The 72,089-nt window shown below is 38.4% G+C and overlaps 1 protein-coding gene across 3 annotated transcripts; it reads right to left on the bottom strand.

Annotated features, from left to right (window-relative positions):
* Positions 1 to 17,506: 17,506 nt before the first annotated feature.
* Positions 17,507 to 70,111, bottom strand: Ctsc (cathepsin C). 3 transcript variants are annotated; one of them, XM_042687848.1, is made up of 7 exons: positions 69,870 to 70,107; positions 67,620 to 67,765; positions 41,778 to 41,944; positions 38,969 to 39,112; positions 33,421 to 33,536; positions 29,208 to 29,339; positions 17,507 to 18,513 (listed from the first exon to the last, which is right to left on the bottom strand). In XM_042687848.1, the coding sequence occupies exons 1-7, from the start codon at positions 70,036 to 70,038 to the stop codon at positions 18,011 to 18,013; spliced, it is 1,377 nt and encodes a 458-aa protein (XP_042543782.1). In that variant the 5' UTR covers positions 70,039 to 70,107; the 3' UTR covers positions 17,507 to 18,010. The 3 variants fall into 3 exon arrangements, with proteins under 3 accessions (XP_042543782.1, XP_042543777.1, XP_042543792.1); XM_042687843.1 differs by having other exon boundaries at positions 38,969 to 39,124; positions 69,870 to 70,106; XM_042687858.1 differs by lacking the exons at positions 17,507 to 18,513; positions 29,208 to 29,339; positions 33,421 to 33,536; positions 38,969 to 39,112; positions 41,778 to 41,944 and adding exons at positions 57,511 to 58,425; positions 60,297 to 60,381 and having other exon boundaries at positions 69,870 to 70,111.
* Positions 70,112 to 72,089: the final 1,978 nt, after the last annotated feature.

The following is a 72,089-nucleotide window of genomic DNA, read 5'->3' as shown; positions in this document are numbered from 1 at the left end:
TATTCTTAACAACAAGATGAGGTAGGTGATTTCCTTATCTTCATTTTCCAGGTGAATAAACTAAGATACAGATGCAAGGTCTTCTTCTTTTGTAATTTTATTTTCTATTTCTCAGTACAACAGAACAATTCTCTTTCATTTTCATCCATAGATCCAAGTACATGACGTGACAGAATGACTTTGTAAGAATATATGTTATTTGCTTCTCTATGAGGTAATATCTGAACTTAAACATAAATGAATTTTAACAATATTTATACAAACAAAATTATATATCATGTTATTTTTCCTCATAACACATATTTGTGAGTACTGAATCATTTGCCGACAATTATGTGAAAGTATGTTAACTGAGATCATCTTTATTTCTGGGCATTGAAAGTCAGAAGAGAAGTTGCTTCCTCACAAACAATGAGAAGTTGGATAATATACTGTCATACATTTGAGCTCACAGCTCCAGTTTTTTAGGCAAATAAGCAACCAGTTGATACATTTCCCTGGCCATTTTTGCTTTAGTTTATTTTTTGCCTAGGGCTAGGACTGGACTGTTGCTCTTCAAGCTCTACTTCCCAGCATAGCTGAAATCTCTATGAATGTAGCATATAGATTTTCTGTAACGTGTTAAAGGACTGAGGGCCAAAGATAACCAAAGGAAGGGGTGACACTATCCCAAAGAAATGCACTCATTATCTGACTGATGAAATGGTCATCCCTCTGTACATCCCCTTCATAATAATAACTTTTTAAAAAGAAAAATGAAGAAAAACGGTAAGTAAATAAATAAGATAACCAAAGAAACTAAAACTCACAGGGTGCCAAGCCTCTCTGGTGAGAGGAAGGATTCACAATTAGCAGAGCACAGAAGCGGGAAGAAGCTGCTATTGGTATGTCTAATTTTATATTTATTTATTTTATTTTTATTTTTATTTTTGGATCGGTCATGGGGCCTGAACTCTGGGCCTGGGCACTGTTCCTCAGCTCTTCAGCTCAAGGCTAGTGCTCTACCACTTGAGCCACAGTGCCACTTCTGGTTTTTTCTTTTTTGCTTATGTGGAGCTGAGGAATCAAACCCAAGGCCTCATGCATGCAAGACAAGCGCTCTACCACTGAGCCACCTTCCCAGCCCATGGTATGTCTAATTTTATATGGAGATACAAAGATCCCACATTTACTCACTAGCTCTTCTCTGGGGATTTATTGCATATTCGTAAGCAAGACTGGGGACAGAGAAGAATAAATGAAAGAAATATTGTTGGTCAACTACCCGAGTTTGATGGTGACGGAAGATAGCTAAGGGTCTCTGCCCCCTAGGTACGGCCTTCTGGAAGATATTCCATCTCTGGAGAAAGCGCAAGCTTCTTCCATTCAAGTCACAGGTGCAGTGCTTCCCTCTCAAAGTCCACAGTACTCAAGAAACCTTACAACACTGAAGGCATCAATTCAGAAACTTCCAGGCTAGACTTAAAAATTACCTAAGTGAAGCTGAGGATGAGATGTTTGGGGTAAAGTGTTTGCCTGACATGCATGAGGATTGAGGTTCAATCCCCAAACACAAATGCACAAATACACACCCACACATCTGCCCTGCAAGCAGAAAAGCCAATGTGACATGTGATTCAATAAGTTGCTCACTTGATCACACTGTGCTTGCTGTGGAAATTCATGGGACTTCATACCTTGACATGTCTAAACTACCAACAGTAGCATTTTCTATCTTTCTCTCTGTGTATTCATTCTGTGCTTTCTTCACCTCCATTTTTCAGTTCTCACTGAGAAGAATTCAATATTTTCTGACTGCTATGAGTGTAATCCTATAAAACTAACATTTTGGAGTTCACCCAATTCATCAAGGTTCGCCATCTCATTAGATAATAAGCATTATAGAGAAACAGATAATAGGTATTAAATGATTAGAAATTTTGAACACGAAGTGTAACGAGTATGAAAGTCAGATTTATACAGAAATTTGAAGATCCATCAGCCTCCTAACTAATCTTTTCCAGGTTTCCTTTTCTGCTTCAGCTTTCTTTAACAACAGAAATTACCATGTTGTTTACCTGAACAAAATCCCCCTCTACCCTAATTCCATCCTTACTAGCAGGCAAATCCATTTATTAAAATCCATAGTATGTAGAAAGAAATGAAACCACAAATCTAGAACCACTATCTTTTTTCTCCACAACCTAAGATATGTTTTTGTTTGTATTCCAGTCCCTAAACTCTGTGCCCCATTTTCCTAGTTTCAGCTACCATACATATCTGTTATCCTGTTGGGTCTGTGAGAAAAGCTGTCCTTTTTAACAAAGGGGATTCCTTAAAACTTCTTGCTTTGACAATGTGGCTTGTCTCTTGATTACTCTGTTAATATGAAGAAAGTACAATATTAGCAAGTACAGATAAAAGAGGAACTATTTTGGGATAAAGAAGGATTTTTGAAATGCAAGCTTTTCTATTTTTTTTCCAAAATGGAAAAGACATACATCAAATTGTTCAACCAATAACAGAGAGTGTGGGTTTTGAGATTACTTGTATACTTGTATACTTTTAATGGTCACCTTATGTAAATACATCTTATCCCATTCAAACTAACCAACCATGAGCAGATTGTAAACCTGAGCTCAACCAATCTGGGCAGAAGGGAAAGGGCCTGCTGATTTAATAATAAATTGGGAAGAAGCCTACCTGCTTTGTATGCTTGCTTGCCAGATTTCGGGCTGAAGTTGCACTTTTCTACAGAAGTAAATTTTGCCTTCCTTTATTTTACTTTATTTATTTAAAGAATATTTCCTATTTTTATTTTCATGTCTATCATTGTCACTCCAGTGTTTATTTGAGAGCATTTTTTTAACAGATCCTACATACATGTATGTAGGTGATGTATGTACCTACATACATCACCTAGGCATTAACTGAGAATCTTTTCCCAATATTTAAAACATTTGTTCAGGGAGCTCCAGGAGTCCTAGTCCATCCACTGTTGAAAATGTCTCCCTGAAATATCCATGCTTCCGGGTTGCATTGTCATGTTTTACTGGACTTTGTATATTGGATTGCTGCTTTCTTTTTTTTCCACACCAACTCATTCACACTCCTAGACTGCTTCCTGGGCTGAGGACCATAACACTGATTTCCATGTGATTTTTTTTCTTACCAACTTCTAATCACCCTTCTCCAATAATGAGAGATGATAGAAAATATCATGCATGAAATTAAATTGAGCCAGAATTCTTATCAAAACCAAAGATAATGTGTTAATATTTTTGGCTTTTACCCCAGGGAAGACACTATACTGCCTTTTTGTCTAACAATAAAAAGATATTTGGAAGTCCAGAGCACTTAAGGTTAATTGGCAGGGACTGAGGATCTTAGTTAATGTAAATTTTTTAAAAAGGACATAAATATTTCTAATTTATGGAAGCAGGAAACGTTTAATTATGGGACTATTTGTAGATAAGCATGACCACATGTGTTTTTCTGGTTTGTTTGTTGTTGTTGTTGATGATTACTTTATGTTGTGCCTTTACAAAGCATGAACACAGGACCCCACATTTGCTCAGCTTTCTTACTCATGGCTATCATTATGCTCCTTGAGCCAGACACCTAGTTAGGGATTTTGTTAATTAACTGGAGATGGAGTTTTGTGGATTTTTCTGTCTAAGCTGGCTTCAAACTGTAATTCCTCAGGTTTCAGTCTTTTAAGTCATGAGGATTACAGGTGTTATCCAGGGTTCCCAGCTCATACGTGTTTGATAAAAATAGACCAGTTATAGGTGATATAGTTATTTTCAAGAAGTCTTTTAACACTTAACTTGAAAAAGAACTAAGTAATTCTCCAGAGTTATAATTAGCTACAAATTGTGTTATGTGCTATCAGGTTCTATAAAAGGAAAGAGTTACTGACGTAAAGCAGCTAAAAATTATATAAATTAAACCCAGGTTCTGGTGACTCAAGCCTATAAACCTAAGTACACAGGACACTGAGATATGAGGATTGATATTTTAAGTTTACCCTGATAGAAAAGTCTGACAGACTCTATCTCCACTTAACTAGCAAAGGAGCTAGTCTGGAGATGTGGTCCAAGTGGTAGAGAGCCAGCCATGAGCATAAAAGCCAAACAAGAGTGCAGACCCTGAGTTCAGCTGAACTCTTGGTCTCAGGGAAACTCAGTTTTTGTATCTGTAACATGAGATTTTAAAACTTAACTACCTCAAAAGTTTTCTTGAAGAACAATGTGAATATAACACTACCATTTCAAAGGTAATTATTTTAACTAAATATAATTATGGTCACTTGGGCAGGCAAAAATGTTATGCTATTAAAATCCATTTCAAATTAATATGTCATATTTTAGATACATAAATGCTTATTAAGTGCTTTCAATTCTTCTTTAATTAAATGGAAGTTTTGAAGATCAGATTTGAGGCGATTTTGGGCACAGGCCAAGATAACTCAGCCAAGTACCACAGCCAAGTGCCAGAAACACTCCTCAATCTGAATGAGAGATTATCTCTGCCAAACCAAGTCTTAGGGGTTTTTATAGTTTTTTTCCCATATGTCCCTATGAAAAGGTTATTTTTCATATCTCATTTTTAATGGGGCTGCCAGAATAACAAGTATCCACTGTTGTCCAGCCTTGGAAAATGATCCAGTTAGAATAAATTTGATGATAGAAAGTATTGTCAGGGAATCCAGAGAATTATGACTTGAAATCCCGGGAAGCCAGACTTGAAAAATGAAAACAGGTCATTGACCTTCAGTTTATAGTTGGCCCATATATAGATAGCACCAAGACAAATAGCTAAAACTGGCAAGGCCAGTTGAGCAATGATTGAAATATTTGATAATCAGTTCCTGTCCTGATTAAGGAATGCCATTTTCACTCCTAGTCATCCTCTACCCATGACCAGATCAGAAAAAGGAAGGGGAGTTTTGTTAACAGCAGACTACAATGTCTCTGAATTCCAACAGTCTCATAGGATCTAGATAGGAATTAGAGCTTTGAACTGGGGTGTGTAAATTTCTGCTGCTACCGGGAGGAAGGAACATTATTCTTCTGCTTCCATTGCCCCTCTGTGAGCTGGAGAGATTGAAATAACACAGCAAATAAGTCTGAGGTTCTCAGAGCTGGCAGGAAATATTTAATAAATGAAAGTGCCTAGAAAGTTATGTAATACGACAGAAAAACCTTCAAATAATTCAGCTCTTTTTCTAAAAAAGATATTTTTAAAAATGATGTTACCACAAACAAACACAACTCTATCAAGTTTTATATTTTCCACATTTTCACTTGCACACTGAAAAGCTTTCTATTACATCTTATGAAGGAATTTGGAAATTGCTTAAATAGAAACTGTACCCATCATATTATTTGTCATTCAGCACCATGCATTGCTACCAGTCAGTATTTTGCTAAGTTAAATTTATGTGCTAACAAGAGCTAGTGGTTCACACCGGCAATCCTATTCAGGAGGCTGAGATCTAGAGGATTATGTTTCCAGGCTAACACATGCAGAAAAGTCCATCAGACTCCATCTCCAAAATGACTGGCAAAAAATAAGACTGAAAGAGTTGGTAGTCAAATGAATATCAGGCCCAGAGTTTAAACTCCAGTACCTCTAAAAGAATAATAATAACAACAACAATAATAATAATTTGATAGAATATAAGAGGTGGTGGAAACCTAAAAGATGGAAATTAATTGAAAAGAGTAGGTTTGTGAGTAGGGGGGGCCTTTAAAAATTATAATTTAATCCTCAGCCTTTTCCTCTCTCTCTGCTTCCTGTCCAGATAAGGTGAACAGCTTTTCTCACCACAAGCTCCCAAACCACAAACAACAAATCCATGTTCACCATGTTCACCATGGCTCAGAAACAACTAAGCCACGTTGCTTGACTGAAACTAGGAGCCCAAATAAATTTTTGCCCCTTCTTAGAAAAAGAAAATGTGCCAAGACTAGGGATTGCACTCAGTGCTTTTTAGCTTAAGGCTAGTGCTCTATCATTTGTTCCACAGCTCCACTTCCTTTTCTTTGCTATTTAATTAGAGATAAAATCTATGATGCCAAGTGCCAGTGGCTCACTCCTGTAATCCTAGCTACTCAGGAGGCTGAGATCTGAGGATCGCAGTTCAAAGCCAGCCCAGGCAGGCAAGTCTGTGAGACTCTTATCTCCAATAAACCACTAGAAAACCGGAAGTGGTGCTGTGCCTCAAGTGGTGGAGTGCTCACCTTGAGCTGAAGAGCTGAGGACGTGCCCAAGCCCAGAGTTCAAGCCCTATGACCAATCAAAAAAAAAAAGCTATGTACATATGGCCATATAAGATGATGCCAAGCAAAGCAAAATGAACCCCAAGACAGGGACACAACTGGTTTTTAATGTATTGTAAATTATAAATTATAATTATACATTATAAATTAATGTACTGTATGGTTTTTCTGTTTCTTTTGTATGTTCTTCCTCCATGGTATAACTGTATTTGATTCCGGTACCCTGCATCTTGTATACACATTTTTCTAATGTGGGGAGGAGAAGGGAAATAACAAAATCCTGTAATAAGGATACAGGATGACCCATTTTAACAATGTGATGTACAAGACACTATGTTGAAAATGAACTTTACAACTTGGGGAGGGGAGGAGTCTGGGAGGTGGGGAGGGAAGGGACGGTAGGGGAAAAACAAAGGAAGAGGTAACAATGCTTGAGAGGCAATGTACTCATTACCTTATTTATGCAACTGTAACCCCTCCATACAGTATCTTTACAATAAAAAATATATACCAAAAAAAAAAAAAAGAGTCTTACAGACTTTCTTGACTGGTCTGGCTTTGAACCTCAATCCTTAAATCCCAGCCTCCTGGGTAGCTAGAATTCTAAGTGTGAGCCACCAGTGTATGGATCTTTCCTCCTTTAAGATAATGTTCTCATGCACATTGTCACAGTGTAGAAACCTACTGACACAGCCAGCAAGGAATCTGTGTATCCACAGCCTAGCCAGCAGGACCTGAACTACATGTACCACCTCTGAGCGAGCCCTTCTGACTTGGGTTTTCAGGTGACTGTAGGTTCACACCTTAATCAAAGTGTTATAAGTTATACAGTCAATCAATCCAGGAAAAGCTGTACTGCAATTCGTGACTGGCCTAACTTGTAAGAGAATATATATGTTGATTTAAGCACTAAGTTTTTAGAAAATTTGTTATGCCACAATAGATAATAAGTGTTTAGAGTTAGAGACCATATTGGGAGCTGAGCAGGACACAGATTGCATAGACCAAGTCTGAATAAGCTCCTCGAGAGATACAGTGTGGAGATGGAGAAGAGGAAATTGGTATAGAAGCTAGAGGAAAAGTAGAAGTGAACAGCTGGATGAAGGATCAAACATCTGCAAAGAAATAGAGATCTGAAAGCCAGGAAATGCAGTCAAAAAAGGTGTATACTAAATTTTTTTTAAAGTGTAAACTAATATCAACTAAGGACTGAAAATAGTCTGGGCCAGGCATCTGTGGTTCTTGCCTGTAATCCTAGCTATATAGGGAGCTGAGGTCTGGAGGATTGAGGTTTGAAGCCAGGTAAGGTTAAAAAAAAAGTCTGAGAGAGTTTATTTGCAAATAACCAGCAAAATGTCAGGCTGGAGATGTGGCTCACATGGTAGAACACCAATTATGAGCAAGCAAGCCCAGCAAGAGCATGAGGCTTTGAATTTAAGCCCTAGTATGGACATAAGAGGAAAAAAACCTGAGAAGTTTTGGCAATAAGGAGGAAATCATTTAATTTAATGTGAACAATTTCAAAGAAATGACTCGGAGGAAGGCAGATTTTAATGAAGAGAAGATAGAAATAAAAAAATACATGTCTTTGAAAATGCTTAGATTTTGAAGGAAGGAAAGAATGTGATCCTAGCTAGGTGCTGGTGGCATTTCCATGTCCATTTGCATCTTACATAACAAAACACCTGCATCGTTTTTTCCACATATTCCAACATAAATATTTCTTACGTTGTTATGCCCAGTGAGGTAGTTACTTTTAATATTATATAATAATTGTCCAACTTCTATACTAGAAATGATGTATTTACTATTTGTTTCTAGGTTGTTTCCTATTTTTTATATCTGTATATAATATTATGATGAGTTGTACAATGTTTCTCCAGTGAAAACAAAAATTTTCCCCTAAGAGATGTTTTCTGGATGCTCTCTGAAGTCAAAACTCTTTATGGCAAAGGCCTCTGGGCTGAATGTAACAAAAATTCACACCAAAACTTCTGGGGCTTCTTATTTTTGTTCTTACATTATCTCAAATGTCAAAATCCTAGAAGATAGGTAGTGTAAACAAATAGAAAGCAATCAGGAGGTATTGAGTTGACATTAAGTTTTCTGCAAACTCCACTGTGCTTTGTCAACTCATTCTAGTTTGATATACTGGAGGGACATAAAGTGCAGAAAAGAGGGCTCAATCACCTTTCTTCCTTATCTATTTGTTTATTTGATCGGAAGAAATGTTGCTGTCTTTAACACCTCCTTTTCTATTACACTCCAAATAAAATAATCCCCTTGTAGGGCTGAACATCCTTCTAGAAAATACCTTCCATTTGCATTTCTGGCAGTGATTGCCAATCTGCTAAACATGTTTGCCAGATCCTTCCTAGGAAGTGCGATAATATTCTGGTAAGCCTAGGTGACTTTTGCAACAGTCAGCTAAAAGCCAACACGCTTAAAAACACTTGCCACTACGAAATGGAAACCAAGTTTTCAGACCCCAAGCACAAAGTCTTTGTGTATGGTTTGAATAGTCTGTCTCCATTAAGATGTGTTTTGGCTTGGTTCTTTGTGCAGCAGGATCAGTGATAAAGCCTGGTCTAATCCTTTTGCAGTGGTAGTAGAGTGCTTGTAAATTGATTAATGCCTTCCTTACATGAGTGAGTTCTTGCTCCCATAGGACTAAGCTAGTTAATGCAGGACTAAGTAGTACAAAGTTAAGTCCACTCTTCTTTTATCTTTTTCATAGGCACCTGCTTCCTTTCCAGTTTCTGCCATGAGATGAAGCAGGGAAACATCCTCCTTAGGAGCTGGTAGTACCATGAGTTTGGAATTCTCACGCACAAAAACAGTGAACCAAAATAATCATGTTTCTTTACAAACTAACCAGTGTCTAGTATCCTGTTAACTGAAACAGAAACAGACCAAGATATCATTCTATTGTTAACTATACTGGCCTGCCATTGTGTAAGTCTTTGAAACTGGTTTAATATACATAAGGTATCTTCAGGTCTCTTAGGGCTTGTGCAAATATAATAGTTGCCTACAAAAAGACAAAGTAGAACACACATACCCAGGAAGGCACTTGGAAGGATACCTTGAGGAAAGCAGACAGAGTAGTTCAGAGCAATTGTTATATGGGAATTCAATCGGGAGATACAGAGAAGCCACATTTTGAGAGGTCAAATCAGGAGGCTTTATTAGAAAACCAGAGACTGAAGGTGGACACAAGTCCCCAAAGAACTTGCGGCCTCAAATACATTTAACATTGTTAGAAAACTGAGCTATGAGGGTAGTAAAGAAAAAGCAGAGGGCTGGGAAGGTGGCTCAGTGGTAGAGCGCTTGCCTTGCATGCATGAGGCCCTGGGTTCAATTCCTCAGCACCACATAAGCAAAACAGAAGAAAACCAGAAGTGGCCCTGTGGCTCAAGTGGTAGAGCGCTAGCCTTGAGCTGAAGAGCTGAAGGACAGTGTCCAGGCCCAGAGTTCAGGCCCCATGACTGGACCAAAACAAAAACAAAAACAAAAAAAGAAAAAGCAGAGCGGGCTGGGAAGGTGGCTCAGTGGTAGAGTGCTTGCCTTGCATGCATGAGGCCCTTGGTTTGATTCCTCAGCACCACATCAGCAGAAAAACCCAGAAGTGGCACTGTGGCTCAAGTGGTAGAGTGCTAGCCTTGAACTGAAGACCTCAGGGACAGCACCCTGGCTCAGAGTTCAGGCTTCACAACTAGCAAAAATAAATAAATAAATAAATAAAAGAAAAAGCAGAAAACCAATCTCCACAAACCAGATCTACTCCAATGGAGAGCAAAAGAGGGGTGCTATGGTGACCTGAGTAGAGTCAGGGGACACAAGAAATTCACACATGGTGGCTGAGCTAGTTGGGGGTCTAAATGGGTCAGGGGACAAGGTCACAGCAAACTCCAGACTCTCAAGAGTTCATGGCACAGGACTGGCAGGCCCAGTAACATATTGTCAAAGTCCCATCCTTGCCTCTAGGAAGTAAGGCATGCCCATCACCTGGGGGTGGGACTTACCCTTCATCCACCAAGAAGACAAGATGGTGCCAATTAAACCCAATTTCCTATCATCCACCACATTGCCAGACCTGTATCTTTATTTCACTGTGACTAATTTTTTTAAAAGCTAGTTTTAAATGCCAAGAAAACATGTGAGCTCTGTGCTGATTTAAGATAAGTTAGCTATCTGGTCTTATTACCTGTAAAATAGCATCTTTGCAAGGAACTAAATAAGACATCGTATGCATAGGGCTTCCCTGATCACCAAGTACAAAGCAAGTCCTTTAGGGCAGCTATCACTATTACCTATGGACAGAAGTTGCTGAGCAGCATGCAGAGTTAACTGCATATGTCTTCAGTGGTCCCTCTTGTTAGAAATGATTCACATACTTTTAGCTTATTTTATAGTCCATCTTTATTTTGGTAATGCATGTTAACCTTAAAAAAATATGTTATGTTGCTGGGCATTGGTGCTTCTCACCTATAATTCTAGCTAATCAGGAGACTAATATTTAGAAGATTGCAACTTGAGGCCACACCAAGCAGAGAAATTTGTGAGACTCTCTTTCCAAAATACCTAGCAAAAAGCAAGGGTGAAGACATGGCTCAGGTGGTAAAGTGCCAGTTGAGCAAATACAACCCCTGAATTCAAGCTTTAGTACCAGCAAAAAGAAAAAAAAGTTAAATATAACAAGTAGGGAGATCAGGTCTTGCCTGATTGGCCACATGGTGAATGATAGGGTCTGGTATGCTGTCTTCAAGCTGTGGGAAGGGAAGTTCCACCCCAGGTGATGGGTGTGACTGAATTCCTTGAAGAAGAGAAGTCAGCCCCCCAAGTGATAGGCATGAATCCCTAGCGACTGGGGTGGGCACTTGTCCTGTAGATTACTGAAACTGTCAGTCCAGTGCCTGGGACTGGGAGCTTCCTGTGACCCTACTCCCTGACTCTATAAAGGCCTGGACAAGCTCAAGTGCCATTGTCTTGCCATGTGTCTCTCTGTGTTCATGTCCTATCTCCTATATCCTGTCTCCTGGCTGTTCTCTTGTCACCATGGTATCCCAATTCAGCTCTCTATTGGAGCTGAATTGGTTTGTTGGTATTATTTTTGTTCTTTCTTTCCTCTCTGGTCTTCATGGTCCTGTTTCCTTACTGTTAAGTGTGTCTGCCACCTGCAGAACGCTAGCACTCCAATAAAAACTCCAAATTTTGACCTCTCAAAGTGAGGTTTCTCCATTTTCTCATGACTGGATTTATATAACTGATTTAGGGTATAACACAAGCACATATGCTTTTAGATTTTGGAACAACTCTTGAGAACAGATGTGCAAAGACACTGATAACTAGACTCTCTTAATTAACTGATATCAGAGGAGCAAACACTGAAACTCAGGGTCTTTTCTCAGCATCATATTGTATTGCTCACTTCTATGGATTCTTCCCCTGACTCAACTGAATGTTAGCTGCCAAACCAAATATGTGGGGCTCTCTTCTGGGAGCAGAGTGAATTTCTTATGATGGCAAAGAAATAGTCTAAAGGAAACATGAGCTTTTTACTTTAGCTCTCTAGAAGGTAGGGATTTATAAAATCTGATACTAAAAGCATTCATACTCTGTCATTTGCCTCAAAATACCTTGAAACTATTCAATACTTTTGAAAGTTCAGAAAATACATTACCGAAAAAAATAATAAATCATTTCAATGATTACTTTAATGTACAACTCCAGTCTGCGGCATTTCCTCCGGGGAAAGCTATTGCTCCTACTTATTTCTTTTCAATTGATTGCTGGGATTTTAGTCTCTTCAGACCTTTTGCATTAGAAGAAGAAACGAGTCTGCTATTTTGTCTCAATTTGGGGACAAAATTGGGAGTTTGAAGTTTATCACACTTTTTTCCCCCATTTAACTTGTCTTTCAGGATATGAAGTTCAAAGTTAAAGTACTACATCAGCATCACCATAGACTCCAACTTGTAAAAAAAAAAGTTAAACTTATTACTTCCACTTAACTATTTGTGTGCGTGAATGAACATGCACTCATACACTAAAGTTTGAACAGCCTTGTACTTGCTGTGGGCTTTCTTGCTCATGGCTGGTCCTCTAACATTTGAACCATGCCTCCAGCCTGGCTGTTTTGTAGTTTAATTGGAAATTGTGTCTCACAGACTTTTCTTCCTGGATGACTCTGAACACCTTGAGATCTCAGCCTCCTGATTAGCTAGGATGACAGGTCTATACCCCAGCTACTTCTACTTTTAAACAGCTCTGGAGGCCTGGGAAGGTGGCTCAGTGGTAGAGTGCTTACCTTGCATGCATGAGGTCCTGGGTTCGATTCCTCAGCACCACATAAGCAGAAAAAGCTGGAAGTGGCACTGTGGCTCCAGTGGTAGAGTGTTAGCCTTGAGGTGAAGAGCTGAGGGACAGCACCCAGGCCCAGAGTTGGCCTGGATTAAAAAAAAAAAAAAAAAACCAGCTCTGGAGAAAATAGATCTTGATGAATAAACTTCTGCAAGGTTTTTTTTTTAAGAGCACTCCAAAGAAGGCCCACATTACATTCTCTGCCCAAGGACTTGATCTTTCATGACTTTTGTTTTCTGTCAGCATGGGGACCCAGTGTGTTGAGACCAAAAGGTCTTCTGAGGTTTCAATTATTTTACAGCTCAGGAAATTTGAGGCAAATGTGCACTTTCCATCAGAAGCGCAGTTCAAGGAGGTCAATATTTATATTGCAACCAATACTTACTGCTTCTAGTGGCTATGTGATCCACAATGCCAACACACAATTTCAAGTATTTCCCATCAGAAAAGATTTTGACTTAAAAGTTTGCGATTTTGTTCAGGAAATTTCTACTTTAGAACAAAAATGTACCTTTATTAGTGTTCAGCTATAAATGCTAACATCACTATTGGGTAAAAATTAAAGTTTCCAAACTGCTACACAAGGGTTGAAGGAGCACAGAACATATTCGACCTCTACACCTTCCCCCCTAATAATAGGATTTCTGAAGTCAGAAAGCATCTTGGAAATGATTTGACAGAATAAGAAGTTATTTCTTTTCCAACATTTAGATTTAGACTTCTTTCTCTCTTTCCTTCTTTTTTTTTTTCTTCGTGTGTGTGTGTGTGTGTGTGTGTGTGTGTGTGTGTGTGTGTGTGTGTGTGGTGTGTGTGTGTGGTGTGTGTGTGTTGTTAGGAAAATGCAGTGGAAAGAACTGGCCGGACTCAATCTCAACAGGTGAGGACTCTTTATGACAGCAGCGAGAGGCAGCAACTTTCCCACAGGAATGGAGGTTATGCAAGGAGGTGGGGTTGAGGTTAGGCTTTTATGGGGTTTGGGTCAGGGAAATGAAGGTTTTGAAATAGAAAGAACTTGGGGTCTGGTGAGGCAATGGAATGTTCCACAGGAGGTGGTAGGAACTTATGGTTAGGCCTTAGTCAGAATGTGTGCTCACACCTGAGCCTTTATGTGCCTGGTGGAAAAGTCGGGGGAGGGGATTAATCCTTCAATTGTTCCTCTTCTCTTCTTTCCTCTTTTTTTTTCTCATTTTTTCTTTCCTCTTTTCCTACCCTTCCTTCCTTTTTTTTTGGCAGTCCTGGGGTTTGAACTCAGGGCCTGGTGCTGTCCCTGAGCCTCTCTATGCTCAAGGCTAGCACTCAACTACTTGAGCTACAGCACCACTTCCAGCTTTTTCTGAGTAGTTTATTGGAGATAAGAGTCTCATGGACTTTCCTGCCTGTACTGGCTTTGAACTGTCATCCTCAGATCTCAGCCTCCTGAGTAGCTAGGATTACAGGTGTGAGCTACCAGTGCCCAGATTGTCTTTCTCTTTCTTTCATTACTACCAGGGTTTGAATTAAGATTCCCACATCTCTCTGCTTGCTTGATTAATTGATGCTTTATTATTTGAGTCATGCCTTCATTCCAGATTTTTGGTGGTTATTTTGGAGATGAAAATATCTAGCAGTTTAGATTCCTCTCCCCATAGTTAGCAATACAACAAATTAACCAAACTGTATAAAAACAAAATAGGAGCAATAAAAACATGTCAAACACCCATCTCCTTATTTCAAAATTTTGAAGGCTTATTTCTGAGGCCTTTACACACATACACTCTTCCTTTCTTTTTCTCTCTCTCTCCCCTTCTCCTTCTCTCCCTCTTGTTCCCTCTGTTCCTTCTTTCTGTCCTTCCTTTGCTGTAACAGAGCTTGAACATAAAAGCTTCAAGCTTGCTTGGATTGCTTACTTAAGCATGGGACTCTGCTATACCACCACTACCCTCAGTCCAGATTTCTCTTTGAACCACGATTCTGTTTCATATCTTTTTTTTATTGTGAAAATACTGTACAGAGGGGTTACAATTACGTGGGCAAGATAATGAGTACATTTCTTCTCAAGCATTGTAGCCTCCTCCTTTGTTAAATAGCTAGGATTACAGGCAGGAGCTACTGGTTCGTAGCAGGTCCTTTATTTATAAAACACTTCATAAGTCCTCTTCTGCTGGATTTTGTTTATTTTACTTTTATACTATATCTCAGTTGCTTCCTCATAGCAAAAGGTCACATTAGAATTTGAATTCAGAAAAGGATAAGTTGAATAGCCACTAGTATTTATATATATACTCCCTGTTAGATACCAATCACTGCTCTACCTTCTTTTTATTGGAAGAGTGTTCTTGTATCCCTTACTATTTCACTTGTTCAGTCCCTGTATTTGGTCAAACTCTGATTTTATTTTAGTGGGTACTAACTAAGGCTTGAACTCAGGGCATTGAATTCTCAGTTGGCTTTTTCTCTCAAGGATGATGATTTACTATGTGACCAGAGCCTATTTCTGGCTTTTTGGTGGTTAATTGGAAATATGAGTATCATGCACTTTCCTACCTAGGTGATTTTGGATGGTGATCCTTAGATCTCAACCTCCTGAGTAGCTAGGATTATAGGCATAAATCACTGGTACCCAAGTGATTGTATATTTAATGAGAATACAAATAAATTTTAGCTAATGAAACTTGCTCCATGAATGACTTCCTGGTCTAATCACATTGTTTATGGAATTATGCTACTCCATGAACAAACTCCATCTACCACAGTAGTAGGAAATAAGCAGTTAGCTTATAGAAAAGCTGCAGCCCACAACACACTAAGCCACATTGAAGTGCAATACAACTTGAGTTCTAGTCCTGGAAATTTCTCTTGCAACCTCTTCATGTCTTTTCAAATCACTATTGTGGAAGTACCAAGCATGTAAAAATGGGTACTCAAAACTGGGAGTGAGGGAAGGGGTGATATTATCCAAAAAGAAATGTACCCTTTACCTAACTTAGGTAATTGTAAGCCCTGTGTATCATTCTATAATAACAAAAGATTTTTTTAGAAAAAGAACTGGTGCTCAGACTATTAGGTTCATACCTATATTTAGCTTTCCAATAGTATCTAAAGTGTTGAATTCATGCCAATGATGAGCCATCATACAACCATGCAACCTTCCTGAGCTGTTGTAATACTTGTCAGCTGATTGCTGCCTATTAAGCTGACATAGTATACTTGTACATTTTAGTGAAAAGTGAATTCATGATTGATTTAATCTGTTTACACATTCCCAGACCAGTCAGAGTAGGTATAATCTAGGACAGAAATTACATCCTGTTGGTAACAGGAACATAAACCTTTTATTAGAGACCCACAAGATGATAAGGGTCCTGGTTATTTGCCAAAGACCCTACTTCCTTGATACCACATAGTAGGTCAAAAGTACACAGAAGATGGATGTCAGGAGATACAAGAAACCACACTTTAAATATAGTGTCTCTGGGTATGGGAGTACATACCTATAATCCCACATTCAGGAGGCTGAGACAAGATGTAATGTTCAAGGTCACACTGGCTTACATAGTGAGATTCTGTCTCAAAAACACACAAAAAAAAAACCAAGGTGCCAGGTGACTGGCTTTTGCCTTTAATCCTAGCTACTCAGGAGGCTGGATCTAAAAAATGTGGTTTGAAGCTGGCCTAGGCAGGCGTCTGTGAGACTCTTATCTCAAATAAGCCACCAAAAAGCCAGAGGTAGATCTGTTACTATAGTGCAAGAAAGCCATCCATAAGTGAAGAAGGGACAGCAACCAAGCCCTGAGTTCAAGCTCTAGTATCAGCACACATGTGCCCCTCCCTCCCTCCAAACACAGTAACAATAATAAACACAAATGTTCCACCAAACAAAAACTACACCATGTGCATACTTGTGGAGTATCTTCTATTCAAAAGTACTAATTTGTTTTGTTGAGTGGTAATGCAAAAACTATGTGAGGCTTAAGACATTCAAACAATGTCAAGCTGAAATTTCCAAGCGCTCATATCCCTGGTAAATAGATCTTGTTGTGACAGTGATTGGAGGGGCTCCAGCAGAACTGGATTTGGAGATCAAGTCTGTATCAATACTCGATCACTGGCTGGTTATATGCTATACAATGCTATTTGCACTTTCTCTAAACTGAGTATTTGTGCAAAGAGGTCATATTGTGTAAACTCCAGGGCCCCTTGAGCTCCAAGAGGCTTCTGGGTCTTCATCATGTTTTAGAGCACTCCTTGCCTAAAATTTCAGTAACCTTACTTGTGACAGATGCCAACTGTTTACTGAGCTGAGGTCATCTACCACTGTGAAATACCCTTGAGAGATCCCAAGACCCACTCAAACCTGTATTGTTACTATTTCTCTCATTGTTACTACTCATCAGCAAAGGTCAAAAGGGTCAACCAATATTCTCAAATGCAGGGTTCACACCATAAGAAATAATTTACTAAGATTAAGATTTTTTCTTTTCTTTTTGCTGGGTGCTTTTGGCTCATGCCTATAATCCTAGAAGACTGAGATATGAGGAACAAAATTTGAATCTAGCCTGAACAGGAAAGTCCCAGAGACTCTTACTGACCATCCAAAAGTCAGAAGGGAAGAGTGCCAGCCTTAGGACTATGTCCATGTCCTAACTCAATAAAAAGAATTCTATAGCCTTTGGCTTATTGAGTATCTACTTATGACTATGGGGTTCATTAAGCATTATCTGAGTGTATACATTGCCATAAAGGTTAATACATTTCTGTTTACTAATTGAAATGTTCTCAAATGTTTTCTACCTTAAAGAAGCACACCTATAGTGCAAGACAGTGAATCAAAGTGCGAGACCCACTGGTAGAAATAATATTAAGCACAGGCAGAAATTTTATCAATATATCACGTGAACTTTCATGAACATCTCTAAAAAAGTTTAATAACAATTGATGCATTTTTGTAATTTACATGATTTTAAAATGAGTTTTGTGCTTTGATATAGGTTTTACAAAAGCATAACATCAGTTTGAATTACAAACGATCAGTAAAATCCACCACTTAGCAGCTTACCCATCACTCATAAAAATGTTGTTTGAGTCAGTATGTGGAGAAACAAAGGCCAGTGGCTGATGGGAAAGACCACAAAAATCAGAGAAGTTTTAATATCAAAGACACAGATCTTCACAATGGTCAATTAGCCAACTTCTGAAGTTGCTGTCACAGAAGTCTCGACCATGTGAAGTCCCCTCAGTGTTGTCTGGGTATCTGGGAGCTGTCCATGTTTCTGGGAGCTGTCTGGATATCTGGGAGCTGTCTGGGTGTCTGGGAGCTGTTTGGGTGTCTGGGAGGTGCCTGGATGTCTGGAAGCTGTCTAGGTGGCTGGGGCATGACTGGAGCTGAGCACTAGGCTGCAGTGCTACAGCTTGGGGATGGGCGTGGCGGCCACAGCGATGCTCTCGATGGCACACTCGTCCCTTCCTCGGAGGATCCGGAAGTAGCCGTCCTCCCCCCAGGCCGAGCCCCAGCTGTTCTTTATGGTCCAGTATTCTAGCCCTGTTTCTGGCTCAGTGCCATAGCCCACCAGCAGCACAGCATGATTGGTGAGCTCGAAGGGGTTGAAGGGGTCGCGGAGGCCGGTGTGCTGGTAGATGCCGTGGTGGTAATGCAAGAAGTCATCGTAGACTTCGAAGGCTACTGCCACGGGCCCATGGTGGACCAGCTCCAGCTTCATCAGGGCCTCGTTGCATCCCCCGTAGAAGCCTCCCACATAGTGGTACTCAGAGGAGAAGTAGCGGAAGCAGTCCTTCTTCAGCTTGCAAGGTGAGTCTGTGCCTGTGTAGGGAAAGCAGGCCTCTTCCACCACTCCCAAATCCTGGGCGTACTTCCCTGCAATGAGGTAGGGGAACCCTCCTTCACAGCCTGAGGAGGAACAGCATGCAAGGTTACTTACTGCCCAGGTATCAGATAAAGGCACAGCAGAAACTGTGCTATGCCTTACTTTTGCCTCTCTATTCCATCATTCATTCGTTCGCTTATTTTTACTGACATCAGATATCACTTATCATAGCAATTACTAATAGAAATTTGCATTTCCATAATGAAATTTCACTATGTTCAATTTTTTAAAATTATCAACCCTCATGTTAATGTCGCTTATTAACATAAAGTAGAGCACAAGGCTTCTCAATATATATTTTACTACATACATAGAAGATGGTGACATTAGTAATCAGGTCCCTTCTGGGAACCCTGAGGGTTGAGAAAATCAATCTTGGCACACCTTCACATGGTCAGATTGGCAAGAATTGCCTGTTCTATAGTTTACCTACAAGTCACCAATTCACATCAAGCAGAGTGAGTGCAAAATATTTATAATTCAGGTAAAATTCCATTATAAAAATTACTTTTGTGTCTTCAAGTGAATTATAATGGATTATATAGAATTAATAGTTTGTGGCCTTGTCAAGTTCTCCTTATTTATGACACAAGACTGCCAGCTGTTTGTTATGTTAGAAAACACAGAGATAGCCCTGGCAGAGAATGTGCAGAACCGTAGTGTCAAACCTGTCGGCTGCTTAGACTACTGCAAAATGAACAGCTTTTTAAAAAATCTTAAATGTAATAGCTCTTCCTACAGTGGCTTAAAAAAATGACAGCAAAAGCGAGTCTGGAGGAAGACAGAAGAGAAGAAGCTGGGGCTAAATAAGCTCTCAAGTAGAAACCAGTTTTAGTGTTCCAGTGAAAAATCCAAGGCTAGAGAGTCACACCCAGTGTGCCATCATAGTACAGAGTTTGGTCAGAGAGGAAAAATTCAGGCAGCTTGGTTAAGGAGACAGATTCAAGCACTCTCTGGTGCTGCCAGACAGAACCTAGGACAAAGGTTCCAGGGGCAGTGTGCAAGAGGATTCTACTTACCACTAGCAAGAACTGACACGGAGTGGAAATCTTCATTCTGATGACCACAGACAGTAGTAGACCATGAATGGCCCAGAAACCAAGAGAAAGGCATGAGTTCCACACAGATATCCTCACTCCTTTTCACAGAGCAGTGGTGGGAAGGTAGCCCCTCCTCCACCACTGGAGAAGAACAACTTTGATACTGACAAAGACTAGGCCAGAGCAGCTAGCCCATAATTCAGGCCTTGGAAGAAGACAATAGGAGCCATTCAACACGTCAAAGGAAGCTGATTTGCAGGGCTCAGCTCCACCCCAGGGGAAAGTTGCCCTTCCCAGGCAGAGGCTGTACCACCAGTGGAGAAGTGACTTTCTTCACTGAGTAAACAGAGCCAGAAGCTGTCCCACCCCCCTGTAGCACAGGCAGCAGACCCAGCTGAAGGAGGGTAAAAGAAAAACAATTGGAAACTCAGTAAACTTAATCCTGAGAATGCTCCCAGCTGGGCTGTGTGAGTGTCTCAGGAACTAGCCACTCAGGGAAAAGCTACTGATTGCTGACAGGCCTCAACCCCACCCACAACCTAGCCCCATCATAGCAACTCCAAGATAGAGGAAACAGCCATTTCCCTCTTTTGTGATACTCTGAACAGATCTCCCTCCTATTGAACTAAACTCTGAGGAAGGTCATAAAGTCCCTGGTAAGGCAGAGCTTCTATTTGCCTGCTAAAAAAAAATGATTTAAGAAACCAAACAAGCTTTAGGCAAACCAGACACCACAAGCACAAACCAGAGACTCCATCAAGAGACTGGTTATGGCACAGGGAGACACAAGGTCCCTCTTCTGCAAAAAAAATCACAGAACCCTGTTTTCTTCCTAATTTTTTTTTTGGGGTCCGGTTGTGGGGCCTGAACCCTAGGCCTGGGTGTTGTCCCTCAGCTCTTCGGCTCAAGGCTAATGCTCTACCACTTGAGCCACAGCGCCACTTCCAGCTTTTTTCTTTTTGCTTATGTGGTGCTGAGGAATTGAACTCAGGGCCTCACGCATGCAAGGCAAGCACTCTACCACTGAGCCACCTTCCCAGCCCTCTTCCTAATTTTTTAAAATCTTAAAAAATTGTTTTCTACTTTTTTCATCATTTTTATTTTAGGTTTTTTTTTTTTTTCAATTCTTTTTCCCTTTTGGTCCTTTCTGTTTTTTGGGTTTTTTTTTTTTGCTATATTTAATTGCTGTTCTGTTCACCCTCAGATATAAACCCATCTTCAATTACTAGACCTTATCTTTCATTGTGTGCATACTTACTTCAGATATCAATTACTCAATTCACAAATGCTAAGCCTTACTCCCTTAATTATAGTGTTATTTCTTTATACTTCTACAATTTTTAAGTGTTTCATTTAAAATTTTTTTTTATCATTTTTCTTTTTTTTCTTTATCTCTCTTCTTCTATCCTTTTCCTCTCTCTGAATTTAGGTATTTGTTATATTCCCTTTCTCCCTTTCCCTCCCTACATTCCTCTAATCTTATTTTCTCCTCACAATTCTCCCTAAATGAATTAATTTCTGGTCTGCTGACTCCTTTGATTTTCTTTTTTTTTTTTATTTTATTTTATTTTATTTGAAAACATACTGTACAGAGGGGTTACAATTACATGGGCAGGAAAATGCATACATTTCTTACCAAGCATTGCAGCCTCCTCCTTTGTTTACCCTTCACCTCCCTTCCCAGCCTTCCCCCTCCTCCCCTCCTTTGATTTTCTTAGTCCACTGATCCCTAGTTGTTTGTTGTTGAACTAGATTGTATTTGTTAAAATAGATTGTACATGTACTTAGAGCTCTGGTTGATGTTTGCCTTAAAACAATGTTCTAGCACATAATTGGTTTTGCTTTCATACCCAAATGGGTAGAACAAGCTGGAGAAACACAAGAAAAATGGCAAGTCCAGGTATCTCAACTCCCACTCATGATATTCACACATCAGAACAGTTAGTGAATAATGCAGAGAATTCCCAAAATGCTCTACAAACACAACTAGTTAGTGAACATGGTGAATGAAAAGACTGAAAACCTGCAAAGGACTCTGTGTGAGTGTGATAGGGAATTGCATGAGTGTGATGAGGCAAACCAAAGATTAATACAGGAATTTCACAAGCATGAGGAGGCTAATCAAAGATTAATAGAGGAACTGTGTGAGAAACGGGATGAGAATAGAGGCATTCATGGAATCTACAAACAGAAAGTTGGAGGAATCCATGAAATCCACAAAGGGAATGCTGAATAAAGCCCACAGAAGGAAAAGAGTCCAATGAAACTATAACTAATCAACTAAGGGATTTGAGAATGAAAATGAAAACCAAATTAAGGAGGTAAATAAGTCCATACAAGATCTAAAACTAAGCTCTAACAAAATTTGAAGCCTTCAAATTAGAAGGAAAGGAAATAAAAAACAAAGTAGAAAGTCTTGACAGGTTAGACTATTCAGAAGATCGAACCTCTGGGATTTAAGACAGCCTAGATATTATAGAGAAAGAACAGAAAAGTATTCAAGACAAATCCAAGAAATATAATAGATCTGTTCAACATTTAGAAAACACCATCAGATGGCCCAATTTAAGGCTAGTAGGTGTAGAGGAGTCCTAGTGAAAGAAGTAGAAGGTCTAGGAAATTTATTTAACAGGATCCTAGCAGAGAACTTCCCAAACATGCAAAGAGATTCAGATATGAGAAGCCATTCAGATACAAGAAGTCTTTAAAACCCCCAAAAGACCAGACCAGAACTGGACATCCCTCCATCATGTTCTAATCCACACAGGATCAATAGAAACCAAGGAAAGGATCCTTAAAGCTGTCCGGGAGAAAAGATCAATCACCTATAAAGGGAAACCAATCAGAGTAACTTCAGACTTCTCAGCAGAGACCACTAGAGCAAGAAGAGGCTGGAATGAAGTATGCCACACCCTAAAGACAAAGAAATATCAACCAAGAATACTGTACCCACCTAAACTCTCCTTCATAATGGAAGGACAAATATAAACCTTCCACAGTAAAGAAAAATTGAAACAGTGTATCACCACCAAACCAGCCATACAAAAGATACTTGATGTCCTACACATAGAACACCACCAAGAACACCATAAAGGCCAAGAAACATCCCCCAAAGAGAGAATCCAAAAATCATAGGAAGAACCCAGTTGGCACAGCCCCCAAGAAAGTGGATAACATGGCAGGAACTGCCAAATACCTCTCAATCCTAACTCTCAATATTAATGGATTTGACTCTCCAATTAAGCGACATAGATTGTCTAGTTGGATTAAAAAGCAAGATCCTTCGATCTGCTGCCTTGAGGAGTCACACTTTGCCCACAAAAACAAACATATTCTGAAAGTGAAAGGCTGGAATAAAATCTAACAAGCAAATGGCCCCCATAAATAGGCAGGAGTTGCAATCCTAATATAAATAGACTTCAAATTAAAATTAGTGAGAAGAGATTTTTTTAAAAAGGTCATTACATACAAATTAAGGGATCTCTCCTTCCAGAGGATATTACAATTTTAAATATCTATTCACCAAATAACAAAGCACCCAAATTTATCCAGGAAATAATACTTTCCCTAAAATGTCACATAGATCCAAAGACATTAATTGTTGGGGACTTTAGCACACCACTATCCCTGCTGGATAGATCAACCTGACAAAAAAAAAAAAAAATCAACCAAGGAATCTCAGATCGAAACAACTGCATAGATCAACTAGACTTAAAAGACATCAACTGAATATTTCAATCAGAATACATGTTCTCAGCAGCACATGGAACATTCTCGAAAATAGACCACATTTTAGGTTACAAAACAAATTTGTCCAGATTCAGAAACACTGAAGTTATGCCCTGCATTCTCCTCAGACTACAAGCGAACAAAATTAGAATTCAATACCAAAGGCCAGCAAAGAAAATTCTGTAGCTCACTGAGGTTGAACAACACATTGTTGAACCAGCAGTGGGTCATGGAAGAGATTAGAAAGGAAATACAAATGTTCATGATATTTAACAAATTACCAACTCCTCAAATTACCAACTGCAAAAGTAGTACACAGAGGCAAGCTTATAACTTAGATGTTTATAGATGTTGATATAGGAACCTACACCAACAATTGGAGAGATGTGAAACCAAGAATTTAACGAGGCACCTGAAGCTCCTTGTAAAAGAGCAACAAGCTAAATTCCAATCCAAGATATGGAAACAAATAATTAAATCAGAATTAAATGTATTAGAGTCCAAAAAAAAAACATAGAATCAACAAAACAAAGAGTTGGTTTTTTGAAAAAATTGGCAAACTTGACAGACCCTTAGCAAATCTTATCAAAAAAAGAAGAGAATACACCCAAATAAACAAATTCAGAGGTGAGAATGAAAATATCACCACAGAAACAACCAAGATTCAGAACATTTTAAGGGAATACTTCTCAAACCTTTATGCTAATAAGTTTGAGAATCTGGAAGAAATGGATGAATTTCTAGAAAATATTGACATGCCCAAACTAAACCAAAATTATTTAAACCAACTTAACCTACATCAAGCATTGAAATAGAAACAGCAATAAGAGACCTCCCATCCAAGAAAAGCCCAAGACAGAATGGATTTACAGCAGAATTCTAGAATACTCCTCTCCAACTCTTCAATGAAATTGAAAGCGAAAGTTCACTATAAAACTCTTTCTATGAAGCCATCGTAACTCTCATCCCAAATTCAGGCAAGGACTCATCCAAGAAGGAGAACTATAGATCCATTTCTTTGATGAACATCAATGCTAAAACTTCTCAAGAAAATTTTGGCCAATTGACCTCAACAACTCATCAAAGAAATCATACACCATTATCAAACAGGATTCACTTCAGGGATGCAAAGCTGGTTCAATAGATGCAAACCAATCAATATAATTCATCACATCAACAAGAACATGGATAAGAACCACATGATTAATTCAACAGATGCAGGAAAAGCATTTCACAAGGTCCAACATCCCTTTATGATGAAAGCTCTGGAAAAACTAGGAAGTCCATGGAACATTTCTCAATAAAATAAAGGCTGTGTATGACAAACCTACAGCCAGGATTACACTTAATGCAGAAAAGCTAAAGCCATTTCCTCTAAACTCAGAAATGAGACAAGGATGTCCACTCTCTCCAATTCTCTTCAATTTAGAATTAGAATGCCTAGCTAGAGCAATAAGACAAGATACAAACATAAAGGGGATCCAAATATGAAAAGATGGAGTAAAACTCTCCCTCTTTGCAGATGACATGGTCTTGTATTTAAAGAACACCATGGACTCCACTCCCAAGTTACTTGAGCGGATCAGAAAGTTTGGCAAAGTAGCAGAGTATAAAATTAACCCTCAAAAATCAATAGCTTTTCTGAATGCCAATACTGAGAAGATCACAACTGAAATCAGGAAAGCAATTCTTTTTGTAATAGCCCCACAAAAAATAAAATACCTAAGAGTTAAATAAAGAAGTGAAGGACCTCTATGATGAAAACTTTAAAAACCTGAAAAGAGAAATTAATGCAGAACTAAGGAAGTGGAAAAACCTCTCATGCTCCTGGATTGGGAAGAATAACATCGTGAAAATGGCAATACTGCCAAAGGCTATCTACAAATTCAATGTGATACCTATCAATATCCCAACCTCATTCTTCAACAGTGAAATAGAAGCAGCAATCCAAAAATTCATATGGAACAATAAAAGACCCTGAATAGCAAAAACAAGCCTTAAGAGAAAGAACAGTGCTGGAGGAATATCAATACCAAATTTCAAACTCTACTACAAAGCCATAGTAATCAAAACAGCTTGATACTGGCACAAGAACAAACCTGAGGACCATGGAATAGAACTGAAGACCCAGAAAGGAACCCACAGACCTATAGCTACCTAACCTTTGATAAGGAAGCTTAAAGAATAGAATGAAAGAAAGATAGCCTCTTCAGTAAACGGTGCTGGCAAAATTGGTTAAACAACTGTAGAAAACTAAAGCTAGATCCTTCTATATCACCCTGCACTTGAATCAACTCCAAATAGATCAAAGACCTCAAAATAAATGCAGACACATTACAGGAAGGAATAGGAGAAGCTCTAGGGCTCCTTGGCACAGGCTGAAATTTTCTTAATAAAGACCCAGAAATACAAAAAATCAAAGAAAGGTTGGACAAATGGGATTGCATGAAACTGCAGAGCTTCTGCATGGCAAAGGACACAGCTAGCAAGATCAATAGAAAGCCCACGGATGGGTTGAAGATCTGGGCCTCATATCTAAAATATATTTAGAACCCAAAAAATTAAATCCCTCAACAACAAATCCTTAAAGTGACAACTGTCCAATTCATAAGTGGACTAAAGACTTAAAGGGAGACTTCTCTGAAGAAGAAATAAGAATGGCCAAAAGACACATGAAGAAATGCTCAACTTCTCTAGCCATAAAAGAAACGCAAATCAAAACAACATTGAGATCCACCTCACCCATTTAGAACGGCTATAATCAACAGATGCTGGAGGGGATATGGCCAAAAGGGAATCCTACTGCATTGTTGGTAAGAGTATAAACTTGTTCAACCACTCTGGAAATCATTATGGAGGTTCCTCAAAAGACTCCACATAGTGCTCCCCTATGACCTAGCAATCCCACTGTTGGACATTTACCCAAACGATCACAAACAAGGCCATACTAAAGCTACCAGCACAATTATGTTTATCACAGCATTATTCACCATAGCTAAGATATGGAACCAACCCAGGTGCCCCTCAGTAGATGAATGGATCAAGAAAATGTGATATACATAATAGAATTCTATGCCTCCATCAGAAAGAATGACATCACTTCATTTGGTAGGAAATGGAAAGACCTGGAAAAAATTATGTTAAGTGAAGTAATCCAGGCCCAAAGAAACATAGATCCATGGTTTCACTTATCTGCAATAACTAGTATATGTCCAGGACAAGCAGAAAAGGCCAAAAGCTATGCACATATGACCATATAAGATGATGCTAAGCCAAATGAACTCCAAGATAGGGACACAAGAGGTTTTATCTTTCTTACTGTTGTTTTTAATGCACTGTGTGATATTTTTGGTTCTTTTGCATGTTTTCCCCCAGGGTATAACCCCTATTTTCACTGTATTGATCCTGGTACCCTGCATCTTGTATATACATTTTTCTATTTAGGGGAGGGGAAGGGAAACAACAAAATGCTGAAATAAGGATATAGGTTAACCCACTGTAACAATGATATGTACAAGACACTATGTTGAAAATGTACTTTACAGCTTCGGAGTGGGATGGAAGGAGAAGTTTGGGAAGTGGAGAAGGAAGGGATAGTAGGGGGAAAACAAAGGCGGAGGTAACAATGTTCGATAGGAAGTGCACTCAATACCTTACTCATGTAACTATAACCCCTTTGTACAGTATCTTTACAATAAAATATTTAAAAAAATATTTTTAAAAAACCTACAGCAAAAGTTTTTTTTTTGAGTCATTAATTTATTTTTTATGCCACCACAGTGGCTTCAACTCAGGGCTTTGCTCTCTTCCTTAGCTTTTTCATCTCAAGGCTGGTGCTCTCCTACTTGAGACATACCTCTGCTTCTGGCATTTTTTTTCTGGTTATCTGGACATAGAAGTTTCAGATTTATCTGTCCAGATTCACTTTGAAACCACGATTCTCAGATCTCAGCCTCCTGAGTAGCTAGGATTACAGGTGTGACCCACTAGCACCTAGTCATCTGTTTCCATTATTTTTTATATGCCAGTCCTGGAATTATTCTTACTTTAACTGTCACTTTACTCTCTTATCTGTTTGTTCCCTAGCTAACTATCCTCTACTATCATCTTGTCTGACATATTTACTTAGCACCTAATATGAAGATAACTATGGCACAGTTGTTAAGTCAGTATATTTGAAGCCTTAGAAGGTTTAAATCAAAAGCTGTGTAAGGTCTGGGTGCTGGTGGCTCATGCCTGAAATCCTAGCTATTTGGGAGGCTTACAATGGAAAAATCACAGTACGATGACAGCCTAGGCAGAATACCAATGGGCACAGTGATGCTGTCATTCCTAGCTATCTAGGAGGCTATAATTAGGAAGATCACAATTCCTGGCTAGCCCAGGTGAAATGGACACAGTGGGGCATGCTTGTCATCCCAGTGATGGAAGGACTAATCTAGGGTAGTTGTGGCTCTGATGAGCACTCTAGTGGTAAGTGAGTCCCATCTCAAAAACAACCAGAAAAAAACAGTAATCAAGTAATCAAGTAATCGATTGAGCACTGCCTAACAAATGAGATGCTTTAGTTCAAACCACAAAAATTCAAAAATCAGACAAACAAAGCAGTGTTAAGAATTTAACTTATCTAGCTGGGCACTAGTGACTCATGCCTGTAATCCTAGCTACTCAGGAGGCTGAGATCTGAGGATCACAGTTCAAAGCCAGCCCAGGCAATAAAGTCCGTGAGACTCTTATCTCCAATAAACCACTCAGAAAACTGGAAGTGGTGCTGTGGCTCAAGTGGTAGAGTGCTGGCCTTGAGCTGAATTGCTGAGGGATAGCATCCAGGCCCAGAGTTCAGACCCCATGACTGAGACACAGACACAGACACACACAAACACACACAGACACACACATAGACACAAATTTTTTTTTTTTTTTTTTTGGGGGGGGTCCGGTCGTGGGGCCTGAACTCTGGGCCTGGGTGCTGTCCCTCAGCTCTTCAGCTCAAGGCTAGCACTCTACCATTTGAGCCACAGTGCCACTTCCAGCTTTTTTCTTTTTGCTTATGTGGTGCTGAGGAATCGAACTCAGGGCCTCAGGCATGCAAGACAAGCGCTCTACCACTGAGCCACCTTCCCAGCCCCCAAATTTTTTAAAAAAGAGAATTTAACTTATCTGTATCTTTCTTATCTGTTAAGTATGTCTGGTCAACTATATTCCTCAGGGGTTAAATTAATTATGTAATACAAAAGCACAAAATCAATATCGTCACTGTCAAAGAGCCAGAGAAAACCCTGGCTGTTTCTCAGGCAAGTTTTCCATGTCAATTTTATGCCAAAATGTACTCCCTTCTTCTCCTACAGTACTCAGGTTCTGAGATATTTCTGTAACCCAATACCTATTCATCACTATGCTTCTGCTTATAATCATTTTAACTGTCCAGTAACAAAACAGTTGTAGCTCTGTTTGAATTCTGTGATTTGCCTGAATCTGTTGTAGTTGGGCTTCCTACATATATGACACAGGGCCTGTTCTGAGTGCCAAATGCTACAACTCTCTCAGAAACAAAACAGAATTAGTACAGTTTAACAGGAGTTAAGTTTTGGAATGAGACCATAGTTGGAACTGAAATATCAATGAATAGAAAAGCTATGTAACCTTCATAATGTTATACCACTTCTTTGTGCTTGTGTCCTCCTGTGAGTAGCAATGGTTACTCTTTCTCAGTATTGGGCACACTGTTAGGTAAAGTGTATAAATGATAGTGTTCAGTGCATAGGGAACTATCCACTCTGCTGGTGGATGGAGGAAATACCACAAGAGTCACCCATTAATGAGTAGGGGGGCCGCATGTCATGAGGTTTTTTGACTATAGATGTTCTGCTTCTACTATGCCATCTTTGTGCCTTTGCCGACAACAGCTAAGACTATTCACAGTAGATAAAGCCTGAAATAACACTTACCTTGAGCATACTGGCTACAAGATACAATCTCCTGGGGACTCAAGATTGGAGTCTGAGAATTATTGGTTAATATACGAATTCTTGCTTCAAGCATACCCATGGAGGCAAAAGAGTAGCAGCTTCCACAAGATCCTGTACATAAAAAAGAATAAATATATCCATATCTATACATTATATAATCCAACAGACATGTGATATGTCATGAATAATGCAAAACCTGGTTGAATGTGATACATTAATATTGTAGTGTCTAACACATCTGAATTGTTGTTTCTAAAGATACCGCATCTGAAATTCTGTTGAACTATTCATCTCTACAATATTCTAAGCCATCAGACCAAAAGAAAACTATACAATGCGTTCTAATTACTTCTAATGGAGTCATCCCTCCTAACCTCCAAATTCACATTTAAAGCCCAACCCTCAAAAGGGAGGCATGAGCTGGTGTGAATGGCTTTTGGGAGTTAACAAATCATAAGGGTAGAGTCACCATGAATGGGATTAGTGCACTTATTAAAAAAACTCCAGAGCTGGGAAGGTGGTTGGTAGAGTGCTTGCCTCTCATGCATGAAGACCTGGGTTTGATTCCTCAGCACCACATAAGCAGAAAAAGACAGAAGTGGTGCTATGGCTCAAGTGATAGAGTGCTAGCCTTGAACTAAAGAGCTGAGGGACAGTGCCCAGGCTCAGAGTTCAGGTACCATGATTGAAAAAAAAAAAAAGACTCCAGATCAGTATCCTATCTATTCTACTGTGTGGGGTTATAGTAAAAAGAACCCGTCTGAGAACTAAGAGGGGCATGACCAGAAAATGAACCTGGTGCCATCTTGATCTTGGATTTTCTAACCAATGTATTTGGAGCAATGACAAATAAATTCCTGTCACTTATGAGTTCCCCAGGGTGTTACATTTTGATACAGCAGCAGCCTAAGCAGAATAAGACAAGAAGTATCTTCCAAAGCACAGTCGGTGTATCTACCCTGTTGAACTTAACCTGAGTAGAGGAGACAAAACACAATAATGCCCAGGAAAGAGGAAGGACTGAGTATAACAAATAAATATGGTATTTAAGGTAGGTAACAGGAAGATGTGAGTCAGAGGAAGATGATAACAGCTAAATGAAAAAGGGAGAAGAGAAAAGAGAACCACCTTAATTCCTGAATGCTCTTCCAAGGACCAAAGACATTTCCTTAAGAAGCATCTTTTAGGAGTGCAGTTGCCATTTGAAGAAAAGAAAAAAATATGTTGTATTATAGTTTATATGAACAATTTTATTCTTCCATGTTTTTCTCCAAATTGTATGGGTAAAAATATTTTAAAAAAAAATCAGAAAACACTAAGAGATATGTAACAAAACTAGAATTTCCTTGCTACAGTTTTAGAAGGAAATACACATTATCTCTATTATTAGACACTCTCTTTCATCATGCTGAGATACACATTTTTCAAAGCCAAGATAAATTCACAATTACTATGCCACTCAATTTATTAATACATTATTTTACAAACTATTGGAATGGTAAGCACAACCTTATTAGGAGTGTAAAATAAGATTCATTAACAGTCAAATTATATAATTTAAGTAACTCGTGCATAAAGTTAAGTATCTTTAGTAAATCTGAAGTTGAGAATTTAGTAACTATCTTCGTGACAGAGAAAGTGCTCCAAAGTTTTGTAATTTCAAAATATTACCAGGGGTGTTTTTCTTTTTCCATCAGCAAAGAAAAGCTAGGACACTGGTCAATATCTAATACTCTAAACACTGTTCACAGTATTATCATCAGTGTCCTAAAAGTAAGTCACACATTTTCTTTAGCCTAGTACCTGGAACAGTACAGAGACTTAATGAGGGTTGGTAGGAAGAATGAGCCAAGGATGAACACGTAGATACATATTTATACTCAGAACATAAAACAACTTCCAAAGAAACCATCTTTACTAACTTAGCTACAGGAGAATGTAGAACCTAAGGACCTAGTATGATCCTACTTTAAAACAAAACAAAAAAATAAGAAGTGAATCTGGTCTATCTAGAGTTCTATAATAACCAAATTTCCACAATCTCAAAGAGATAACATAAAGGACACATTTGTGGAATAAAATCAGGATTCTATTCTTCCCTGTTCTCTGGTTCTGCCATTCATTAGTTGTGTCACTGCTGGCATTTTCATTTTAGTTTGTAAGACGGACTGGGTGGAGACAACATTTTAAGGTCCTTGCCTTTCTGTCCTAATAAATATCATTTAAAAACTAGACTTTAAGCAACAAGCAAAGACTATATTTCCTAATTAATGTGACCCCAGAGAGACATTCTTCCTTTCTCTTGAAGAGAATAAGTAAAAGACCTCATAGCAAGAGAATAAGAAGGCCCATTTTACTCAGTTTCATAGTTTTTCTTCTTTCTCAAAATAAATCTAGCAGGAAGGCTTATTCATAAAAGCTGGAATTTTTTTTGTTTGTTTGTTTTTCTATGCAAGTCCAGGGGCTTGAACAACTCAGAGCCTGGGCTCTGAGTCTGAACTTTTGTGCTCAAAGCTAACATCTGAACCATAGTTCAACATTAGCTTTTTGATGATTAAACAGAGATAAGAGTCCCACAGACTTTCCTCTTCTTATTGGATTCAAACCAAGATTCTTGCTGTTCTTACATGCAAACGTACAACCTCATTTGTCTTCCCAATATTTTTTTCCTCTTAAAACTCAATTTTCTGTCTGAACACAGAAAAGTGGTAAAATCACTTAAGAGTTGTAATTCTGGAGATCTTGGTTCTATAGACCACTGGTGCTAACTTTTAAAATTAGCAGAAATTTCCAAGTTTCTTTCTAATCTATAGTACACACACACACACACACACACACAAACACATGGTAGTAAGAGGGGAAAAAAAACACTTAATCAGAGCTTTCTGCTTTGAAATTGCCATTTATCTATACAAATTGAATTTATAGCTTTCAAAGAATAGGGAGTATTGGAGACAAGAATAGCCAATGTCCAAGAATTAGGCTTTTGAAACACTAATTTCTTTCCCCAAAATTATTACCACATATCAACTGTCAGTCATTTTGGGGGAGAAGAGAGCAGAAATAAACCTTACATTCCTTGCCCTAAGGAATTTCAAAGTACTTCATGAAAGCTGATTTAGTACCTACCATCAGGTATCTCTTTTTTGGGGGGGACGTGGGGGTCATGAGGCTTGAACTCTGGGCCTGGGCACTGTCCTGAACTCTTTAGCTCAAGGTGAGTGCTCTATTACTTGAGCCACAGCGCCACTTCCTCAGATATCTTATATAAAGTAGATTAAAAGGTCCTTATACTGCTTTAGGAATTTACTAGAATAAAAATCTAATGATTTGAGTTCCAGAGTATAATGGCAGGTTAAAAGCTTCTACAGTATGACTCTGGGAATAGAAGATCCATAAGACTGAAGTTCAAGGGAGAATCTTCTAGTCTTTGTCCACTGCACAAAACAGCAAGCAGAGGAAGCTCAGAGCCCTCTGTTCAAACCCTAGTATTGCAGATAGATAGATAGATAGATAGATAGCACCATAGAATGAGTTTAATAGCCATCTACCAAAACTTCCATCCAAGAGCTACAGAATACATATTCCCAGTGGACTGTGGCTATTTCTCAAAAAAAAAAAAAAACATACTAAAGCAAGTTGCAAAAAAAAAAAGTAAAATAATTTCTGTTATATGGTTTTTAGAATATGAAAATTCAGTAGAAAAAGAGATTATAGAAACTACATAATTGAATAATAATATGGTTTTAAATTATCAATGTACATCATTAAAGAGATTATATCTGAAATTTAAAATTTCCTAGATACAAATGAAAACATAAATTATCAGAATCTTTGGGATACAACTAAGGCAGTTCTAAGAAAAAAATCAAGAAAAAAGTAGAGGAAATAAATTTGACTTATCATTTGGCTATTTTTAGCTACTTGGAACGCTTATTGAGAAGAACACCGAAGCAATGCTTCCCACTAGAAAATCCATCCTGAATGCAAACAGGAGTAAGAACCCAGAGGCCACATACTTTTCATTTCTTTCTTTTCTGTACATCTTTCCTAAAGTAGATCTATCTTGTATCTATACACTTTAAACCATTCCAGAGTCTTGAATGTGTAACAAATGTGTAAATAGTTCTGAGTATGTTAATAAAAATTTGTGACTTTTTTTTTTCTTTTTCCTTTTCCTTTTTTTCTTTACCTTGGTTTCGAACAGGGCTAACAAAATTGACACCATGAACATTTCTCCAGTCCCAAGATTCAGGCAAATGTGAAACCTTCTCTTGTATTTCAGCAGTCAATGGTGCAGGTTTGGGCCTAGGATGGAAACATATATGTAACATCAACATGTAGTCTATCCTTTGAGGATTGTTTTCTAACCCCTCCTTTCATGAATTAAATAACAAATCTAACTAGGATCTAGATTCATACCAAAGAGCACTTACATTTCAGGGTATCATTATACAATGTGCCAAATTTGATTGTGTGAACTCTTCCTATCATCAAATAATCTACATGATTCTTTAATATACTAACTAGTAAACACACTACAATTAGTTATATATTCAATCTTTTATTTTAGAACATTTATCTCAGTTGTCAATATTCTATCATCAGTATAAATGTGTTTCAATGAATATCATTAGACACAGGAACTTAATATAATTCAAAGCCTGTATCTCAGTCATAAGCAACTTGCTAGCTGGGTGCCATTCAGCAAAGAATTTTATTTCTATTAAAATGGGCACAATCATACTTACTTCAAAGGGTAGTTGTACATATTCAGTGTGATGATGATGTTGATGTTGATGATGTAATACTGGCTAACAAGTTCCTGTCTCCAAGTCCTGAATAAATGGCAGCTCATGATAACTACCACTATCATAAATTCTATATAAAATGTTGTGGTAATCTACATAAGTAGTAATCTGGTACAATACAGGCATTTAAATACTAACTTTCATCTTTCTACCACCCTTTAAGGTAGAATATTTCACCACCAATACTCACAGACTAAAAAGAAAAATAAAATCAGTATCAATAGAAAGAGTCAAAGTTTAGTAATATTCAAGTGAAGAAATAGAAAATGGAGTTGGAGGGACACCAAAGTAGAAATTAAATATTTTAAAGATATTACACATTAATGTTTTGAGTCTAGATTCGTGCATGCGTGCGTAAGTAAGAGTGTCATGGACTTTCTTGTCAGGGCTGCCTTCAAACATGATACTCAGATTTCAGCTTCTTGAGTATCTAGGATTACAGACATGAGTCACCAGGGCCAGCTGGACTCATAGACTTTAGAGACTATGGAAAAAAATTCCGGACTCAAGAGAGATGTGATTCAAGCAGTTTTAGACTCCATAAACCTTACATTAGGCTTCTATTACATCACTGAATTTTTACAACAGAGCTAATTTATATATAAAAACGCTACAGGAAATCTAGTAGCTTCAGCATTTCCTCCTTCATTTGACTCTCTCTCTTTATCTTAAACTTTCTAGTACTTTAGTAGGAAAAGCAGCTCTTTGTAAAGTTAGCCATTCTTGGACACATCCAATTGTCTAAGCACAGCAAGTTCCTCAGAAATCCTGCACATGACACGTGGCAAAGTCTGAGGCTTAAGTCTTTTGGACAATCTAACAGCATCTCTCTACCTCACCTCCTGCCCCTCCCACATGCTCCTTCCCAGGACTCTTTAGCAGTCCTCAACTTCCTATCTCACGAACACACACTAGATATTCACTTAAGTGAATCTAATAAGGAGATAATGTTAAGCTTACTTACCCAATTTTGATTTTAAAAAACAAACACAAAAAAACTCTTAGAATACACTTTGAGCACTACTCTGGAAGATTCTTTTGAAAAAGGGGCAAAGTTATGAGAGGATGTTGCCATGCAACAGGCACTCAGAAACAGACTTCCCTAAAAAGCACTGACTACTCACTACTCATACAGGCCCTCAAGGGAATGAAAATCAGGATAAAATCCTAGCACCTCTGCATTCATTTTGCATCTGTCTCCTCTGCCTTTAAGCTTCAGGTAAGACTCCTGCTTTCCTCCGCACATAGATATTTTCCAAAAACCAGTGATATCTAAGCTATCTCAATACTGCTCAAGCCTGATGGCTCCAAGATAAGAGTAGCAAAGGTGTGTTACTGTCAGCCTGTCGAATGTCTTGTCCTAGATCTCTCCAAAGGTGCCTGAAAGTCTCCAGTCATTGGGCTAAACCTACAGTCACTTTGGAATCCAAAATGATAGAGCCTCATAGACAGATGGCTCCATGATTAGATTACCCTCAAGTAGGAGCCATCCTTTCATGGGAACAAGATTGCCTTCACAAATAATAAAGACCTCTCCAGAGCCACCTTGAAGAACTAGAACTGAAATAATGATTACCTATACCCTACCTGGACTAACACTGATAATTAAGGACACAGACCTCTTGTACCTGCCTCATTCTTCTCTACAGTACCTACAGCTCATGTCAGCACTTACTGAATCCATTTATCTGTTCTTTCCGATATGGCCAACAACCACTAAAGATCCTTTTTCTGCCCTCCACCATTACGTGTCACTCTGACATATTGGAAAGGGTGACTGAGGCAGAATTTTCCCCCCTAAATTCCAATGAAAACATTCCATATAGTTACCTAATTGAAAAATGCACTGCCTTAAGAATTTCAGCCTTCAAATGAAAAGGTTAGTGATGCATCATCGTTACTTAAGTAATAAAAAATTTGAACCACTGATTTTGTAGGTAATTAATCATTATATTCTGTGAGAATTGAATAATACGTCAATGTACTAAAAGAAAATAATCTACCTACATAATTGACTAATTCCCATAAGCTCCCCATTGGTTTCAAGTTCTTTTTCCTTGAATCAAATTATCAATTTCTCCTGAAGAAGCCTCCCAGGGAGATCCTTGGCCCCATGTTAAATGACAGGGACCACAAATGCTTTGTAAATCCTGATACAGTTTTGAAATGAGATGTTAAAAGATTATATAAATCCCTGGCTGGATAAACTGAAAGTGCTATAACTTAATTTCCTGAAGGTGGGAAATGGAGGTATAATGATAAATAAGGATTTTCTTTAAATGTTTCACTGAGATCTTCAGATTAATATAGGTGGTTAATTTGTGAGTAATTATTGACAAGTTGGAGGTCATGTGATGGAGGAGAGGCATAAATTAAGGTAAAATGAAAAGAAACTTTTTCAAGAATTCTGTGACTTCCCCTCAATGGATGAAAAGATCATGAAAATGTGGTAAAAATACACAATGATATTTTACCCATCCATTTCAAAGAATGATTCTGTACTGTAGGTAAAGAAATAGAAAGACCTGGAAAAATTATGTGAAGTGAAGTAAGTCAGGCCCAGGGAAACAAATGATGCATGATTTTCCTTATATGTAGAAGTTAGACTTAGATTACAAACTTTTAAGTAAATTTGTTGGGTGGCATACAAGTGTTCACAAATGTATTAACTGAAATATGGCAGATTTAAGGGTAAGTTCAAAAAGTATAATGCTTAGAAAGGCAAAATCAAAGTTCAACAAAATAAATACCAGGAAGTGGAAGTGGGTAATAGGGGGAGGCAAGATTAAGGGGGAAAAGGTAGAGGAATGAAGAGGGAAGAATGTTGTCACTAATTCAATGTATGTCTTACAAAATTAAGAAGAATGAGGGAAGAGGTAGGAAAGAGAAGGACAGGAGAAAATTTTGAAAGGGCACTGATCAAGATGCATTGTATTCAGAAACTGATTTGTTAAACGGCAATTTCTTTCTACAAATAGTTAAAGACTGAAAAAAAAAGAACTACAGGGAGGCTTAGGAGAAACTCTAGAGCTCCTGGGCACAGATCAAAACTTCTTAAAAAAAGATCTAGAAACACAACAAACCAAAGAAAGACTTGGTAAGTGGGACTGAATCAACCCCAAAAGTTTCTGCACAGCAAAGAATACAGCTACCAAGCTAAAAGAAAGGCCACAGAATGGAAGAAGATTTTTTACTAGACAAGGGCCTAGTATCCAGAATATACTTAGAGCTCAAAAAATTAAGCCCTCAAAGAAAAAACCACCTCATTAATAAATGGACTAAGGACTTAAAGAGAGTTTTCTCAGAAGAAGAAATAAAAATGGCCAATAGACACAGAAAGAGATGCTCAACATCTCTGGCCACAAAGGAAATGCAAATCAAAATAACACTGTGATTTTACCTTATCCCAGTAAGAATGGCCATTATAAAAAAAAGAAACAATAACAAATGCTGGTGAGGATAAGGCCAACAGGGAACTCCTTTACACACTGTTCAACCACTCTGGAAAGCAGTATGGAGGTTTCTCAAAACACTAAACATAGAACTATGCTGTGATCTAGCAATCCCACTGCTGGGCATCTATCTAACAGAACATAAACAAATCTACAGCAAAACCACCAGCACAATCATGTTCGTTACAGCACTATTCACCATAACCAATGGACAAATGGATTAAAAAATGTGACATATTTGTGTATATGTATATATATGAACATATATATATATATATATATGTGCATTTTACCATCCATTACAAAGAATGATATAGAACCATTCATAAGGAAATGGAAAGACTTGGAAAGATTTACATTAAGTGAGGTAAGCCAGACCCAGAAAAACAAAGATTGCACAGTTTCTCTCATCAGAGGTAGATAGAATGTGCCTATAAATCTGTTACGTAAACACCCTGGGTGATATACAAGCAGTTACAAATGAATTAAATGAATTAAAACAGATGCGATGGAGAGCTTAAATAGTATAATTTTTTAGAAAGACTAAGTCAAAGCCCAACAAAATTAGCACCAAGAAATGGGCACAAGCAAGGGGAAGGGCTGGGGCCAATGGAAAAGGAGTAGACAATGAAGCGGGGAGGGGGAAATGAGTCAAGAATTCATGGTATATACCACAAAATTGAGACATGTAAAAGAAGGGGTGGGTCAAAGGGGGAAAGGGGATGACAGATCAAGATGCATTGTATTCATATACTGCTTGATTAAGTGACACCTCTTAAAGAAAATAATACCTACTTAAAGATAACAAAAAATAATAAGAGAAACATTATAGAAAATTAAAATTAAAAAAGAAATTTATACATGGACAAAAAGCATGTGTGTCATATTGTCTGAAAGCAGGTCAAGGCCATAAATACAATAATGGCCTTAATTAGATTGCTTGGGATACCAGGATGAATTTTTTCCCCTAGAGAGCTGGTGCAGGAAAAGAAATTGTAAGTATTCCAAAGAATGTCAAAAATGATGACAAGAAGCAGAAGACACAGGAAGAAAGAGCTAGGAGGCAAGAGGCTCCTAGCTCTCATTCATGCAAAAGAGAGACTATGAAATCCTAATCCAGAAAATGGAAGGGGAACAAAATAAACATCAGACAGTATGAAAGCAAACATCCAATACTGGACTTAAAAAACAAATGAATGAATGTATGAATACAAACAGAAGATGAAAAAAAGACAACATAAGGAGTGTAAATTGGAAATCACACATGGCAGTAACACATCTACATCTTGTACTTAGGAAGCCATGGCAGGAAGATCTGGAGTTCAAGGGAAGCGTGAGCTGTGTATAAACATTGTCTAAAACAAAACTAAACCAAGGCTAAATCTGGCAATAATGATGGGTGATGCAGGGGTTAGCTGGAAGAAAGATTGGCACTCAAAATCATTTTTTGTAGTAATAAACAGATATATTCTATTACCTTGGAATTCTGTGATTGTGGCCACCACTTCTCCTAATCAGATCTCTCAGGCTCAGAGTCTCATATTCCATGTATGCTGTTGCAGTCCACGACTTCTGAATGGCATTGATAGTTTCCACGAAGTTGTGGTTGTATTTGTAGAGCCTATTAAAATAACTGCCAGCAATATGAGATAATATTAGATATAGTATCGCCTGATAAAAATAGATTCTATTAAAATAGACCCTCATGCTCTGTATCCAAGGAGAAGTTGCAAAAGTCTTTCAGGGATACAACTGGTCATGTGTATGAAGAGCTTAAATTGTAATGTCTCCTGTTCATGTGTCTAACAATATTCAGTAAAATACTTTTATACCAGTGATAGGATATAGACTACTTAAATAAATGTTCTAAAGTAAGGGACTAATTAAATCAATAATGGTGGTTTCTTTCCTAGACAGTTTGTGTGTGTGTGTGTGTGTGTGTGTGTGTGTGCGCGAGCGCACGCACGCACACATGCACACACATGCGCTGATGGGTGCTTGAATTCAGAGCCTCTCTAACTTACTGGGCTTTTTCCACTCAAGGGTGGCACTCTACTGCTGGAGCCACAACTCTACTTTCAGTTTTCTGCTGGTTAATTGGAGATAAGAGTCTCATACACTCTTATGCCCAGGCTGGCTTTGAACTGTGATCCTCTGATCTCAGCCTCTCGATTAGCTAAGATTACAGGCATGTCCCACCTAGTGCTCAGCTATAATATTTTCAAGATGCTACCAATGTTCCTTCCTGCTAACTGAAAAATATAAAGCAGAGGCTCCTTTATTAAATTAATTAATCATTAATTCTTTAAAAACAGAAAAAAAATTTAAATTGTAGTGAAATACTTTAGACTTTTTTCTATTGAGGAGAGACACTTTGTCACTGATTGCAACTATTTGAGAAGCATAGCTTGCTCTACTTGTCTGGCTTAATCCTTACATCAAGAAAAACTGCATATGCTGATATGTGCATTACCATAAAGACAAGATGCCATCATAGGTCTTAGACACTATTATTTTTGGTGTTTTAAGATTGCAGGAGATTAAAAAATAATGTACTTTACTGTAGAATAACATCATTACAAGCTGAAAGAAATCTTGAAGGCAATTTAGGCCTAAATACTCATTTTATGGTGATGCAACATATAGAAGCTTCTTCACTAAATGAGATAATATTTTTGAAATGCAAATAAGGCCTCTTAGTATTATCTCATCCCAAATAGTAAGGTGAACCATGAAGAGCTTAGCATAAAACTTGCTGCTAAAGCAAGAAAACAAACAAAGCTACTTAGAGATCAACTCAAAATGGAGTACTTAGAGTTAAAACAGGATTAATCCTTTAGACTTGTCTCCTTTACTTCTTGTCTGCAGTGACTCATTGACTGTGTTTCTTGGACTTTCCATGATTTCCCCAAATAAGTAACACAGAAAAGGTAAAGAGAGTTGTTTGTATGAGATCCTTACAATAGACTGTTTGGGGCTGAATTTTGTTAGCACAAAATTTGTACTGGTAGCCCACACTTATAATCCAAGCTATTCAGGAAGCATAGATCTAGAGATTGAGGTTTAAAGCCAGCCAGGGTAGGAAAGTCCATGAAACTTTTGTCTCCAATTAGCCACTAGAAAGGTAAAAGTGGAAGGTGGTTCAAGTGGCAGAGCTCCATTCTTGAACTGGAACAAAAAGAGCTAAGGGACAGTGTTCCAGCCCTAGTTCTCTGTCTCTGTCTGTCTGTCTGTCTCTCTCTCTTTCTTTCTCTTTTCTCTTTCTCTTTATCTCTCTCTCTTTCTCTTTATCTCCCTTTCTCTCTCTCTCTCTCACACACACACATGCACACACACACACACACACACACAATTTGTGCACTGAAATCATAACCCACAGTCTTTCAACACCCTATGTTAAGGTAGGACAGTTTCAAGCTAATTATGTTAAATTAGAGTTGTCATCACTGGTGTCCTCAGAGACTAGTGCAGGACCCAGTCAAAGAAGGATAAGTGAGAACACCTGGTAAGGTAAAGCTAGTCAGTTACAAAAGAAGGTAAAGCTTCAGGAGAAACCTGATACCACTTTCATCATGGACTTGGATCCTCACCTGTCCATGGAACTGTACTATCACAACCAGAGTAAACTGGGTACACAGATGTGGAAAATCTTGATTTCACTAACTTATTATCTTGTTTCAAATGTGTTCAGTTTGTATTCCTTGCACTTCCACACACTATTATACAACTGCCCAATAAAATGATTTTATTGACTACTAATTTGTAATTCTGTAGTATTATATACAATGCATTTTTGTGTGTGTCAGTAATAGGACTTCAACTCAGGGCCTCCCACTCTTGTTTGGCTTTTTTGCTCAAGGCTATTACTCTATTATTTGATCCACAGCTCTACTTCTAGCTTTCTGCTGGTTAATTGGAGATGACAATTTCATGAACTTTTATGTCCAAGCTAAGTTTCTAAACACAATCCTCAGATCTCAGTCTTCCAAATAGATAGCATTACAGGCATGAGCCACCAGTGTCTAGCTCATATAATGGATTTTTTTAAAGCTATCATTAGTTCATTAGTTTTCAAATTTTTTTAAGGGGGAAATTGCTTTCTCTATTAATTCTATCAGTTGATTTTTTTTTATTCAGTGAAGTTTATATAACCATAGCTTACATTTCTAAGCCAACTAAATTGTATGGAATTAAAATACATTTTCAAGATTAAGTATGCATATATACTCACACATCCCATAAAACAAAAATAAAAACAAAATATAGGGGGTTCACTTGAAACTCACTTTTCCTGAGGCCTTGAAAAGTGGGCCATATTCATGTTCACATTCTTAGATGTGCTTTCTACTTTCTTCCCAGTGAAACAGGCCCAATTCCGGCCCAGGACATCATGCACCCATCCGACCATTGTTTCATGGCAATAACTGGTCACCTTTTTGCCCTTGACTTCATACTGCAATCAAAGAAGAAACAGAAATTGAAACACAAATTCAGTCTATGTTTGGCACTCAGATCTGATTCTCATTTACCATAAAGATACCTTTTATTATCCTTTGGCAATCAAACAAAAACTTTACCCAGGAAGTTTACATTTTGAGAATTATTCCTGAAAACAAAAAGAATCAGACTTTTCTATGGTTACAATCATAAGCCACTGAAGACAATGTACAGAACCAAACACTTGTGGAAAGAAAAGGAACAAGCTCAGATTTTTAGAACATGAGCCATATGCAAGGCATTTTACAAAAGTTACTTCATTTAATTCTCATATTGTAAAGAATTAACAATAACACATTTACCAAATAGATGTTAGTCTCAGAGAGAGTAAATGACTCCCAAAGCCACAGAGCTGCTAGGTCAGAAAGATACTTCCCCTCAGTCAGTCTGATGACACATTTCCACTCAGGAAAAGCTCACATCATGAAACCTGAAGAAAAATGGCAAACATTTTTTTCATAACTACACGAAGTCCTCTTTTTCTGTCAGTATTATGATTTATTAGGGTATAATAATTAAGTGTGGTCTAAGATCAAGATTGTCTCTATTTCACTACTACAGCATTTTGCATATTTAAATGGTAACACTAAAAATTTTGTATGAAATCACAGACCCAGGATTAGAACTCAGACACATTCTGGTTCTTGTGTAACCTGTCTTCTCATTAAGGAGTGGCACATAACCAGGAATGATAGCAGAGAGGATGGCAGGCAGAAAGAAAAGAAATGACATATGCGCGTTAGTGAAGATTTTTAGAATGGCTAGACAGCAAATACTGTTTAGGCTCTTCAAGACATCAATATGTCTGACATCAATTCGACAAAAACAGTGAGTTGGCTTTGGCTCTGAGGGCTACTCACAGTGGACCACGATCTAATCTAGTAGATGTTAATTTTCCTGTTTACAGACCTTGGCAAGCTTATTATTACAATTTTTTAAATGGGCCACACAGCTAACATTTAAGTCTTGCAGACAGGAAGGTATGTCTCAACTACTCAGCTATGCCACTGCAATTTAGAAAGTACACAGAGAATATATATGTGAATGAGGTAGGTCAGATGCTAATAATACTTTTTTGCAAAACAGTCCCATCCTTTGCCAACTTCTAGTTTAGAAAATGTGCCAGCAACAATGACCTGTAGAATCTCATCAGACATGTTTCACCACAGTAAGCTGATACTCTGTGTGTACCACATTGCTAGGTAATGGTGTTAGGTTTGAGGTATTAAATGCATTTCCATGTGATTATTCTCAATTTACAAATATTCTTGCCAGGATGTATCATAAGTCTGGGGATATCTATAACGAGTTATGTAAAACGTCTATGTTGTAGATCAGAAATGGGTACATATTGGTAATCTTAAGCAATGCAAGCTAAAATCCCTAAATTTCAATAATGTCTTTCTCTTTGGTATTGGGTTCTATTCACCTGCTCTTCTGCTGTACATTGGTAAGATGGGTTAGGTAAGGACAGACCAAAGTTTCCTCACCCTTACTGTTATATGGAACATGGTGTGACAATGTTTTAAAAGTTAAGATTTATTTTATGAAAATCATTTCTCTCACACAGATACACACAAAAATATATCTACAGGAAGATACAACACAATTATTATTACAGGTAGGTAAATTCTATTAAACAAAAAGTAATTTCATAACATTTGCATTCTTATTACATTCTAGAGGAAAAGGGTAAGCAAACTATGTCTAGAGAGAACTGCTTGTTTCTGTACCTATAGTTTATTGTAGTAGTTTAACAGTTTCACATCTTCCATTCACAGCTGAATTGGTGTTAATATAGGCCAAGAGACCCAGATCTAGTTTTAGTCTTGTACATATGGATGGGTATCCAGTTCCTAGCACCATTTGTTGAAGGGACTATCTGTTCTCCAATGTATGTTTTGGCACCTTTCTTTTTTTTTTGAGGGCGAGGGTCCGGTTGTGGGGCCTGAACTCTGGGCCTGGGCACTGTCCCTCAGCTCTTCAGCTCAAGGCTAGTGCTCTAACACTTGAGCCACAGCGCCACTTCTGGCTTTTTTTCTTATGTGGTGCTGAGGAATTGAACCCAGGGCCTCAAGCATGCAAGGCAAGCACTCTACCACTGAGCCACCTTCCCAGCCCTTGGCACCTTTCTTAAATACCAACCGTCTATAGATTTTTGTAGATTCATTTCTGGATCTTTGGTTCTTTCCATTAACAATTAGTATTGCTCTCTTTGTCCAAGATTGCTTCAGTTATTTTGGGTCTCCTTTACTTCCATATAAACTTTAGAAATGATTTTTCTACCTTTGTGAAGAATGTCATTGGAATTTTTGAGAGGATTACACTGGAGATATATAAGATTTTGGTAGTATGGTCTTTTCACAAAATTGATTCTGCTAATCCATGATCATTTGTAGTCTTTTCATCTTCTGGTATCTTTTGCAATTTCGTTCTTCAGTGATTCATTTGCTATACATCTTTCACTTCCTTAGTTAAATTAATTCCTTAGTTACATTAATTTCTTAAGCTAATTCCTTAAATACATTTTGGTTTTTGAGGCTATGGTAAATGTGATTGTTTTCCTGATTCCTTTCCCAGTCTATACACTGCTGTTAGGTAGAAAAGTTACTTTGTATATTAATGTTCTATTCTAATTTTCCAAAAATACTTATCAGATCTAGGAGTTTTCTGATGACTTTTTAGCATCCAAGTATAGAATAATAACATCTGGAAATGGGGCTAATTTTACTTCTTCATTGACTATTTTAATCCCTTTTATTCTATCCTCTCAACTTATTCCTCTATAATGAAGAAGAAAGGAGAGTGGAATCTTTATCTCATTCCTGATTTAAGAGAAAATAATCTTCACTTTTCTCTACTTAGTAGAATTTTGACTATAAGTTTGGCATATATAGCTTTTATTATGTTGAGGTATGTTCTTTCTATTCCTAGTTTCTCTGAAGCTTTTATTATGAAGAATATTGAGTTTTACCAAAGGTTTTATCCTGCATGTATTGAGATGATTGTGGGATTTTTGCCATTTTCTCTTTTTATGTTGTATTACATTAATTCATTTGCATATGTTGAACCATCCTGTACACTTGAACACAAAGCCCACTCAAGCACAGTATATGATCTTTTTAAAAGTGTCACTGGGTTCAGTTTGTAAATATTGTGTGGAAAATTTTTGCATCAGTGTTCATCAAGGAAATTGGCCTATAACAATTTTTTCCAAGTCTTTCCATGTCTTTACAAATGTTATAATATCATTCTTCCTAATGATTGAGCAAAATTCCATTGTGTATATATACCACATTTTCTTGACCCATTTGTCCACTGAGGGATGTATAGGATGATTCCATACTTTGGGTATGGCAAATAGTGCTGCAATAAACATGCTTGTGATGGTGGCTTTACTGTATCTTGGTTTATAATCTCTTGAGTAAATGCCTAAGAGTGGACATGCTGGATGATGGAGTAGTTCCCATTTTTTGAGGATTCTCTACTCTGCTCCAGAGACAAAGGACTCATGCTTTCCCACACATGTGGAAGCTAGATTTAGCTTACAACCTAAGTATGTATGTTGGGTGGTATGAAGTGATTACAAATGTATTAACTGAAATATGGTAGATCTCAAATTGTATAATGCCTTAGAAAACCAAAACCAAAGCTCAACAAAATTATGCCAGGAATCTGGTACTTGAAAGGGGTGGAGTGGGTCAAGTGGAAAGGGGTGGATGAATGAAGGGAAGAAGGGGAAAATGGAGATAAGAACCAAGTCTATATACTACAAATATTTGGTGGCATTTTCCTAATAAAAGTAAACATATTTATTTCAGGTGAAAACTCCATAAAAAATTTCAATCTGCCTATAAAATGTAAATCAAGAATTTCAGTTGTGAAGCTTGAAATCAGGGCCTGGGTGCTGTCCTGGAGCCTTCTTGTGCTCAAGACTAGTGTTCTACCCGTTGATCTACTTCTGGCTTTTGAGTGGTTAATTGGAGATAAGCGTTTCACGGGGACTTTTCTGCCCAGGCTGGCTTCAAACTGTGACTCTCAGATCTCAGCTTCCTGTATAGCTAGAATTATAGGTATAAGCCACAGGTGCCTGGCTAATCAAGGTTTTATGTTGTTGTTTTTTTTAAGACAAATTTTATACTGTTATTACTAGGAGAAAACATACAAGTTACATTTTTCTAAGTTTTTAAATAAAATTTACCTACATTAAAAGAAAAAAAAGGAAATTGATCTATAAGTTTCCTTTTTTTCCTGTTGTGTCTTTACCCAGCTTTGTCTAATAAGGGTAATACTGGCATCACTGAATTAAATTTGGTACTTTCCCTTTCCTTTGTATTTCTTGGAATAGTTTGAGGAGCAGTAGTTTTAATTCTTTAAAACTCTGGCAGAATTCAGCAATAAATCCACCTACTTCCACTCCTGGGCTTTATTTTGTTGTGAGATTATTACTGACTTGATATTATTACTCATTTTAGATATGCTTTAGTTATTTGTATCTTTTTTATTTAAAGAATCTAGCCACTTCATCTTGACTTTCTAATTTTTTGGAGTAATATAACAGGCTCTGTTGGAGGCCTTCCTATCAGGGAAGGGTAGAGGGTGAATGTATAAGTTGAAGAAGGGTGAATATGGCCACAGTACTTTATATGAGTATGAAAGTACAACAGTGAAACCTGTTGAAATTTTTTTAGGGGAGGATGAGGGAGAACGACAGGAAACATGAATTTCATCAGGAGTCACTGCATATGCAGGTATGAAAATATCACAATGAATGCTCCTTAAGAGACAAAAGATGCTATTGCTGAGCCTATGAATTAGCTGAAAACTGGAATCCAACCCCCAGACTTTGCATCCAAGTTCTTTGAACTGAGTCATTCCTTGCTGCAGTCATTTTATAATCACCATGTACTCCAGGAAAGATAGGCTTCACTGGTAAGTACTTGTGACAAAAGGCAAACTGTCCTCAAACAAGCAATGCCATAGTCTTATCATCTTGAATGGGACAGTGAAAAGCTAGACTACCTGCCAGGCCTCCAGAGTCAAAAACTAAAGGAATGATCAACCAGGCTATACCTAGGACCCAGGACTGTTTTACCTTTCTCACTTTACACCAAATTCTCCCTATTTAATGCAAGTCTAATATTTGTACCCTTAAAGATAGCTGAAGATATACCATTGCTGGCATGTACTAAATGTCCTTTCTCTGCCACTTACAATGTCTTTTATTTGGTTAATGGGGGCAGCTGGCTGGAGCAAGCATGGGATTTCTAGTCTTTAGGCCTTGGGTCTGCAAACCTGATTTCACTTATAACAACCAATATGTGCTAATAATAATCAAAGAAAAGCATCTCAAAAAAGGAAAGAAGAGTTTTATTGATAAATACATGCTCATTTGCTATGTTGTCTACAGCTGCCCTGTTACAGTGGCAGAAATATCTTATTTTCATAGACGATGTAGAGACAGAATATGGAGTGATTAAGAAAGCAACACAATACTGTGTTCTTGTACTACAAAAGAGGTCACAGAAGTTAGTTGAACTAAAACTTGCATCCAAGGCTCCTACAACTGAGCATTATTCCAAATACCATGTACAATGCTCTTCCCCTCATAATAATCTCTTGGGATAACAGTCATCTTCCTCTAATCAAGAAAAGGTAGAGGAAGATATTGTGCCTCACACTTGTATCCTTAGCTATTCTGGAGGCTGAGATTTGGAAGATCAGTGTTCAAGACCAGCCTTGGCAATAAGCTTCAAAGACAGCCATCTCAATCAGTAAAAAAAAAAAAAAAAGGTGTTACTAGAAAAATAAGAAAAGCAGAAAGAGCTGGGGATGAGGGGCTGGGAATGTGGCTTAGTGGCAGGGTGCCTGTCTAGCATGCATGGGGTCTGGGTTCAATTCCTCAATACCACATAAACAACAAATAATAATAAAATTAGAAGAAAAAAAAAAAAGAGAAAAGAAATGGTTTGGGATGTGGCTTTGAAAGCCCATTGTGCTCTCTGAAAGAGAAGTTTCCAGTTAAGTGACTCAAATTACACATGCCCTTTCAGACCTGCCTCTACTTTCTAATCAGGCCTGACAGTCATTTCCCCACTGTCTGGTTATCTACACAACTTTTCCACTTCATTCTTTTTTCCATTCTTGTCAAGGTTTTAATACATGCAGCAGTACAGGTAAAGGGCATCAATCACCCCAAACTCTGAGACTGCTTTGACAAAATGAAGCTCTGCCACTTGTTGGCTGCAAGACTTTAAACAACTTCTCTCTGTTCCAGCACTTCCCTCATCAACTGTAAAATGAGGATAAGCTGTGCATTATATAGTCTTTTTCTTTTTTTTTCTTTTTCTTTTTTTTTGTAGGTTGTGGGGCTTGAACTCTGGGCCTGAGCACTGTCCCTGAGTTCTTCAGCTCAAGGCAAGCACTCTACCTCTTGAGTCATATTTCCAGTTTTCTGGTTGCTAATTGGAGATAACAGTCTCACAGACTTTCCTGCCTAGGCTGGCTTTGAACTGCAATTTTGAACTCAAATTTCAGCCTCATGAATAGCTAGGATTACAGGTGCCCAGCTGTGTTATATATTCTAAGCTATGTAGCCTACCACCTATGAAGCTGTTCTTCCTGTAAAGGCAAGTCCTGCTTTTGAAGGACTTTTAGTTTATTCTGTATCTAGAAAACTACCTGGCAGTAGGAAGCAATTATTACTGAATGAGTTAATAAGTAAAAGTGAATGATAGAAGAGAAAGAACACACGGAAAGTCCCATTTGAACACTACAAGAAACTAAGGAAAGTTTATAATAGATAGAAGGGTAGTGATGGCAAGATATCACAGGGCAGCTGGGTGCTGGTGGCTCACAACTGTAATCCTAGCTACTCAGGAGGCTGAGATCTGAGGATTGCAGTTCAAAGCCAGCCCGGGCAGGAAAGTTCATGAGACTCTTATCGCAAATAAACCACCAAAAACCAGAAGTGGCACTGTGGCTCAAGTGATAGAGCGCTCACCTTGAGCTGAAGAGCTCAGGGACAGAGCCCAGGCCCAGAGTTCAAAAGCCCCATGACCAACAAAAAAATATATATATACACACATATATATACATATATATATATATATGTATATCACAGAGCCCCAAATTATAAATGATAATATAACTTCAAAACTATCAAATTTCCTTTCCAAATTGATTTACCTATCTGCACATTTAGAGTGACTTAGAAATCCTAAATGTTCCCTTCGTGATTCTTTATTTTTCCCCACAACTACCCCCGCCAAAGTTGTAAAGTTTGTTTTCAACGTAGTGTCAACATAGTGTCTTGTACATCTCATTGTTATAATGGGTCAACATGTATCCCTATGTAAGCATTTTGGTTTTTTCCCTTCCCCTCCCCAAATTAGAAAAGTGTATATACAAGATGCAGGGCACGGACATCAAATACAGTGAAAACAGGGGTTATACCATGGGGGAGGAACGTACAAAGAAACAACAACAACAAAAAAATCACATGGTACATTATAAATACGTTAGAAGCAATAGCAAAAAAAAAAATTGTGTCCCTATCTTGGGGTTCATTTCACTTTACCACAGCTGAGATAAGGAACCAACTCAGATGCTCCTTAGTAGATGAATGGATCAAGAAAATGTGATATATATATATATATATACACACACACACACACACACACACACACACACACAATAGAATTCTATACCTCCATCAGAAAGAATGACATCGCCCCATTTATTAGGAAATTTAAAGACTTGGAAAAAATTATAAAGTGAAGGCCCAAAGAAACATAGGTCCCGTGGTTTCCCTTATTTGCAATAACTAGTACATGAATAGGACAAGTAGAAAAGGTCAAAAGCTATGTACATATGACCCTTCATGATTCTTTTTTTTTTTTTTTTTAGGTCCGGTCATGGGGTCTGAACTCTGGGCCTGAGCGCTGTCCCTCAGCTCTTCAGCTCAAGGCTAGCACTCTACCACTTGAGCCACAGCACCACTTCTGGTTTTTTTGCTTTTTGCTTATGTGGTGCTGAGGAATCGAACCCAGGGCCTCATGCATGCAAGGCAAGTGCTCTACCACTGAACCAACTTCCCAGACCGACCCCTCATGATTCTTAACCACAATTCTTACAACTATGGTTATATAGAAACTATTGAAATCAGGCAAATATACTTTTTTATGTATTTAGATTAATTCTAAGTATATCTATAATGTAAAATATACATTATATAATATATACTATATATTATATATAACAGATATCTAATATATGTTATATATATAAAGTACAGTGCATAATAAATACCTTATAGTAATGTAATATTTAATAATATAGTTATAATAATAAGTTATATAACATAAAATGTATAAGTACATACTATATACACATAGTATATAGGATATATATATCATTTTTAATTTTCATTTTTGTTATTATAAGGGCTTGAACTTCTGCTCAGCTTTGTTCACCACTAGTACTCTACCACTTGAGCCACACCTCTAGCATACTTTTTTCTGACTAACTGGAGATGGAATCTGGAGAACGTTTCCATCTGAGCAGAAAAGTGTAGCTAAGATTATGGAAATGAGCCATTGGTGCCTGGCTAAAAAGAAACTTCATTGTTGTAGGTTAATTTCTCTAGATCTGCAGAAATTGAATCCATTTGGGATTGCTTCTGATGTGTTTACCTGAGGGAGTTACTGTCTTCTTTACAACTTCATTTTCCTTTGTAGTTTTAATAATCTGAAGCAATTTGGTGTCTTCTGTTTTGTTTTTGGATATTGGGCTTGAACTCAGGACCTGAACTCCCTTAGCTTTGTCACTTAAGACTGGCATTCTACCCATTGAGCCACACTTCCATTTCCTATTTTTTGCTGGTTAATTTGAGGTAAGAGCCTCACAGGCCTTCCTGCTCAGGCTAGCTTCCAACCTCAATCCTTACATGTCAGCCTCCAGGATAACTAGGATTTCAGGTACGAGACACCAGTGCCTGCCAATCTGGTATTTTTTAGAACCTGAAATTGCCCAAGAAAAGGTAAGGCAGAGCTGAAGTAACAGTAGGACAGCTTGATCAGGATTAAACAAATAAAACGAAAAACGGCATTAGGCAGTTCAATAGGCACCAACTCAGTATCCTAATTTGAGGAACCACCACAACACAACTGTTACTTTGTTGATTTGAAATTGTTTAGGGTATTACCTTTCAGCTACCATGAAATCTCACATGATTTCTGACAAAATCACTAAGAAGTTCAAGTTTTGGCCACACTATGCACTTCCAACTGTAGCCAATTTTTTTTCTTCCAGTAAAGAGTTTTTCATTTATATAAACATTGGTCTCTGAAAACTGGCTTGCTCAGATGAGACGATTTAAGTTTCCATTCATTTATGCCAATTTCTACTGCAACAAATAGATAATATCCTAAAATTTGAAAAACCTCCAAACCCTTCTTTAGAAACCTCCTTTAACTTTAGAAAACTGTGATTCAGTAATTATTCATTTACTTCTTCAAAACTGTCACCGAGTTGCCAAATACTTTCAAACTTCTCGTTCTTAAACTTTCCCCACACTTCATCAACTACCCAAGTGGACCTACTTGGAAATAGTTACCAGCTGAAAAAGAACAGCTAAGGATATTTTAAATTTTAAGGTATTGTTCTGCAAGTCTTTCTCCACTCCTTCTTGACACTCAGGAAGAGTGTTTTAAAAATCAATTAAGGCTAGGCGCTGGTGGCTCACGCCTGTAATCCTAGCTACTCAGGAGATTGAGATCTGAGGATCATGGTTCAAAGCCAGCCCCAGCAGGAAAGGCTATACCACTAGAAAACCGGAAGTGGCGCTGTGGCTCAAGTGGTAGAGTGCTTGCTTTGAGCTGAAGAGCTGAGGAACAGCACCAGGCCCAGAGTTCAAGCCCCAGGCCAGAGTTCAAGCCCCAGGACAGACAAAAAAAAAATTAAGCCTGTAATCCTAGCTACTCAGAAAGCTGAAACCTAAGGATCCTGGTTCAAGGCCTACCAGAGGAGACATATCCAAGACACTCTATATTCAATCAACCAACAATAAAACAGACGTAAAAGTATGGCTCAAGTAGAGTGTGAGTCTTGAGCAGAAAAAGCCAAGTGAGAGCAAAAGGTCCTGAGTTCATGCCCCAATACGTGTGCCTGCGCATGTACATGTACGTACACACACACACACACACACACACACACACACCACACACACACACACACACACACACACCCCTTGCTTACCCAGGCTGGCTGGCTTTGAACTGGGATTCTCAGATGTCAGCCAGCTGAGTAGCTAGGATTACAGGCCTGAGTATGAGCCCTGGCACCTGGCTAGCCTGAAAAGTTTTAAAACATTAAACAAGTAACAACACAAACATTCCCCTCTGCTGCCATGGAGAATGCAAAGCTGTTTTCCATTTTATCCATACCACTGTCAACTGAGCAGCTGCCACCAGGTCCTATCCTGTCACCAGTGGTTCCAAAATGTGATGAAAAGAACACCAGTAGAATATTGGAAAAGTTTTTAAATGGTTAATTATATTCATAATATAAAAATAAAGTTGAAAACCAAGTTTCAGTATTATTTAATATAAAGGGTAATATTATGACTTAGTGACTCTCCAGGTGTTCACCTCTTACCAAACCCTGTGGCAGTAACCACCTACCAATGAATTGATTTTCACCTGCACCTGCTTTAACAGAACTAAGCATCTTCTGTGATTTTGTCATGCTAACCCTAATAAAATAAACAAGTGGTAACCACTGGGTGCCAGGGGCTCACGCCTATAATCCTAGCTACTCCAGAGGCTGAGATCTAAGAATTTGCAGTTCAAAGCCAGCCCATGCAGGAAAGTCTGTGAGACTCTTATCTCCAATAAATCACAGAAAAAAAGCCAGATATGGCACTCTGGCTCAAATAGTAGAGTGCTAGTTTTGAGCAAAAGGAGCTCAGAGATAGCGCCAGGCCCAGAGTTCAATCCTTTGGACCAGTAAAATAAAAAAATAAACATATACATACATACAAACAAATAAATAAGTAAAAAGTGGTTTCATATCCACTTCCCAAGTTTAATAATGCAAACATGAGAAAATGTCAAAGCTTTAGTTTGCTCTATGCTAAGTATAAGTTTTGCCAGCCATGTTAAAAGTTTTGTTTTGTTTTGTTTTTTGTTTTGTTTTGATTTAATGTCCAGTACTGGAGTTTGAACTCCGAACTTGCTGGGCTTGTTTGCTCATGGATGGTGCTCTACTACTTGAGCCATGCCTTTAACCCAGCTTTTTACAGGTTATTTTGGAAATGGAGTCTTAAGAACTTTTTCTAACCAGATTGTTTTCAATCTGAGATCCCCTGTATCTTAAGACTATAGAAGCTAAAATTACACTTATGAGATACTGGTACCTGGCAAAGATAAGGGTTTTGTTTTAAACCAACATTTTGAATTGTTCCATCAATATAATATTCATTTTCAATCTTATCTATAAAGAAAATATTTTAGCTCAAATTTAACCATGTATTTTGAGTATGTGTATAGCAACAGCTCTTTATCAATAGCCAAGAAAACAACGGAACAAACTTGTCCTTTTTATTCCCATGAGCTATAAAGACATATAGAGTAAGTTAATACTACTTTGTAACTATAAAAAAATCCTGCTTTTCTCAGCCTGTGGTTTGAACTCAGGACTTTGCACTTTCTAAGCAAATGCTCTATCACTTGAGCCATATCCATAAACCTTTTTCTGTTTTGGTTTAGTTTTTTTTTTTTCAGGTAGAATCTCCTATCTTTTCCTAAAGCCAACTTCAGACAGTGATCTGTTACCTATATCTTCTGCATAGCTGGGTTCATAGCCATGTACCATCAGACTCAACTTGGTTGTGATATGGTCCTGGTAACTTTTCACCTGGCCTGGCCTCAAACTTCAAAGCTCTCTACTATTGCCTCCCTGGTAGCTGGGATTACATGTATAATCCAAGTACTTTCATACATTTAACAAAGTTATATAAAAGCCTAAAGAAAGGAGTCCTCATTGAACTCAAGGCCTATGGACAAGAAAAATATTCTATCTATTTGAGCTATACCCTTATCTCTTTTGTTTGTATTTCATTTTTTGAGATTAGGTCATTGTACTTTAGTTAGACTGGCCCCACTTCTTCAGTAGCTGAAATTATAGGCATTTACCACTATACCCAGCTTGAATTTTTTTATTTAAAAGACTGGAGTGTGGTAATCCAAACACTATGGAGTAGAGGTTAAGGTAGGAGGATCACAAATGCCAAGCCAGATTAGGATAAATAAGGAATCTCCGAGAGAGAGAAGGATATGTAAGGAATCTCAGAGAGAGAAAAGAGAGAAAGAAAGAAAAGGAGAGACCAAGAGAAAGAGAAAGAGAAAAAGAGCAAGGAAGAGGGAAAAAGAAAGACAAGAGAAAGAGAGAGAGGCAGAAGAAAGAATGAGGGAAGGAAGGAAGGAAGGAAGGAAGGAAGGAAGGAAGGAAGGGGCAAATGAACTATGGTTATTACAATATTTTATGCCAAATGCTGAACATTTAGTGATGGGAACTACTGGTATAGAGACTGCAACATCACATTTTTAGCAACAAGATCATAATAATGAAATATAGTTTGCATTGTTTACTAATAATAAAAGATTTTGTTGGGGAAGTTTTGTGACATTCATATTGTTTAATATTCAGATACATGTATATTGAGTATGTATGCAATTCTTAAATGTATCTATACATACTAGGGAATATATAAAATAAATAAAATCTGAATATGAGTTTAATTCTTCAAAGTGATTTACCACTTGAAAGAAAAGTACTTCACATCAAGTTTAATTATTTCATAATAAAACATTTATTAAACACATGAGCAATTTTTAAATTCACGTAAGTACAAATTTAATGGTTGTATTTATTTCCTAATTTACAGGGAGAGCAGAAACTGTCAGAATAAAAGGGAACAAGGCAAATTTTACAAGCTGGTATTTGGCCAACCCCTCAAGAATACCATTATCTTTCTTTACAATGAAGCCAGTTTCCCTTAGTTCTAAAAATTAGTTTTAGTTTTCTGCCTATTTACAAAGCTGAAGTATATGTAAAAAGCTCAATCTTATCTAGCCATGGTGGTACAAATTATAATCCCAGGACTTGAGAGGCTAAGGCAGTAGGATCATGAGCTCCAAACCAGCCTGAGTCACATACTATGTCAGAAAATAAAATAAAATAAAAGTTGAAGTTTAATGAGTTGCTAAACTGCAAAGAAGTTGTTGCGGTGACTGCAACTAAATAATGTCTAGCATTTAATAGAAAAAATGATTAGATTTACATGTGAGAACCACCAGTCTTAAACAGGATTATTCCCAGTGCTGAATATATTGAATTTAAGGCAAAATATATATTAGAGAATGAACTAGGATAACAAACCCTCCACACTGGACAATGTAATCAACGGTCCTCTGCTCATTTGTCATCTTCCTGTTCATAAACTGTGAGCTTGGAAGAGGTCTTAAGTTTTCACTCATTAGTTTTTGCTCCTCTCTGTGAGCACAGGTAAGGTTTAATCTTAAGCCTTCTAGGCAAATTCGCATCATTGCAAACTTCACCATTTTTCTTGAACTTTCAATAGTTCGAAAAGTTAGAACCTTCTGTTTTTAAGTAAGAGACCCATCTTGAGTAGATTGAGCATAATTAAAACATAAATAAGCAGAATAAAATTTAAGATTCTAATCATTTTTCCACTAAGTCATTCAACACTCACTGCCTGAGAGTCCACCACAACCTCTAAGGATACAAAAGTTAAAAGCACTTCCCCAAACATATCAAAAACAACAATATCACATAATGGGTTATTTAAGCTTTTGTGTGATACAAATATTTATTGAACGTTATTTTCCCAATGATTCATTATATGTTGCACAATACACAGAGGATAAAGTGATCACTGCACAGAGTGGATCTTTGCTTTCATGAAGTTAAAATCAAAATGGGGAAAACACAAGAATTAGCAGAGATTCCTAAGCACTAGTGTACTGTGTGACTCTCTTTATTTGTAGCAACTCATTCTCTTTAGTAATCACAATGTTCAGGTGCAAAATTACTCAGAGAAACAAAAATATTTAGTAGTTTTTACAAATTCCATATTAAATGTTTATATTTACTTAAGTTTATCACAGATCTTCTGTCTCTCTACTTATCTATCCATCCACCCATCCATCTATCTCAGTTGCTTCAACATTATTTACTTGCTGAAACTCAGTCTGAAAATGCACAACCCTTTCAATATTCTGGAGGCAAGTAATCTGATAATATTTCTTATAGCAGCAAGCTAAAAAAGGTAAATACAGCACTATTCCTGTTTCTACAACACAATAAAATGAATTCTTTGTGAGCTAATATTACTTGGGAAAAGCCTGCAAAGAGAGAAAAGTACAGTTTATTCCCCCAAAAACTAAAAAGTTCTCAAGTGCTAAAGAGGGAGAAGTTGTAGACTTTTAGTTTGGAAGAAGAAGACATGTGATCAAGTCTTTTATGGCTGGTCTGAACACAGAGCCACAGTTATGGAGTTTCTCTCATCACTGCAGTGAGCTGGGGGGGTGGGGGGAAGAGGAGAGCACAAGTCCTAAGTGATAGTCATGCAGGGCTAGGATGAGGAGAAGCATCTCTGTGATACGATCAGTCAGGCATAGTCCAATTTTAGGAGCTATCTTTCTCTCTCTAGAAAGGCAGATCAGTACTAGTCACATGAGACAAAACTGTTCTGACAAACTACTGTTTCTATTCAAAAAGATAGTCAGGGAAAGTGCCTCCAAGACAACAAAATTAGGAGTGGGCCCATATTTTGGGCTTACTAAGTCAGCTCTAACCCAAGTGAAGAGGAAATAAGCCCAACTATTCAAGAGGAAAAGAGGAAAGAGCTACAACATAGCCATCAGTGTAAGGAGCAGTACAATTAAGAGAAGTCAAATGGGCAAGGAATTGATTTGTACTTAATTTGAAGTTTAAAATTAAACAGTTGCTAGGTGCTGGTGGCTTACACCTGTAATCCTAGGTACTCAAGGGGCTGAGATCTGAGGATCTAAGTTCAGTGCTAAACCACTCAGAAAAGTCTGTGAAACTCTTGTCTCCAATATTAACCAACAAAAAGAGCTGTGGTTCAAGTAGTAGAGCACCAATCTTGAGTGGACCAAGCCCAGCAAGAGGTCCTGAGTTCAAACCCCAGTACAGGACAAAAACAAAAAAGGAAATAGTCTCTCTTCCCAATTTTTAAGATCACAAAAGGAAAGATAAGCTATTTTTTTTCTTGAATAGAAAAAGTCTTATTTAAGCAGAAAGTGGGCAACTTCTTTTGTAAGGAAACCTAAGTTTCAAAGGGCAATTCCTCCCCAAACTCAAATGCCAATGCAGTCTATTTTCTAACATTCTAAACTAACATTCATGAGGTTACAGGCTGGAATCCACCAGGGAAGCTACCCAAATGTGATTCTAAATACCATTTCCTTCTTTTTGAAATGGGTTTTATTTTACTTTTCAGCTCCAGGGAAGTTCTTAGGCCTAGAAGAATAGGTCTAGCATTTTATATAAATTAGAAGCTGTGAGTACTTATGCATTTGTAAGAGACTAATTTCCCCTATCTGTTAAAATGCAATTAGTAATTTCTACTTTATAGGGCTTTAAAACTGATAGCATATCAAGTTATTTGAGCATGGCTAGTGCTTAATTTTCAAAATAAGTTATTAACCAGACCATCTCTATGGCCCTAGGTACACAGGGATGCAGTTGACAGAATGATATTGCTTTAGCAGGCTGCTTTATCTAAAAAGGCCTTTTTTCTCTCCATAGGACTAATAACTTAACCTGTGCATCTAAGAATTTGTTTTCTTCCCTCAAACTTTAATTTCTCCTTCTGACAGGTTCTGGGCATAATGTAGTCAGAGAAAGCAAAGAGGTTATTTAACTATGAGCTAATTTTATTCTGTGAATAAAACAAAACAAAAATGCAAATCCTGTCGGATTTGAGAAAAACAAAACAAAAAATATTTCAACACGAGAGTATTCAAATAGAAGAATAAGAAAATTTAATGTGCTGCATAATTTTCCTTTTATTAAAAAGCTTAACAATGAAGCCACCTGAGACTTCCTCTTCTTTCTCCTGTGCAGTTTCTGGTGGACACATTCCGTAATGATTATTGCTTTCCAAGGGAATGTTCAGGAAGGCAGCTGCCTTGGAGGTAGGTCATCAGGACTTATCTGCATTTTACATGCAGATAGATTCCAGAAGGCACTGGAGCTGCCACAAAAGCCTTTGGCTAGGTCCTAGGGGTAGGTCCACTGCTGCCCGCTGTTCTGTCTCTTAGAGCCCAAGTGTATTCTTGGCTGGCTGTGGTTTTATAAGAGCCCTTCAAGAGATGCTCTATTTAATAACTACAAGACAATAAAAAAAAACTAGGGTTACAAGCCAACCAGGATCATACTGCTTCTTAATAAAAACTATAGTAATTTCTGTTAAGGCAAAACTAAATACCAGCATTCAGATATTAGATCCTGGTATTTTCTTAAATGTTACTAAGACAATCACAAAAAAGCCGCCAATCTCAAGCTCCATGCTTAAGCAACATGCATCAGGCATGCAGTCAACATACTTATAAAGACCCATAAGCACATGTACCCAAAAGGAAATGTTACTCAAAACTGCTACTATAAATGAGAAGTGTACTTAAAAAAACAGGCTAAATTCCAGCCACATAGATATGTACTACATGCCTCTTATAAGTTCTAAAGGGAGGCTTAGTGTGGCTTGGATCAAGTCTGATACCAGAGTATTTATACCATTTCTGGAACCAATACCATGTTTACCTTTTCTTGGAGTGGGTGTGTCTTTCTAATTAGCAGAAAGGTATAAGGCAGATTTTCACAAACTACATTCTGATAGTCATTTACTTTTTGTGGAAAAAATAGTGAAACTCATTTTGGGGAAGTTTCCTATCCTATCTTCCTCTTAAACTACCACCATACAGTACATTAAAAATTTTGGGAAATTGTGAAATAAAGCATTCTGTATTCTACTACCTCCAAACACTGAAAAGTATCAGAGCTGGCTCACGTGGATTATCTCACCAGCAGCTTGATGCTTGTAATAATCTGGAAAGCTGAGAACACCAGATGACACACTGAGGGCAGACTTGTGTCTGCAAAGTGCTGGCACAGGCTCTGCTGCTTTCAACATTGCTTCCTAGTTCTCTATTCCCTCTCACTTTCAAGTCTTAAGAATCAAGGAAATAAGGAAGAAAAAAAGGGGAAACTAGATTATTTTAAAACACAACAAAGGGAAAATGCCTATCAACTTGACTCTTAGATCATCCATTTAGCCAATCAAAACTTCAGGCATATAAATTTATGGATGTATGGATCCTGTGGGAGCAGCCACTTAAAGATCTACTCTGAGAAATTAAGAGAATGGGAATCATGAAAAGGATACTCCTTTTTCCAGTCAGCATTCCAAGCTCTTAGTAGAAGCAAACTGTTTATTGTTATTATTATTATTATTGTGATTATTATCATCAGCATCATTATTTTACTAGAGCTTGAACTCAGGGCCTCAAGCATCTTTTTAAAAAGTCTTTTTCTCAAGACTGGTGTTAACTATTTGAGTCACATCTCCATTTCTAGCCTTTTGCTGATTAGAAATAAGCATCTCACAGACTTTTCTTGTCAGGATGGCTTTAAGCCTTGATCCTCAGATCTCAGCCTCCTGAGTAGACAGGACTACAGGCATGAGTCACTAGTGCCTGCCTAGGAGGAGCCTGTTTAAAAGGGACGAGTATTGGCCAACAGGGATGAGTGGTGAGCATGTCAGTTCCTTTGAAAACCACCTTCTCTACTGAAAGACAGAAGTGGAATATGGTGGCCTCGATGTCTCTCCCTCTGGCAGCATTTCAGGAAAGAAGCCACAGGAACAGCACAGTTATATTGAGAACTCTACATGAACTGAAGCCAATCTTTCCCAAAGTGATCCTTTACCCTTTTGGGTTCATGTTTCCATTCCTGTTACAAGTATCCCTCTGGGATTCAGTGTGTGCCAACAGAACATCCAAGAATGGAGAAAGCACTCACACAAAACCATGCAGGCAAGTTAGAAATAACAGATAGGCAGGCTCAAGCAAGAAATCTCAAGAAAATCTTCATCTCCCCACTTTCCTTCTCTCCGAAGAATAAACACTGATTTGCATAAGCTACCAGGCAAAGAGGAAGCTGGCTTTTAATAACAAAGTTAAAAATATTTCAATGGAGCTCACCCAGTGTGTTCCTCAGATGTGGCAAATCATACATTCCCACACTTCCCAGCTGCATGAACAACTGACTGATAAAGTCTGTAACATCCTACAAAGATTTTATAGTGGTAAACAGATTCAATGAAATGAAGCATCAAGAAAGAAAACATAAAGATATATTACGTGTTACACTTCTGAAACCTTCCCTCCAGTAAAATACCCTTAAAAACATGGTCAGTAATCAGTGGCTTATGCCTATAATCCTAGCTACTCAGGAGGCTGAGATCTGAGGATCGCAGTTCAAAACCAGCCCAGTCAGGAAAGTCTGAGACTCTTATTTCCAATAAACTATGGAGCTGGGGGGTCAAGTGGTAAAGTACTAGACTTAAGCACAAAAGCCCAAGGACAGCACCTAACCTCAGAATTCAAGCCCCTAGACTGGCACACACACACACACACACAAAGATGAGATCCTGATGCTCTATCAAATCCATATTTTTAAAAGTTTATCTCTAAAATAATTCTTCTAAAATATATTATACCTTTTTTGGGGGAAGAAAGGTTATAGGGCTTGAATTTAAGGTCTCATACTTACTTGGCTAGTGCTCTACAACTTGAGTCATGACTCCAGCCTAGTCTTCTGCGAGTTATTTTAGACATGTAGTCTCTGAGATTATTCTGCTCAAGCTAGCTTCAAACCTGGATCATCTGGATCTTCTCCTCCTGAGTAGCTATGAATATAGGTGTGAGGCAGCATAAACTAGCTTCAAATCAGCTATACCTTAAAAGTAAGCCCAGAAGGCAGTGAAGGCTAGCATGGATTTCTAATTTTGTGTGTGTGGATATATGTACCAGTACTGGTCTTGAACTTAGGCCTGTGTGCTGACCCTTAGCTTTTCACTCAAAGCATCATGGATTTGTATGCCTCAGCTAGCTTTGAACTAGGATCTAAAAATCTCAGCCCTATATAACGAAAATTACAGGTTTGAGACACCAGTGTTTAGTGAAATTCTTTACTATGGAAACATGATTGACATCACTGGTAAAAAACACTCACTACAAATTACTTGCATATCAAACAGGCAAGGGCTTCTAAACACATAGTTCTGGTTTTGAGTAGCATCCTGTAGTGTTATTTTAGTTTATAATTCTATTACTCATGGTAGTGTGGCTTTAGTTTATAATCTCATTAAGATTAGAGAGCTCAACTAGAAATCAGTAAGATTTCCTTGATTAACAAATAAAATTCTTAAGCTGAGTGCTGGTCAGCCTGGGCATGAAAGTCTGCAAGACTCTTATCTCTAATTAGTCACAGAAAAAGCTGGAAGTGGTACTGTAGCTCAAGTGGTAGAGTGTTAGCCTTCAATAAAGAGTGCAAGGACATCTCCCAGGTCCAGAGTTCAAGCTCCAAGCCTGGTAAACATAAATAAATAAATAATAAAATAATAAAATTCTTATCCACAGTGAGTCTTGACATTTTATATACTTTCTTCAGTCTTTGAATAGCCTAATCTTCACAGTAAAATCTGCAGTTCTTCTCTACTGCTCTCTTTTCTACTAAGTTTTTGTTACTGCCTCAGAGAAGGTAAAATAAGAGCCAGTAAAGGTTAGAAATCCTATTCAACCTGAAAGATGATTTGGAGCTATAGTTTCTTTCATGTGACTCTCTCTGGACAATTTGGTAGATTGTCTAGGGTGATATACAGAGAAGTTTCATATATGTTTGTCATTACAAAAAAAAAAAAAAAAGAGCCAGGCGCCGGTGGCTCATGCCTGTCATCCTAGCTACTCAGGAGGCTGAGATCTGAGGATCACGGTTCAAAGCCAGCCCAGACAAGAAAAGCCATGAGACTCTTATCTCCAATAAACCACTAGAAAACAGGAAGTGGTGCTGTGACTCACACGGTAGAGGTCTCACCTTTGAGCTGAAGTGCACAGGGACAGCACCCAAGCCCAGAGGTCAAGCCCCACAACCAAAAAAAAAAAAAGAAAGAATGAATTAGTGCATACCTATAATCCCAGCTGAGGAAGCAGAGATTGAAAGAAATAAGGTTTGAGGCCAGGGAAAACAGTGAGCTCCTCTCTTAACAAAATGAGACAAGTGTTGGGCCACACACCTGGAATCCTATCTGTGAGGAAGGTTTAGATAAGAGGATCACAGAGAGGCTGGCCAGAGCAAAAAGCATGCAATGCTATCTGAAAACCTGAAGCAAAAAAGGCTAATAGTGTGGTTCAAATAGTGGAGCTTCTGCCTAGTGAGTGTGGGGGCCTGAGTCCAAACCCCAAGACTGCCAAAACAGACAAAGAAAACAAAACAAAAAAAAAAAATCAAAGTACACAAAAGCATAAAAAAGGGGGGAAAAATCACATGTATATCACTAAGTCAGACAAAATTAAGTATTCTGCTTGGTCTCTATAAAAAGTTGGTTACTTTTAGTACACAAATACTTTGAAGAAGTGGAAATTTGCTAGAGAGGGATGGTCTAGTACCACCAGATGATATTAAAATCTGATAGTCTTAGAAATTAGCCTATTATTTGGGCTAGTATGTCTCCAGAAAGTTTCCAATTTACCATAACCTTAATCAAACCTAATTAATTTAGGAATAAATTCTGAATTCATCAGTCTGTAACCCTCAGATAAGGGAACATGGGAGGGGGGAGGAAACTTGAGTAAGATTCTCTTGAAAATACATTTTTGGGCTTCCTGCCCAACTTAACTACATAAAGACATTCAAGGTTGAGATTTCTCTCCTTCCAGCTTTGTATTTTGCTTGAAGTAACATGTAAAAAGAGGGATAGTCTTTCAGGACACTGATGCAGAGAACTGGATAAAGTGAGTGCTAGCAGTAATACAGGTATTGCAGAGTTTTGAAAGGGAGACTGTGAACAGGCTATGTCTGCCTCCTGCCCTGCAGCACACTCCAAGGAAAGGCAGTGCAGAAGAAGAAGGTTAGTCACGGCAGAAATTGAGAAATCCAACCATTTTCTTTTAGTTTGTTTCTGTCTGTATTAGGGTCTACACTCAGGCTTGTTTGACTGGCACTCCACCGCTAGAACTACACCAATCTACCTTTCTTCTGGTTAAGTAGAGATGGGGGTCACTCAAGATATGGGGTCTCTAAGACTGTTCTGCCAGATTCTAGGATTACAGGTGTAAGTCACTAGTGCCTAGTTTTTCTTCAATTTTTAAACTCTTTTTCTCATCACTCTTACAATCATATTCCCTAAAGTAACATGGTATTTTATTGCTTTGCAAAATATGTGGCTCTGAAACGACTTAATTAAATATGCTTCAGAAACATTTATGCTGGTACTAGGGATTGAACTCAGGGCCTTATCTTCTCACTTGGCTTTTTTTTACTCGAGGCTGGCACATTGGCGCTTGAGCCACATCTCCACTTCTGGCTTCTTCTTGATTAATTAAAAATAAGAGTCTCACTGACTTTTCTGCCTGGGTTGACTTGTAACTGCAATCATAAGATCTCAGCTTCCTGAGTAGCTAGGATTATAGGCCTGAAATACCAGCACTTAGCTAGAAAAAAAAAAATCTTACATACTACTGAAGTATATTCTACTCTACTCAGTGACATTGTTGTCCTTATCACAAAGCCTAACTACTAACCAGAGTGATTGATTTTCCTGCAGGAAAAGATAGCATGATCTTAGTAATGTTTTTCAAAAACTTGATAACAAAATCAGAAGAGTGGGTAGGTAAGAACATTCTTCCTATTTAGAGAGAGAACAGGCATCAGTACAATGCCCTTTAGAAGCACCTACCTAATCACCCACTAATTATCTCCAACTCATCTCCCTGTGTTTTAGTGTGTTTGTGTACATGTACACACATGTATGTGCATGTATAATTTTTTTCTTACATATGGCTGAGAAATCTAAATCTTTTTAACTTTTTTTAAATTTTTAGACAGGGTCCCTCTCCATAGTCTAAACAGGTCTCAAAATGGCTCTGTAGTCCATGCTGATCTCAAACTAACAATCCTCTTGCTTTGGCTTTCAAAGTGCTGGTTTAAAATTGGTTTTCTTTTGACCTAACTGGATTAATGTTCTTAGGCTTTGACAGAATACCAAACTATTCTCACTGATTTGAAAAAAAATGCAAAGAAGTATTCTAATTCCTCAATGGACTACCAGGAATTCCCTCTGTCCCTGAAGAAAAAATTACCTTGTCTATTTCTGATTATTATATCTCTTGTAATTAGACATCAGTTTTTAGAAAAGAAGATTTTTCTACCATTTTCCTCAGTTCTGTAGTCCTAAAGAATAAGAAGATCTGTAAGCCAAGTGGGTGAATTATTTATTCATCTATTTATACATTATTTCCCATTTCCCACTTCATGATTTATTCAACTGGTTTTCAAATTGAGATTCACATCATTCATTTTCATCTTCTAACAAATGCCAACTAAGTGTCTGCTGTGTTCTAAATTAAGAGATGGAGGAAGAGGAAGAAAATGATAGACAACAAGGACAAGGTTCAGGGCACATAGTAAAATTAAGTAACTTGCTGGATACAGGTGACTCAGGCCTGTAATTCTAGCTACTTCAGGGGATGAAATTAAAGATCAAGGTTCAAAGCCAGCCTTGGACAGAAAAGTGAGTGAAACTCTTATCTCCAATTAACTACTCAGAAGAGTAGGTATGGTTCAAGTGGTAGAGCACTAGCCTTGAAAAAAGAAGTCAAGTGAAAGCATGAGGCCATGAGGTCAAACCTCAGTACCAGCACACAAAGAAAGATTGAAAAAAAAGAAACTGAACATCTCTTTCCTTGTATACAAGTTCTTTAGCCTTTGAAGAAATATGACAGTTAGTAAGAGGTCTGCAAAGTCCTAGTCTCATGAAAAAACAAACCAAAAATCAAATCAAAGTAGAATATATCCACCATACATACAAGTACTGTTAGGATTTAAAAGGAAAACCATAGCCATAGGGCCTGATATTAAAAAAAAAAAAAGTTAAGAGCATGTGCATTTGTGCTCTTAAGAGTGGAGCATATCTGTAATCCCAGTTATTTAGGTGACAGGGACAGGATTATTGTTTGAGGGCAGCTGGGATCAAGTTACCATACTCTGAAACCCTATCTGAAAAGCAACATAAAAACAAAGCAAAAGGGCTGGTATACAGCTGGAGTGTAGAGTATTTGCCTAGCAAAGTACACGGCCCTTGGTTTAATTCCCAGGAATGGGAAAAAAAAAAAAAAGAAGCTAACAATTGGTCAAGCATAGGCTTCTCTCTCCTGAATGAATGAATGGTCATCAACAGCAATGTTCACAAGCTGATTCCCACCAGCTGAGTAGTGGATCCACCTAAGGAGAGACCTTATTTTCCTTTCCATCTCTTTCCTTTATTTTTTTTTCATAATAAAGACAGATCTTAAACTAGTATAGGCAGTGAATCCTAGTTACTCAGGAAGCTGAAATCTGAGGATCACGGTTCAAAGCCAGCTTAGGCATCAAAGTCTGTGAAGCTCTTATCTCCAATTAATTACCAGTAAATTAGAAGTAGAAGTATATATCAAGTGGTAGTATGCCAGGCTTGAGTGAAAAACTAAATGAAAGCATCAGGCTGAGTTCAAGCCCCAGTACTGGTACAAAAAAAGGAAGAAAGGAAGGAAGGAAAGGAGGGAGGGAGGGAGAGAGGGAAGGAGAGAGGGAGGAAAGGAGAGAGGGATGGAGGGAGGGAGGGATGGAGGAAGGGAGGGAGGTAGAGAGGAAGAGAAAGAAAATGAGAGACAAGAAGATAGATCAAGAAAGGGGTCTTTAACAAATTACTGAAAGCCATTATTCTAAGAAATATGATTGTCTCAATTGGAGTACTATGCCCTGATTCTCAACAAAGCACAAATCATAGGAAAAGTCACAACCAATCCAGAGTTCAGGCCTCCATTGCTGCTTTGTCTTTTTTTTTTTTTTTTTTGGTTGGGAGTAGGGCTTGAATTCTGGGCCTGGGCACTATCCCTGAGTCTTCAGCTCCAGGCTAGCACTCTACCACTTGAGCCACAGTGCCACTTCCAGTTTTCTGGTAGTTAATTGGAGATAAGAGTCTCACAGACTCTCCTGCCCAGGCTGGCTTTGAACCTTGATCCTCGGGTCTCAGCCTCCTGAGTAGCTAGGATAACAGACATAAGCCACTGGCACCTGGCTTGTCTTTTATCATTTAGATTTACTTCCCATCTTCCCCTCAGTCTCTGTAAGTGGTCAACTCTGGCCAGATGTTCCCAAGACCGTAAACACTACCTCAGGACAAAGTCTGCCTGTATTTATACTCTATGTGTCTTGAGAAACAGCTAGTTTAAGACTGTAGAATCAGTTACTTGGACCACTTAGTACAACTCTTTCAGAAGAATATATGGGAGGGATTGGAATCTCTGCTAAAATATTTAACTCTAGCATGTCAAAATGAAAAGCAGTGTGCCTGGACAAAAAATGAAAAAATAGCACTTTCCTAGCAAGAGAAGAAAAATAATAAGCTGGTCAGGCTGATCTATCTTTTACTTATCAGCATAATAAGTCCAGGGTTCCATACTTTAGTCTTAGTTTATGATGTTAACTTACCTAGCACTTATTAAACCAAGCTCTCAGAGTGAGAATCAAGAAGCAATGATAAAGAACAGGTAAACCTAAAGAAAATAAAATTAATTATCTTACCTACTCTACAGATGCCATACAAAGCCATATGCTGAAAGTAACATTTAGAAATAAAGGTATAGTAATAAATAAAATGAGAATCTGTCACACTTATCAAAACGTATTTATATTATTGTTTTTGGTAGTACTAGGATACTAAAAATTGAACTCAGATTGAACTGCCTCCCATCTGCTGGGCAGATACTCTCAAACTTAAGAAATTCCTCCAGGCCTCTCAAAATGTAATTTTTTTTTTTTTTTTTTTTTTTTGGTGTGTATATTGCCTATAGTTCAAGCTGAGGCTTGAACTCAAGGCCTTGCACTCTTACTTGGTTTTTTCAATCAAAGCTGGTGTTCTAATACATGAGCCACACCTCCACATATGGCTTTTTGCTGGGACCCTGGAGATACCATCCCTACCTGAGCAAGCTGCTAAGGCCTCTTAAGTAGTTAGAATTATAGATATGAATTCCATATGTAAACCTTGATGTACTAGATTATACATACTCATATATTTACATAAATACTTTTCTAAACATACAAAATTTTTTAAAATTTTTTTAAAATAGTAAAATTACATTATCTAAATTCTCTGGAAAAAAGTAGTCTCCATTGGGGTTTTCCTCTTAATCTAAAGTTAAAATGCTAGAGTCTCCTAGTCAGAAGAGGTTGCAGATACCAAATCAATGGAAGCATAAACTAACCTTAAAGAAGGCAAACCACTTGTAGTCGTTCAAGATGACCTCAAAACCTTGGTTGTAAATGATAGTAAAATACCCGGAATTGCCTAGTTCATCATAAGCGGTATCCAACTTCTTAAGATGTACCACTACTTTTTTTTCCACTGGTCCTACAGAAAAGAAAAGTAAGAGAACAGGAATGTCATTTGAATTTCAAGGGGAAAGGAAGAAATCTCTTCAGTAATGTCTACTATTTGGTAAGGCTGTTTATCTTTCATGCTAACTTGGGTCTCAAGTTCTATGAGGTACTCAGATTACATCTTGCTGCCTCTGCAGTTCTGGAAAGTTCTCAGACAAAACTGTCAAGTGATGGTTTTGCAAAAGAGAAATGTCAAGTAGCACAGCAGGCAGGTATCTCTGAAATCAAGCCTATAAACATTTTTCTTTTTTCTTTAGAATAAGGAACAGAGGATATTCAAAGTTAAATGAATGGGAAGAAAAATAAAAATCCAGAAGATAATAAGATTTGTGTGTGTGTGTGTCTGTGTGTGTGTCTGTGCATATACACATGTGCTGGGGCTTGAAATCAGGAGCTTATGCTCTTTCAAGAGCACTTGGCAACAAAGCCCAAACTGGGATTTTTTTAAGGACTAGTGATAGTCAGGTGCCTGTGGCTCACACCTATAATCTTAGCTATGCAGAAGGCTGACATCTGAGAATCAGTTTCAAGCCAGTCCAGGAAGGAAAGTCCATGAGCCCCTGACCTCCAAGTAACCAAAAAGCTGGCAGCGGAACTGTGGCTCAAGTGGTAGAGCAGTAGCATTGAGCAAAAAAGCTCAAGAGACAGCACCCAGACCCTGTGTTCAAGCCCCAGGACTGCTATTATATCAGAAAAAAGACACTCTTTTAAGCCTAGGAGAAAAGGAATGATCTAGTCAGAGAAGAAATGGCTCTCCACATGACTCAGTATCTGAATCCTAAAATACAGTGGTACAAAAATAATTTAAATAATGTCCTCAGCAACCTTAAGGTCACTGTACTGATAGGTATCTATGTGTAACTCTTAAGAGACTGAGGGCTCACATCCATGTGTGTCTTTAATTACTGGATTTATATCAAAAAGAGGTTTATAGGCACAGGCTGTCAGAAGTGTCCAGCTGGGCTCATCTGGAGATCTGCACACTCTACCAGTCCTTCCTCATAGATTAATATCTGAATGGCAAAGTGCAGGTGACAGGCAGTGTCCATGCAGGCCTCTCTTCTGTCCAGACCTGCAGGCTCAATAGATTGACAACGCAAACATTGGTATACAATGCCTAGGATTGTGGAAAACCATAGAAAGATCTGGAATCTATCAAGCAGGTCAAAACAGATTACTTGACAACCTTTGATCTGCTGATGAGGAAATTACAGCTGAGGGCTTTAGTCTTTCCATGCAAGTCATAGGCTGTGAGACTGGGAGTAGATCAGGACTTTTAAACTGTGTGGTGTTTTGGCTCCCCATCTGAACTGGCTTATTTGTTGTAGGGATTAGTCGAGGTATCTGAGAGCACATGGAACATTCCAGTCTATTTCCAAATATACCGAAGTAACAAGGTTTTTTTTTTTTTTTGGTCATGGGGCTTGAACTCTGGGCCTGGGCGCTGTCCCTCAGCTCTTCAGCTCAAGGAAAACGCTCTACCACTTGAGCCACAGTGCCACTTCAGGTTTTCTAGTGGTTTATTGGAGAGTCTCACGAACTTTCCTGCCCGGGCTGGCTTTGAACCGTGATCCTCAGATCTCAGTCTCCTGAGTAGCTAGGATTACAGGCGTGAGCCACTGGTGCCCGGCTAAGGAAGTCTTCCATAAAGAGGTGGAAGACAGTACCCCCAAAATTTAAAACTAGCAGCATTCTTCTAGGTTCAAACGAAATCACTCGGCATAAAAGACCTTTTCTCACAACCTCACAGAAGAAAAAGGAAACGTGCCACATCCAGGAGTGTGCCCTTCACCGACAGAAAGTAAACTTGGCATCCTGGAAGAGAGAATCAACAGACTGCAGTTCCCGACTCTCATCCAACTCTGCGCGGGCAAGCCACCCCTCGAGAGCCGCGGGAGGGCTCTGGAGCGCTCAAGTCGCAGCCCCTCCGTCAGGCGGCCGGGGAAGCGTGGTCAGAAGTGACCAGCCGCTCCGAGCGCGCGCGCGGGAGCGCGGGAGGGGACAGGGTGCCAGGGGACCCGAGGGACGCCCCGAGCAGCCCGGGCCCCGGGGAGGCGCGCGGCGCGGCGGCTCACCGATCGCCGAGCAGTTCACATCGCGCAGGGCTCCGCTGCGGCCCGCCTGGAAGACCCAGGTGCCTAGCAGGTCCGGGTAGGTGCAGTTGGCGGGGGTGTCGCCGCGCACTGCGCGGGCTCCGCAGAGAAGCAGGAGGATGGCCAGCGAGGCGGGGGACCAGAGGTGCATGGCCGGAGGACCGGGAAGGCGAGACCACAGGACGCGCGCGAGACGCGGCTCCACTGGCTCAGGGTCAGGGGTGCAGGACTAGTCAGGAGCCCGGAAGCCCCGGGCGGGGCGGGGCCGGGGCGGGGCTCTGAGGGGGCGGGGCTCTGAGGGGGCGAGGGCGGGCTCCGCGGGAGCGGGGCCTCCGCGGGGAGGGCAGAGGCATGCTGAGAAGGAACTGAAGGGGACAGACCCCCTAACCCCTACTTGTTCCCTCACCCTCCTCCCCTCCTCCTCAGGGGGCACTTGGGCCTCTTCACTTGGCTGCTACTGGGTCCTAAACCTGAAAACCTGGGAACAGCTTCTGTTAAGAGAAATTTTCCACCAAGGTGACTGACTTACAATAAATAAGGTGGGGAGATCAGAGGTGGAGAACATTCCTGATGAAGAAATGGTGGGACCATGGGGTTCTCTTTTCTCTAGCCTTTCTTCTTTCCTTACCCCTGGTTGCCCCATTAATGGCTCTGTGTTTTCTTCCTCTAAAAACTTTGCCTTGCTAAACTCAGCCGCTCTAGCAGTTTCAGAACTTCTCTTCCTTCCAGTTTTCAGTTCTAACCACTTTGTATTTGCCTAGCACCTTTAATTTGCCCTGGGTTATTTGCTTTCCTGTTAATGTTGTTTGCCTGTTGGCCTACAGAAGAATTCTGGAGTGCAAATTTGTAGATTTGGTGTAGTGGTTTTGCCTTCTCTGGAACTTTATGCGATTTAGTTACACAAAGGGGGAGGAAAACTATTTTCAGAGATTATATTTCTCATGCTCTTCTACTTCACAGATGAAAAGTAGGGCCCCAGAAAGAGGAAGTCGCTTGTCCAGTGTGGGAGGTAGTCAGAGGACCCAAGTTTTACAAGTATTTCCAGTGTGTCTGTCTGGGGGCCAAAAATTATAACGTAGCACTATTCTCAGGCTCCTCCTTGCTCAGTTTAACTAGTACCCTTTCATGGAAGAGCTTTCCCAGGGCCTTCTATGTGTCTAGCTCTGTGGACAGAGTGAGGGATGACACAGCCGTAAGTGTGGCTACTTCTTTAGGCAGGTGCAATGTTGACCTTCATTATGTGGGCCATAAATATTTGCATGTTTGCCCTCTCAGATTGTAAGTGGTTAGAGAGGATCAAGTCCAACTCATTTACTGAAACTCATTTATTTAGATCTTCCTTAAAGGTACTCCTAAAGGGTATTTGAATGCTAAATGTTATCTTAGATTTTAAAACTACATGCCAGTTTTGATATGGCCAAAGCAATTGCTCTTAAGAATTTACAGGTGAAAAGCTCTTTCATATGCTACTAAAGAACTAGAGACAGGAAAGAGCCAACACCTTACTTACAAGGCTTATAGACCACATGGAGAATTAAATCTGACTTACATTCAAACTAACATACTATATTACCAAAAGCCAAGATCCAAACAGAGGATGGAAGTTTAAAGTCACCGTAGGCAGAAAAGTCCACGAGAGTCCATCTCCAAGTTAACCAGCAAAAAGCTGGGCCTTAAGTATAATTCAAGTAATAGATTGCTCACCAAGCAAATGCAAAGCCCTAAATTTAAACCCTGATACTAGCAAATAGTAATCATAGCAACATTAAATAATAAATGTTGCCTTCTTGAATCTCTAGGGAAACATGTTTTTGAGGTAGTCAAATCTATTAAAAGTATCTGTAATGGATTTAGTTCTAAAGTAGCAGATTTAATTGTGAAGATAGTGTAATACAGTCTAACAAATGACAAGTAGAAAGGGATCTTGGAGATCTCATTTAATAAATTCATTTTAATATTTGTAAGAAGATCTAGGGAGGGAAATTACTTGCTGAATATCATATTACCATATTATATCTCTTCTGTTCTTCCTGTTTTAGAAACACCTGAATGAAAATAAATCTCTCCAGAGATCAAACTTTATCACAGTCTTTCTTTCTGTCTTTTTTCATATTGGGGTTTGAACTCAGTACCTCCTAAGCTAAGCTGTCACTCTATCACTTGAGCCATTCTACCAGCTGCCACTGTATATATTTCTATTGG

Source organism: Dipodomys spectabilis, unplaced genomic scaffold (assembly GCF_019054845.1).
Source record: "Dipodomys spectabilis isolate Male_0828 unplaced genomic scaffold, ASM1905484v1 ptg000003l, whole genome shotgun sequence".
NCBI classification, from domain to species: domain Eukaryota; kingdom Metazoa; phylum Chordata; class Mammalia; order Rodentia; family Heteromyidae; genus Dipodomys; species Dipodomys spectabilis.
Note: the sequence above shows the minus strand (reverse complement) of the source record. Positions and strands in the feature narration are given on the sequence as shown.

Excerpts from the sequence above, each read along its gene's own strand:
- Ctsc (XM_042687843.1), bottom strand. The coding sequence starts at position 70,038 with ATGCACCTCTGGTCCCCCGCCTCGCTGGCCATCCTCCTGCTTCTCTGC. Across the intron at positions 29,340-33,420 it reads TAGCCCTGTTCGAAACCAAG|GATCTTGTGGAAGCTGCTAC; the intron begins GTAAAGAAAAAA and ends TTTTATGTACAG. Across the intron at positions 18,514-29,207 it reads TTGTAGCCAGTATGCTCAAG|GCTGTGAAGGAGGGTTCCCC; the intron begins GTAAGTGTTATT and ends GTTCCTCCTCAG.